Genomic DNA, 58,138 nt, shown 5'->3' with positions numbered 1-58,138 from the left:
GAGCAAACAGCGTACAACCGCCCACAGCCAGCTCTCCCAATCCTTTTCATCCAACCAGGGAATATTAAATCTAGCGCTTGCTGGGCGCTTGCTAGCTACTTAAAGCACTCAGGGCACTGTCCTGGGACAGGAACTTGCATAAAGTTTGCATATTCTCATTTATGTGGATAGCTTCCTCTGGGCAAAGCAAGATGGCGGGCAGCTGGGATCACAGTGGTACTGTATTTTTTTAGTGTGTCAAACTGCCTTATAACCGAGCAAAGTAAAAAAAATAAAATACTGAAAGGTAGTGAAAGGGGCAGGATATCTGGACAATGGTAGTGCTGTATATGTAGTTGCTTTCAGATGTAATAGACTTTGCATGGATAGACTTTGCATGGATAGACTTTGCAAGAGGCAAGATATTGCAAGGGTTAAGTCGACTTTTCCTGCATTCCTCATTTCTGCTGCTTCTCATTCACTTAGGTCAACCTCCCAGAGCGACTGTGACACATTATACTGGGGCCTGTGGCTGTAGCACCACCTAGCGCCGGATTCTGCACTGTGCAAATTTCCTAGGCAGCAACAGCTCTTGGATGTAGCTAAATTTCATAAGGACAGCAGCACTATGATAAAAGGGCAACGCAGCACGGTAGCCTAAACAGAGCACAACTTGGATTTAGGGTAGAAACCTCATCTCTGCCCTGGAGAAAGATCAGGAAGAGGAAGCTGAAGGCAGTATCGCTGCTGAAATATACTCAGAGTCAAGAGTGGATTTCATGCTCTTTATTCAGCTCATAGTGGTGAGGAGGAAGAATGGAAGTGCCCCCAGAATGTCTGCTTTATATACATTATTTACACAATGGGCCCCACGTGATTGACTAATTCTGGTATTCTACTGTAGGCCAATCAGGTTGCGGATTCCCTTCCACCTGGAGCTGGATTGGGTGGCTCCTGTGGATCAATCAGACTGCTGCATTCTGGATCCTATTGTTCCAGGACCAATCAGACTGCTGCATTCTGAATCCTATTGTTCTAGGACCAATCAGACTTCTGCATTTTGGATCCTATTGTTCTAGGACCAATCAGACTGCTGCATTTTGGATCCTATTCCACTCAGTACATAGCACTTGCTTTTACTCCTAGAGGTGCTGAGAGTTGACCCTTATGAAGTCCAGGTTCAAACTGCTTCTTGCTCCTCCTTTCCTCATAAGCCCATTTTATGTGGTGTAATCTGGGCCCCCCCTTTATTAGGAGCTCTGGCCCCTCTCAGGTGAGTAGCACCTGAGCATCCTCAGCAAAGCCATGCTGTGCCCTTTAGAAGACATCTGAAGGCAGTAACACTTGTAGTTCAATCAGGGCCGGATTTCGGTTTGATGAGGCCCTAAGCTCCTGAACGTAATGGGGCCCTTTATATGTCCAGCTGTCCTTTGCCAACAACAAATTGTTGCTGTTTTTTGTTATGATATATGGTAACTTATGGACCTAATAGGTATCTAAAGCCATTTGCCACTGTTGCTACATGTAGGTTTTATTTTATTTTATTTTATCTTATATTTTGGAAATGTACTCCCAGTTTTTTCCCCCTTTAATTTTTTGGGGTGTTGTAAACAAAAATTGCCCTTTTCCCTTATGGGGTACCCAAGAGCCCATATAGAGTCCTTACGTAGGTTCCCTATTGGTAGGAGAAAATAACAGAGGCCAACCAGAGAATATTGAGAAGCAAAGCAGCTAGTCAGCTTGATCTTTATTGATCTGTTGCAACAGGGTGCTCCCCTCACAGGAAGGAAAGGAGGAGGAACCCAGAACAATGGCACGCAAGGCCTTATATGGACTTTTGAAATTGCCACCCCCAGAAACATCAGACCAAGATCAAGACCACCTCCAGAAACATCATACATACATCACAGAAGGGGTGTAACTTAAGACCGCCCCCCATACATCATATCTACATCACAGAAAAGGCGGTCTAAAACAGAAATTTGAATGCTGTTTTTCTCCTGTCCTTGTTTATCTCCTGTCTGGCAGGTTACTTGATTGGATTGCCTGGGGAGCCTGACCAGTCTTTTGTAATGATAAATACTTCGTTCCTGGGCCAGGTCACAGGCTCACACCCTATTCAAACACAGACATACCCTTAAGATAGGATTTGTGAAGGAAAAAACAATGGGGAGGTTTTTACATTTTCCTTGATCTTGCAGGGAAAACATTTGGTCAGTTTGGGACAGTTTGGGAATCAAAAATGGTTCCAGGTCGGTCTTCCTGTGCTGATCTATGTACGTGCTTGGTTGGTACACTTATGAACATTACCATATGTCTAAGACCTCAAAATTCCTACCACAGGGGGCACCAGGAGTACGGGGCCCTAAGCTATAGCTTGTTTAGCTTATGCATAACTCCGGCACTGAGTTCAGTGGTGAATTCTGGATATAATGGAGATGTAAAAGATTTGGATAATTATAAAAGATGCAGGAGGAAATGATTTACAACAGGGCCCACAAAGGGGAGAAGGGAAGTCCAAGAGAGTCTTCGGAATCTTGTTTGCATGTTGCATGCTGGATATGTATAACTTTAATCTGAAAAACCAAATAAATAAATGAAATATACTCGGAGTCGAGAGTGGATTTCATGCTCCTTTTTCAGCTCATAGCTGTGAGGAGGAATGGAAGTTCCCCCAGAATGTCTGCCTTATATACATTATTTACACAATGGGCCCCACGTGATTGGCTAATTCCAGGATTCTCCTGCAGGCCAATCAGGTTGCGGATTCACTTCCACCTGGAGCTGGATTGGGTGGCTCCTGTGGACCAATCAGACTGCTGCATTCTGGATCCTATTGTTCCAGGACCAATCAGACTGCTGCATTCTGAATCCTATTGTTCTAGGACCAATCAGACTGCTGCATTTTGGATCCTATTCTTCTAGGGCCAATCAGAGTGCTGCATTCTGGATCCTATTGTTCTAGGGCCAATTAGACTGCTGCATTCTGAATCCTATTGTTCTAGGACCAATCAGACTGCTGCATTCTGAATCCTATTGTTCTAGGACCAATCAGACTGCTGCATTCTGAATCCTATTGTTCTAGGACCAATCAGACTGCTGCATTCTGGATCCTATTATTCTAGGACCAATCAGACTGCTGCATTCTGGATCCTATTGTTCTAGGACCAATCAGACTGCTGCATTCTGGATCCTATTATTCTAGGACCAATCAGACTGCTGCATTCTGAATCCTATTGTTCTAGGACCAATCAGGCTGCTGCATTCTGGATCCTATTATTCTAGGACCAATCAGGCTGCTGCATTCTGGATCCTATTATTCTAGGACCAATCAGACTGCTGCATTCTGGATCCTATTGTTCTAGGACCAATCAGACTGCTGCATTCTGAATCCTATTGTTCTAGGACCAATCAGACTGCTGCATTCTGGATCCTATTGTTCTAGGACCAATCAGACTGCTGCATTCTGGATCCTATTGTTCTAGGACCAATCAGACTGCTGCATTCTGGATCCTATTGTTCTAGGACCAATCAGACTGCTGCATTCTGGATCCTATTGTTCTAGGACCAATCAGACTGCTGCATTCTGAATCGTATCGTTCTAGGACCAATCAGACTGCTGCCTTTTGGATCCTATTCAACTCAGTACATAACAATAAATTTTTAGATATATAAAAAGAAGAAGACATCTGAAGGCAGCCTTGTATAGGGAAACTTTGGAAGGTTTACTGCTTTATTGTGTTTTTTATATTTGTTGGAAGCCGCTCAGAGTTCTAGCTCTATGGTTCTAGCTCCCCATCTCTCTCAGGGGTGCCAACGTGAATTAAAATATTGGGGTGTGGGTGTGGCCTCAGGTAAGCCCCGCCCCACATCACCAACCACATGACACTGCGTGCACACACCATGTGAATGCCAATGTGCATCAGCTTGGAGTGGGGCGTGGCCCCCTCAAATATTTTATTGGGGGAGTTGGCTCCCAGGCTATCCATCGCTCTATATACACTCTCTACACTTTCTTACTTTTTAAATATTATTTATTAGATTTTCCACAATGATAACACAAACCACAAAGAAGAAGAATACACAAAAAACAGAAAAAAAGAAAAAAAGGAACAATAAACAGATAAACAATAACAACAAACTTAATTCTTCACAAATCCAACCTTTTAAACATCTTGGTTGAATTCCTCAAGTCCCTCCCTTCTGAGTTTCCTTGTCGTTAAAAATAACAGCTTTCGGAGACATAATAGGCAGAATTATATAATTATCAATGAGATTTGAAAGAGGGTAAGGATTTGCTGAACTTGATTTGGTAAAGGGGAACACAAAAAAAACAGGCGTGAGGAAGTCAAGAAAGAGGTTTAAATAAGTATAAAATTAAAAATCGGGGGTTTTGTTTTTTATGTTTTTTATTACCTTTTTGGATGATTTTTTTGTGTATTTTCTGTTTTCTGTAATCTTTTTGCATTTTTGGCTATGTTGGTTTTTTTCTTTTTTTCTTTTTGTTGTATGTATGTACTTGTCTTTCTGTAAAACTCTAATAAATATTTTATATAAATAAATAAATAACAGCTTTCCAATATCATTATTAAACTAAGACCATTTCCAATTATAGTCCATTTTGTTCACTTTTCTTAACATTCTGAATCCCATTTATCTAATTATAACTTAGTTTAATCCTAGGCCTATCTGTTTCTTTCAAGCAATTTCTAATTTTTTAGATTACAATATTTATCCAAATAGTCCTTAAATTTCCTCCAGTCCTCTTGAAACTCCTTTCTGGACGCGCACGCTCCACACTTTCTAGCTCTATGGTGATGTCCATATATCTACCTATCGGATCTCTTTGCCACTTCTCTAGCCGTAGACACACTCTACCCTTTCGTAGCTCTACGGTGTGTTCGGGTTGTTGTTTTTCGTACGCCATGAGGTAACGGCGCCGCGCCCCGTGACGCCCGGGGGGGGGGGAGGAGTGAGGGCGGAACGCGACTTCGAACCTGGCCTCGAACCCTTTGCAACTCTCTACATTTTATCTCTATGGTGATCTTTTCCATTTACCCCACCCTCGCGAGAGAGAAAGAGCGCGCACGCCGTGAGGTAACGGCGCCACGCCCTGTGACGCCGCGCGCGTGCGAGAGAGAGCGTACGCCGTGACGCCACGCGCCTGTGACGCCACGCGCCGAAGGGGCTCCGTAGGGCCTTGTGGGAATTGTCGCGTAGGAAGTATAAAGCCGGGAAGGAGGAGGCGGGGCTTTCGGGAGGAGGAGGAGGAGGCGGGGCCGCGAGGGGGGCGGGGAAGAGCCTCCATTTTGCTCGGCGTCCTGAAGGGAGCAGCTCCTGAAGGGGCTCCATCGCCCTCCCCGTTGCCTCCCTCGCGTCCTTCGGCTGCGCCGCTCCCTCCTCGTCTCCCGATACTCCTCCGCCTCCAGAGAAAGCCGCCGCCGTCGCCGCCGGTTCTTCTTTTTCCTCCGCCGCGGGGGGTGGGGTGGGGGACGACGATGGCGGCCGAGAGCCGGGAGGAAAAAGGTACCGCCGGGATTTTTCCTTTCCCCTCAATCCCTAGGCCGCACGTTGCCATGGCAACCGGGGCTGGGGGGGGACGGGCCTGTAGCGGGAGGGGGCGGCCAAGGCCCAGGGGATGTGGGGGGGGGAGAGGCCTGAGGGGCTTTACGAAGGAGGGCGAGGGGCCTTACTGCTGCCTCTTCTCCCCCCCCCCGGGAAAAGTGGGCTGGGGGGCGGCGGTTTAATTGCCTTGAAATGAAATCAGCCTTCGGGGGGGGGTCACGCGTTTGGGAAAGTGGGGCGGGCAGTAAGGTAAGGGATGGCCGTTTAAAAGGCCTTGAAATATTAGTTCTCAACCTTTGGGGGTCACGTTGGGGAAAGGGGGGGGCATAGGTTGGGGGCTGGATGGAAAGGCAACGTTGTTGGTTGCCAGGCTTGGGAAAGCAAGGGGGAGGGTGGGGGCTGCTCACCACCATCGTCTTTGGGGGGGGGGAGTATTTTATTTGTTTACTGGATTTGTATACCGGTTTGCAGAACAAATCCTAGCATCTATGTCTTCTTTGATAGAACCCAGAACACATTCAAAATATAAAACAGCAATGTATATAATCAAAGTAAAAGCAACCCAATATCACAAACACACACACACCAACCCTTACACTGCCTTCCCATATTTAAAACCAGTCTGGAGGCAGCTTACAGGATGAAAAAAATTGCGTACACAACCGAATTGGAACAGTTGCCACATAAATTGTAACAAGATATTTCTTTAAAAAAATAGGAAAAAAGTTATATCGGTGGTTGTTGGCATCTGTCTGTCTCAGAAGACAATGGAGGAGGGCACGTTTGGGGTTGAGGTCAAGCTGTTGGATCATTACAGCAGCAAACCCGCAACAAAAAGCCATTGGTCTCAAGTAGGAAACATTTTAAGCTTTCCGTTTAAAATTTGTTAAAATAGATAAAACATATAAAAAGTACGCAGACAAACTGAGTTTCTGCGTAAATAATACTAATATCTAAAAATGAGAATTGATGTTAATAACAGCAACAAACCCTTCCAGCGAAACATCCTGAGCAATGGTGCAGTCTAGCCTTTGGTTTCAGGAAAAAAATGTCCGCAGGCTGTTTGTGCTTTAAAATAATGATTTCTTTTTATTTAAAAAAGCAACCTCTTTTTTAAACAGTCTCCTAGTGAGTTTTGGCTGATTGCTTTCATCCTCCTCCCTCACATTCCGTGAATATTAGCTAGTAATGCTGGAAATTAAAGTTTAAATGCTGCTGTGTTCCAATATCATCTCAGTAAGACTTATAACTGCCTTGTGAGATGGTCCACTTCCGTTTTCCTAATGCAGATGAGATTCTGAGGATGAGAGGATAGTAGTGTACCTAAGACCAGCCAGTAAATTCTTGGTTGGCCTTACATTTGAAGCCAAAAGTATCTTGGCTATATTATAAAGTTCACACACTTGGCTGCTATGTTAAACTAGCTTTCTGGTTTTTCATATATACACACACACACACACAGCTCTTAGGAAGGGATATTATACAAGTGACCCCCTCCACTGATTCAGCTGATGCTTACTAGATTTGTGTGTTTCCCTTCTAGTTGGTGTATAAGCAAAACAATAAAACAGCTGATCTGTGTTATTCCCATGTCATGAGATGAAGTACAGCTCTGCAGCGCTTGAAGCTTTTTGTTTGCCTGTGTTAGAGATTAGGTTTATGTTACTGTGCTGTTCAGCATTTATTCAAACTGCATTACAGAATAAGATAAAACAGTGGAGGAAATGTGGCGAGCAAGAAGGTATCTGAGGTTAGGGGTGAAGGCTGCAATTTGAAACATACAAGATTTGATTTAAATGATGTAAAGTCTGACAGGACTTCTTAGTAAATCTGGGTACCACTGAGCTGCTTACAAATATAGAAGACAGGGTGGACAATAATATGGTGAAGCAGGCTTACCTTAGAAGAAGGCTGAACTAATACTTGGATGGTTTTAAAAGAGGATTAGACAAATTAATAGAGGATAAGGCTATGTTCTACATCCATTTTTGGAGGCTATGTGCCTCTGAATACCAGTTGCTGGGAATAACAAGTGAGGAGAGTACTGTTGTGAGTTCTGCTTATGGGCTTTGTAGGGCCATTTCTTTAAACACTGTGATAATGGGATTTCCATAGAATCATAGAGTTGGAAGGGACCACAAGGGTCATTTAGTCCAACCCACTGCAATGCAGGAATCTTTTGCTCAATGCGTGTCTTCAGGCCACGACCCTGAGAATCTCTTTCTCTACTGACTGAGCTGTGCTGGGCTAGGTGGGACTTTTGCCTGATCCAGCCGGTTATTACATTCTTTTGACCATGTTTAACTATGCAGCTTGACCACTGGCACAATTATGTATTGTTTATGTACATACTTGTTTCCTAAATAGATTAGCTTTAGAAATCCTGTTAAAACAAGAGGGACAGCTTTTATTAAAAGCTTGCTTTTTGCATCTAATAGGAGCAATATGACTGCAGAGCAGTGACTGCAGCAGTTCTGCATTGTGTGTGCTGAAGGGAATTTTATCTTGCATGGCCTAGTTTATGTAGAAATATATTGATGAGTATGAAGCAAACGGAGTGATAGTATATCTACCAGCTGCATACTGGGGCACTGTGTATTTAGAGTAGTAGTAAGTATCATGGACGAGCCACCAAAAATTTATGTTGGCCTTCAGGTATTTGAGGTCTACCACATTTCCATAGCTCTGTTGTTATGTCTTTGCAGTTGTATCTAAGAGGCTCTTGTAAGCACGACAAGGAAAGTTCCTGAGCTGGTCATAAACGATTCTACTTTGGGCCTTTTCCAAAATATAGGTTAGGGTATTGTATGCAGTAATTAATTTTATTGGCAATTACTCTAGTACAGAACAGTTGCTTGTTTAAGATAAACTGCTACAGATTTTTTTATCTAAATAAAAATACAGTGGTACCTTGGGTTAAGTACTTAATTCGTTCCGGAGGTCCGTTTTTAACCTGAAGACCACTTTAGCTAATGGGGCCTCCTGCTGCCGCTGCGCCGCCAGAGCACAATTTCTGTTCTCATCCTGAAGCAAAGTTCTTAACCCATGGTACTATTTCTGGGTTAGCGGAGTCTGTAACCTGAAGCGTATGTAACCTGAAGCGTATGTAACTCGAGGTACCACTGTACACTGTTCAAGAACAGAACCGGTGCTCAGAAAAATTGTTTGGGATGCCCTATCATCCTAAAAGCATTAGTGTGTTTTAAGAAGAAGAAGAATGTTTACAAACACAAAAACTAGAGCTGTATACTACAAGATATTTGGTGGTTTAATTAACAAAGTCACCTCCAAGAGATTCTTGGACTTGAGCAGTCTTCCAATAAGAGACTGCACTTCCTTGCAGTCCTATGTCTAATGTGTAGATGGTATGCATTGTTAGTGAAACACAGTGGTGGTGGGAGATAAATGGAGCTCTGGTCATTCAGGACCCCAACACTTAAGGGGTGTTTTGTGCAGATGTCAGGATAGGGCAAGTGCAGATAATGGAAGACAGATGCAATTTGCTCCTGATGTCTCATATCCAGAAGGCTGTTACAGGTCTCTGGGACTAGCTTAACCTTCCAAAGTCATCATCAAAAACAAATTCCTGTGAAGTACATTAAGATAGGAGTGGTGTTAAGTTAGGTCCATATTTAAGATTGTTGGCACTTAGGCGTAGTGAGGAAACAGGAATGCCTTAAGACAATGAATTATTTTCAATTTGAAAATACTTTCTCTCTCCCCCTATCATAGATCTGAGTTTCAAGAGACCATTGGATTGAGGTCCCAGCCATACCCCACCTCAACAGTTGCCATTAGTTGAATATTGTCTAGATTAGGTTTTAGTCTGTATACCTGTATCATTGAGAAATAATTGAGAAGCTCTTGAAAACCAAAGAGTCCAGAGAAGCCAGATGAAATAAAAAAGAGAAATGCAACTGATTTTTCAAGGCAGCTCCATTTTTAATGGAGCTTTGTACACCACATTAACTGTAGTTGAATCTTTGGAAAGCTCTTTGAATTTGATTGTAGATAATTAAATTTAATAATGTTTGTCTGTAGTTAGTAATGGCTTTGTACTAGTCTACACATGATTTGTTAAAACAAATCAAAACTGCTCAAGGAGATAGAATTTTGAAACAAATTCTTGCTGTGGTTCATCTTAAAGTAAAATGATTGCCTGAAATAGAAATTTCAGGAATTGCAGTCCCTCCTGTTGCATGCCAAACCACTTTCAACATTGAAGGAAGTTTGAATAGGTGTTCATGATATGACAGTAGGGGTCTGATTATGTTTTTATTGTTTTTAAGATATGATGTAAGCCGCCCAGAGTGGCTGGGGAAACCCAGCCAGGTGGGTGGGGTATAAATAAAATAATCATGATTATAATTCTAAAAATGGAAAAATAAAAATCTATGTGCACCAGTTGTTGGGATCCTAGTCCATATTTTTACAAGCTTTAATTATGCTGGGCTCCCTGAGAAGAAGAGCTTAGCCAGAAGGGGAAGGTGACTCCTCCCTTTACAGAACTTGTTCTTCAGGAACCATTCCACCTGGCTATATTTTCAGGAAAGGTGGTCTAGGTACGATGTAGTCTTCCCTTATTGGAATCACTGCTCTGTGACTAATATAGCAAATACTTCAAGAAGTATGGGGCATCCCTGTCAGATTCCCTCAAAATATTACTACAGTGGTGCCTCGCAAGACGAAATTAATCCGTTCCGTGAGGCTCTTCGTATAGCGGTTTTTTCGTCTTGCGAAGCAAGCCCATTGACAGCTTAGCGGATTAGCGCTACAGCTGTCAAGCGGCTTCCAGCGATCAGCTGTTAAGCGGCTTATCAGCGGAACAGCTGATAAGCGGCTTAGCGGCTTAAGAAAAGGGTGAAAAAAGCGAAAAAAACCCGTGGGGGGATGCAAGATTTTTTTCGTCTTGCGAAGCAACCCCATAGGGGAATTCGTTTTACGAAGCGCCTCTAAAACGGAAAACCCTTTCGTCTAGCGGGTTTTTCGTCTTGCGAGGCATTCGTCTTGCGGGGCACCACTGTACTTTTTCTAGTAGTGAATGATGGGTATAAAATCTAGCTCTTTAATATACACAGCTCTAGAATGAATGGCTCCGCAAACCTATGAAGGATCATAGTTGTTGTTTTTTAAGAGACTGTTCCTTACCTATGAAATTTCATGAGAGTAAAATCAGTGCAGATTCATCCTAGCCTCTATGCCTTCTTTGATAGTCCATGTTTGTCTAATTATGGCCCAGTCTGTGGTCAGGATTAAATCTCAACTGACTGGTGTGAATAAAGGTTGCAGTTAACATATTGATCTAATTGCCATAATTGCATTAAACATTTTAATGTCCTGATTAGGGTCTAAAGCAGGGGTCGGCAAGGTTTACCTCGCCTGGGCCGGTTCACTCCAGTGGAGATCCTACCAGGGTCCAGATTGCATGCCTGTGATTTCTGGCATCTGCAGAGAAGCAATTTCCAGTGTCGCAGAAGTGAGTCCCCATGCCGTGCTGCGCTGGTTTAGCGCAGCGCGCGGAGACTCACCAAGCAGGCAGTTCAGTTCGAGGGTGCCTCCTGGGTCGCTTAAACGAGCCCAGTGGGCCGCTTGTGGCCCATGCACCTTAGGTTGCCAACCCCTGGTCTAAAGCAAGCCTATAAGATTTACCAGGTCAATTGTCCCTTATGTAGTTTAGGGATTAAAGCAACTGAAAGATAGATGAGAGGTTTGTCAGTGAATTAGGTTAAACCTGTAGTAGGGAGTTCATCCATATCTTGCTCCTCCCCAATTTAAACAGTTTTGCTTGGCAGTTATCCAAATTAGTCTTGTGAAAAACTGCCTTGCTATTCAGTTTTCACTCTTAATTTTAGAAAAGCTTCAAATGGGTGGGCAGATGTAAGTGCTGAAAGAAAATGTGTGGGTATTGGATTTTAGTATCACTTTAAACCATTTTAAATTCTCATTTGGTAAGAGCATTGCAGCGGGCTGGACTAGATGATCCTTGTGGTCCCTTCCAACTCGAGAATTTTGTGGTTCTAATTACACTATTCTGGTACCATTAAAGCAAACGGTGCAGCTCTTCTGAATGCCATTTCTTAACCTTGTGTTTTGTTTACAGATGGCGAACTGAATGTTCTGGATGACATATTGACTGATGCACCTGATCATGATGATGAACTGTATAACCCTGACAGTGAGCAAGATAAAAGTGAGAAAAAGGGTATGCTACTTTACTAGTTAGGGGCCCTTTTGAAAAGGTGGACAGCAAGATCAGCCAACCAGCTTGAGGGCTGCTGCTAGGGTGCACAGAGACCTGTGCATGCCCACTGGGCAACCCCTCTTTTTCCTAAGAGTTCTTTGTTCTGCATTACAAATTCTTTTTGAAGTATCCTTATCTCCCTGCCACATTTGATTTTTTTCAATGTGAGCTATTAAAGTAAAATATGTCACATATATGCAAAGAACCTGCTGTGCCGATACCTTGTTTGTAGCCTTCATATCTGAATGTTTTTAAAGGCTTTAAGATCCTTTGTGGAATATGGCATGCCAAACGAAACAGTACAGTTTGCCAAAAAGCAAGTACTGTCCTTGCTTATAAAATATAAACAAGTTGAAATAGTTTTCCTCAAGCATGTAATCTTTTCTCTTTGGCTATAGAAATACATAGGGAGTTGTCTTCCTCCTGAGGAAGCCAGAAGCAAGGTTCTATTTCAGCTTATTTCCCAAGTCAACTTTCCACAGCCTGGTGCCCTTCACATGCTATTGGAATGCAACTCCCATAATCCCTGATCTAGTCATTGGCCATACTGGCTGGGCCCAGTTGGAGTTATGAGTCCAATAACATTTGGAATGATACTACACTAGGGTTTGGAAGGGCTGTCCTAAGTTGTCTTTTGGTCTTTTAAGTCATTCCAGCCATTGGTCATCAGTTTTCTCATCTTTAAATAGTGAGAGATGCTAGGATTTCCAAGGAGGCAGTTTAGTTAACACAACATCCCGGTTTTAAACCTAATAGGTTTATGTGCTTTGACTCATGCTAAATATGAAAAACGTTTGCTCATCGTGTTTTCTGAAGATAGCTTTAGCAGCGTTTTGTTAATGCTATGAGATGCTGATTTCAAAATTTGTTGTTGCTTTTCTAAAAAAAAAATATTTCAGGATCCAAAAGGAAAAGTGAGAGGATGGAGACAGCTGAGAGCAAGAAGCAGAAGCCTTCTGTGCATTCCTCGAGGCAGTTGCTACCCAAACCTCCAAGCTCATCCGTTAGCAACAACAAGCGAATAGTGAGCACAAAAGGAAAGCCAGTATTGGAATATAAGAATGAGGAGTATCAAAGGTCTGATAGGAGCAAGCGTCCAGAAGGTGACAGAAAGATGCGTATGACAAGCAGCAGCTCGAGAGACACCTACAAAGGGCAACCTGAGAAGGCGTGCCTCAGGAAAAGAGATGCTGACAGAAGGGCAAAGTCTTCCACTCCAGATACCTCTGGGGTAAGCAGCGGCTTTTGCAGTCATTAAATGCACCAGTTCTTTAAGGTGCTTGCTCCGAACTCTGTGCATCCTGACATGTAAGGCATTTGTTTTATTCTCATTTAAACAGAGGCTAAGGCATGAGGTGGACAGACAGCCAAGCAGGTCCAGTCACTCCTCAAAAGAAGAGGTGAACTCCGAGGAGTACGGGTCGGATCATGAAACAGGCAGTAGCGGATCCTCTGACCAAGGAAACACAGAGAATGAGGAGGAGGAGGAGGAGGGGATGGAGGAAGAAGAAGAGGAGGAGGAGGAAGACGATGACGGGGAGGAGGAGGAAGAAGTGGAAGAAGAGGGAGATGATGAAGAAGAGGATTATGATCAAGATGAAAGGGATCAGAAGGAGGGAAATGATTACGACACACGAAGCGAAGCTAGTGATTCTGAATCTGAATCTGCATCCTTTACTGATGGGTCAGTCCGATCTGGTTCGGGCTCGGATATATCAGGTAGCTGATATCATTTCTTTCTCCTCTGGGTCTTGTCATATTCAGTTATTTATTTCTAAATCGTTCCGCAGATGATTGTCTCTGGTGTGAGAGAGCACCACCAGTAAGGGTAGCACAGCAGCAAAGTGTTCACATTTTTGTCCAAACGGCTTCCTATGGGCATCTGATTGGCCACTGAGAACAGTGCTGGACTAAATGGGTCCTTGGTCTCATCCGGCAGAGCTCTTTCTATGCTCTGGTCTCATTAGTGTCTCACTAAGCAGTTTCCTTCATAGTGCCGGTCTCTTGGCCAGAGGCTGTGAGGAATGGAAGTGGAAACATAAGATGAGTTTTCTGGCAGTGTACTTTACGTTACATTCCTTTAGGGGGAATTTCATGGGGATGAAAAAAGATCTTCAAACCAGTGTGTCACACAAGTTCTACTTACGTTTCAATGTGAATACTTCTATGTACCAGTGTTTATAATACTAGTCTAGGTTAGCCTTTCTCAGTCTTGGGTCCCTAGATGTTGTTGGACTACAACTCTCATAATCCATAGCCAGCAAGGGATGATGGGAGTGGCAGTCCAACAACATCTGGGAACCCTAAGTTGAGAATGGCTGGTCTGGGTGTATTTCTGTGGTGAAAGAATTGATTTTTTAAAATCATTTTTTTAAAAGAGGAGTAGATTATAACTGAAGAAACATTAGTGTTTCCAGCAGTATATAAAGCTAGTTGGCACATTCTGGTTTTAAAAACCTGGAAAGAAACAATTCAGAGCAAAGCAGCTGAGTTTTAGCTGAATTTCAAACTTCTAGCCAAATACTTACGTTCTATTAATTTATTATTGCTCACATTTTATTTAAGCAATGTCCCTCCCAACTCCGCCTTCCTTATTTTATTTTTTGGTGTCCCTAATTGTACCAAGTATCGTTACAGGGACAGTTCCATTTCAGAAGTTTTGGAATAGTGTTGTCAATGTGATGTGGTTGTCGTGTCACATGGCTAGATCATTTGAATAACATGGCAAACACCCCAATCAGCATTGCACCTCATTGGGAGTCTGGCACAGACTCCTTAAGTGAGTCTGTTATCCAGAAGTAGGTTCACATCCATGGTGTGCAGAAGAGGCAAGCTTACATACTGGCAATGTATAAATCAGGCTTTAGGGGGATGTGTTTGCTGTATTTCTAATAATGTGCATAAACGTTGTGGTCCAGGGGCATGCTGGGACTCCAGCAGGAGGCCTGATCTATATCAGTCGATTTCTTGACTTTGTGAAGACCTCACACTCGTACACACGTGTGCACACCATACCGTATCAGAAACTGCTTTTGAAATTTCTGTGTGTTTCAAAAGCAGCTTTCCACGTAATGTGGAATATTACTGTTCAAGGCAAAAAAAGTTTAAAGCTCCTTTGCGCTCTGCAAAACAACACCATGGATCTTTGGATCCTGACTAAAGAATGAAGGGCTAATGAGATGATAGTTCTGAATGTTGAGAGCCAAATATGCATTTAGCTAATGTAAACTGTATTGACCTTCTTGCAATCGTTCCTGATAAAGTTTTTGGTGTCGGCCTTAAAAGTACTGCTGTTGCTTGTTTTGATGGTCTTAGATGAGAAAAAGAAGGCGAGAAAAAGAGCTAGAGGCATCTCTCCGATTGTTTTTGATAGAAGTGGAAGCTCTGCATCAGAGTCATATGCAGGTATTACTATGTTATTGCTTATCTTACTGAAATGATCTGTAGCAAAACCCTTGGACTGCATTTTCCAAAATAAATAGTGGGCCATAGAAACCTATTGGACACGTAGCTAAATAGTGAAAATTGGTATTTTGGCATGTTCTGTGTGAATAATTTGGGGAAGTAGGTTTTCTTGTTATGTTAATGCTATTTTGTTGCTTAAGTGGAATTTTCACTTTTTAAAACTTGGAAGATGATGATTCATTGACTAGTTTTCTGAAGAGAAAACTGGTCCACCAAAACAAACAAACAAAATGAAACAACCCAAAAATCCAAAACAAACCCTCGTGCACATTGAGCAGCATTCTTTGTGTGTGTGTGGGTGCGCGTCAGGAGGAATAATTTGTCATGAATGAAAATAGTTATGTGAAAAGGCTGTAGAATTTATATCGTATCTCTATTAAGGCTCAATCTGAACAAATGTACTTTGGCTAAACACAGGTTCAGAAAAGAAGCATGAGAAATTATCATCTTCCGTTCGTGCTGTCCAAAAAGGTATAATTTAAATTCGAATTTTTTAATGCATGCTCCCATCGCAAGCTGTTGTGTCAAGTCTTTGTTAACATACATCAGATGTGGTAATGTTCCGATGTATAGTGGAACTAACTCAAGTGAGCAGATTGTATTGCCTCTCAAATTACTTCTTGCATGCATCTTCATAAAGGCAAATATATATATATATCTTGTTGCTGAATTGGCAAGCAAAGAAGTAATGAAATGGTGCTGTTTGAAAGATAAATTTTCATAGGTTCTTCATTCAAGAATGTATTTTACACCAATAACCCGGAAGCAAACATATCGGAACATTACTGATGTTGCATTGGCTTTTTACTTGAAATAGCTTATTTTGCTTTCTACGCTTAGCACTGCATGCTATGACACAGATTTCAAGTCTGAAATATGTGGTATTCAGCTACTGACCTGCAGCACAATTCCTCAATATTTGGTCACATAGCTTCAATATATTAAAATGGAATTTGTGCAGGAGACCAGCATAAGCCCCTCTGAAGTGAAGAATAGTTGTACCACAATATAAAAGGGCTTGTCCCACAAAGGGGCTATAAATATGTGTTGTGTGTTTACTTAGGAGGTGCAGAGGGAAATGCCAATAAAATTACATTTTGCTTTGTTTCCACCCCCAGACCAAACTAGCAAACTTAAATACATTCTCCAAGATGCAAGATTTTTTCTTATCAAAAGTAACAACCATGAAAACGTCTCACTTGCCAAAGCTAAGGTATGCCACATTGCACTTACAGACTACTTTCATTATGAAGATAAAGCTCTGATTGCAGAATACGGAATAGGGGCAATTGTTCTTTTAATTATCAAGCCTTTAATTAGTTCTCTTACCTCAGCCCTGTCACAAAGAAATAGAATTAGTTAGGATCTCACCAGCTGTATCTCTGTTACTTTGAATCTGCTGGGAGCCTTGCAGAAAGAAAGGGGAACAACAAATTCTGGTTTAATGCTTTATTTTTACTGTTTAATGCTTTCCATAATGCTTTGAACTTAATGGATTATGATTTTCCTGGTCCTCCCCAAGCTTTTGTTGGATATGTGAGCATTTATGAAATACGAAGCTGTATCAGTCATACTGGCTTGTCCTGTAGTGCTAGTACCTCTATAATACCTCAGTTAGAGATATTTCTCAGCTGTCACATCTTTTAACTGGAGATTACAAGGACTGAACTTGGGACCTGGTGCATGTCAAGCATGTGTTCTAGCACTGAGCTAAGTGCAATGTGTCCCTGGTGCATCCATTGAGCAGTTTGGGTTTTATAATTTCTGTGTCTGTTCATCTCTCTACAGGGTGTCTGGTCAACCCTCCCAGTCAATGAGAAGAAGCTCAATGCTGCTTTCAGACAAGCAAGGAGTGTTATCTTGATATTTTCTGTGAGAGAGAGTGGGAAATTCCAAGGTAAAGAAGAGGAAATGCCTGCACTCAACATTAACCCAAAGTTGTTTGGGTTTTGTCGTCTCATTGCAGTGTTCTGATTCTTGCAGGATTTGCAAGGCTGGCTTCAGAATCCCATCACGGGGGATCTCCCATACACTGGGTGCTACCTGCAGGAATGAGTGCAAAAATGCTGGGAGGCGTATTTAAGATAGATTGGATATGCAGGTAAAAGGGTTAAAATGTGAAAATTCTGGTTCGTAATGTTTACTTTCGGATATTCTGAGTAGGTTCACAAAGTGTATCCTCAAAATAGACATGATTCATTTGCTGAAACAATAGGTTACCACTCATTTGCATAGTCTGGAGATAGTTCGCAGATAGCTCAGTTGGTAGAGCATGAGACTCTTAATCTCAGGGTCATGGGTTTGATCCCCACGTTGGGCAAAAGATTCCTGCATTGCAGAGCATTGGACTACATTATCCTCACGGTCCCTTCCAACGCTATGATTCTAAAAGACTTTGGTCTTAGTGGAAGGATTATTTTTGCCCTACCATGAATAGGGTACATATCTTTTGTCTTTTATTTTTGCCATGCTTCAGAGATTTTTGTTATTAACCATCATCTTCATAGGTGGCAAATTATTGCCTTAAATTCAGTCCCATGGTCTTGCAGGTGTGTGTGTGTGTGTGTGTGTGTGAGAGAGAGAGAGAGAGAGAGAGAGAGAGAGAGAGAGAGAGAGAGAGAGAGAGAGAGAAAGAAAGAAAGAAAGAAAGAAAGAAAGAAAGAAAGAAAGAAAGAAAGAATCCCCCAACTGATTATGTAAGGCTCTTGATAGATAGGGAGCCTCTATCTGCTGCAGTAGGATGTCGTCAGAAATTGACACTCAAGATACTGACTTTCAGACTAGTAGTCTATGAAGCTGGGAAACCAGAGGTTGAGCTGCAAAAGATGCATTCTTCACATCCCCAACCCTGTCGTTGAAGTCTAGCTTTTTCAATGTTTTGCATTGGTTTTTTCTTGCCCTTGAAAATAATCGAATTTCTCATGAAACACGTATTCTGTATTATGAATGTCAGGCTTGGTTTTTGTCATCACTTACCTGAAATGTTCAGGTAAATAGTGATGGGTGAGTTTCCCCAAGTCTTAATTTTAAATCAAGAGAGAGAGAGTTTCTCAATCTGGGAAGATAACCTAATCCTTTTGAACATTTTCCCAGTATTACTACTATACTAGAAGTCCACATTTTTTTCCAGTAGTGCTGGAAGTCTACATTTTTTCATAGTTTGTTTACTTCCCAGAAAGTAATAGCAGCATGCTAGGTGTTAAGAACGCTGCCAGAATGTCAAAACAGTGTGGTGGGTAGGATGCAAAGGCAAGGCTTAAGTTTCCCTCTGGCGATAGAGAACTTGCAAGGTTGTCATGCTTGCTTTGTACTAAGGTGAGCATTATGAACCTAACTCACTTGGTCTTCCAAGCTGCACTTTGATAATATTTATATCTGCCAGTTCAGAATGCTCATCTTCCTGGTTTTCTTTTTAATGTTCAAGTTATAGTCCGTAAAAGCATCTTTGTATAAGATTTTATTTAAATGCCAAATACACAAAATGTATTGCATGTCACTTATACATTTAGGCGTGAGTTGCCATTCACGAAATCTGCTCATCTGACCAATCCTTGGAACGAGCATAAGCCAGTAAAGATTGGACGTGATGGACAGGTTTGTCATTTGTGTTAATTATCCCTCTTCAGTATCTTAAGGCCAGTAGTTAAAATTTTGGAATGCATTTGCTCTTGTTTTATTTTATTTGATAGTTGTCCACATTTGAAAGCCACCATTAATCCAAGCACAAAGAGATCTTAGACCAATGATAGTAACCTAGAAAAAAAGTCACAACAAAATATCTTCTTTTGAAGTAACTTGACGTGTAGTCCATTCTTTATTAAAGCTACTGTTAGGCTACTTTCTGCCAAAAGCAGCCTTGAATCTGCATGAACACTCCCACCATTCTCAAGTCTCTAAAATGGGTTCATTTTGAGGGAGAAATATGGGCTTGTTCTCCTGCTATACTAACTGGGAGGGTAGGGTCTTGTGGAAAAGCAGCCCACATAAACTTATGGCTTCCTTCACCTTGCATGGGTATTTGCAATCTCAGTGTGCTTTTTAAAAAGATAGCTGTAACACTCTTTGGCATGCTGCAAATACAATTTTTGATAGCTAACAAAATAAAGATATGCACTCTTTGTTGCTTCATGGGCAGCATATGTCCTAAAATTCCGTAAAAACAAATTTACCTAATCTATTTGTTTGTGCCGGTGAGCTTTTGATCCATGATTCTGGGCTACACATGTTGGTTGCACAAGGTATGTGATACAACTCTTTCTTATTTAACGTTGTAACATTTTTCTAGAAATCCCTCTGTTGATATTTATAGCTGTCTCTAGTATAACTTTCTCGTAGAAATCAGCAAAAACATGTCATTGAGCATTATACTTCGTTGTGTCCGTCTGGTTGGCTGCAGAAGCTGTCTTTGGGAAATTTGGATTCATTCAGAGTTCATCTTGTAAAACGAGCATTTAACTGTTCCAGGAAATTGAGCCTGAATGCGGAAGCCAGCTTTGTCTCCTATTCCCTCCCGATGAAAGTATTGACTTGTATCAAGTCATTCATAAAATGCGGCACAAGACAAGAATTCATTCTCAGCCCCGGTCAAGAGGACGGCCATCCCGCCGAGAGCCACTCCGAGATGTGGGAAGGTTAGAAACGTTCTTTGGACTGATAATAGGCACATGTGTCAGAATTACGTGATGGAGGAATGTGATTCATCAAAAAGCTTTCCCTGCAATCAAGAAGAGAGAAAATCCTCACATCAAGCTGCATGGACGGGTCTGTGGCTTCATTGAGGATTTCACACTGTCCCCCCCCTCCCCCAGTTTGTCACTTTCAAGAGGAAAACGGGGACCTTTGGCTCATGCAGAAAATACGTTCTTGTAAACCTAGCTTAGACTAGATCTTTGGTCAGATAATGCAGATAATCTGTTCTTGTAGGTAAGCGGATTTACCATGAGCAGGCTAGGTGGAGGAAGAGCAAGTCTGTGTGTTCAAAAATGTGTTAATATCTTGTAAAAGCCTTTTCTTTCAGGTAAATCTCTGGATAAGCCTTGTCAAAATATGGGACTTTTATCAGGATCACTTATAATTTTGCAGAAGATGACCACCTCATTTTGAGGATAAAAATATTTGTGTTATTTTGCTGTTCAAGAAGAGCGTGTTTGGGACTGTCTCAAATTGTATCACCGTGCTGTGGTTAAGCCCATTACCAAATATTCTCTCACATCTTGCTGAGCTTCTGGAAGCCGTAGGTTCTCTCCAAAGGGGGAGGAAGTGGCCTTGGAGACCCGGCAACAAACCAAAAAGAATGGCTGTTGCTGTGTCTGTATACACAACCTTTCCAGATGCTGGCAGCACCTGTGGACTTAAGAGTGGTTTTAGAGGATCGCCACGATTATTGATCACTGCTCTATGAACTTGCCAACATTCCCCAGAAAAGAGGGGTATATCTTGTTACAGAATTGGAGAAGTCTTTGCAAAGGACTGATATAAGCCCTTCTCTATCCATCACGATTCCCTGACCCCCTGTGTAGCCACTTTGCTTTCTGATAAATCTAAAGCCTTTCCGCTAAAGACTGTGTAGTTTGGGCTGAAACCTTTTTCGGTTGCAGTTTCCTGTTTGTGGAAACGTCCTGTGGTAGGTAACAGATATCCAACGAGTCCCCATATCCTTGCTGTTTAAAAAAAAAAAAGGACACCGTAACCTGTAGGTAGGAGGAATCCTGGCAGCATCCCCCTTCCTTTGGGCATAAGAGGACTGAGCAGCGATGGCTTTTGAAGTTAAGCCTAAGAGGTTTCCAGTGCAATAAAGTATTTACGAGTGAAGGTTTTGCAATGGACTGCAAACTATACATTATAACACCACCACACCTTCTCGAGCCTGCCAGGGCCTCCATTTATGTATGTGGCTTTCAGCTTAAAGTCAGTAGTTGGACTACTATATGAACTGTTACTATCATATATTATACCGGTCGTAAGTGCACACTCAAACTACAAGAAAGCGGTATGTCTATTCTTTACACCAGCTCTTATTTTCTAAATCTATTTCTGCTGTGCATACATTTTCTTTGTTTGCTCAGAATTGTGATACTTGCTTTTAAAATGGTAATGCAGTATACTTTAATGGTAGTTGGGGAGGAGGGAGGGGTGATTGCCTATGGCATGTATAATTGTTTCACATTTTGATGGTGTATTTGAAGGGTTGGGGGGGGGCATTCGGTGACCTGCTGGTGGTGAGCGAAGGAGAAACCCAGGCTGGCAGCTGGAAGATAACTTCTTCGGAAAGCACAACCATTTCAGCTAGTAATATGAATTTTGAAAATTTTCTTAGCTCTAATCTCGAGAACATAGGAATAGGCCATATTGTGAAAGGTCCTTCCTGGCTAGTAATCTTTGTATGTAAAGTTGGGGGCGGGGGGAAAGAGAGAGAGATGGGTCCGAATGATATCAGTCCAAGTGAGGCAGAGTATTTAGAGGTTTGGAACACATCCGTAAGATTCATCCAAATTGTGTGGCTCTGTGCTTGTAGGGCGAGCATCAATATAGCAATTGCACAAGGTACAAGTAGGGTTAAATTAGGTTTATGGCTACAGTTCTGTGTGTAACGGGGAGTAAGCCCTAAAGAAATAGGTTGGAATTAAGAGGTATGGCTGAGTCAAGGATTTCAGGTTCTTTGCAACCATAAAATGCCAGTTAAGCATATTTGCATCAACACAAGAAAGGATTGAGCGGTGAATTTGGTAAGGCTCACACAGCTGCCTGGGACTTCAGAAACCTCCCAGAAAGTCGTCCTGGGTTACCTCCTGTTCCTTCTGAAGGTATTTACTTTAAGGTTGCTCCAAACAATTGTTTAATTATTGTCTAATTTATGTAGGCGTCGACCAGAGGATTATGATATTCATAACAGCAGAAAGAAACCAAGGATTGATTATCCCCCTGAGTTTCACCAAAGACAAGGTTAATATCTCGTTATGCAAATACACTTGCACAAACGTACAGATTTGTGTATTAACAATCTTGAATTTGTGTAGAATGTGAAGTTTGAAATAAAGCTTTGAGGGTGCATCAGGGCTCTAGTTAAATCTCATTTTGAATAGGAAGACTTAACGGAATGTGTGGGATCGTGCCCTTCTTGGAACATGGTAGGGGGACCTAGCTTAGAGCAGAGACAAAAATGTTATAAATGTCCTATTATATGAGTGAATATGTAGGTATGTCTTAATCTCCTCAAAACAAGCTACATTGTACTTTTGTTGATGTTTAGATTAAATCTTGGCATCAAGCTAAAATGACCAGATTCAACATTCTTTATCCAATAGCTAGATAATTACTGGAGTCTGCTCTATTCTGCTATAAAGAAAAACTTGGTACATTTTAAAGCTCCTTACACAAATTGTTGAAGCCACCATTGGGAACAGCAGAATTACCTTTCCTTGTTCTCTTTGCCAAGGCAGGTGCATGCTTGTGGGAAAGATGCTAATTTCTGTTTATATATTGCTATAGCGGTAAATATGATATGTAATGCTGCTTGATTTCAAACAGGCTATATAAAGGATCCCAGATACCAAGATGCAGACAGGTAAGAGATGCTGTAGTCTTTGTTTATTTTACGCTGCGGTAACTTAGCACTGTGTTTAAATTCACAAATCTCATTCCCAACAGACGATTTTCAGGAGTGCGCAGAGACGTCTTTTTAAATGGGGTAAGTGTCTGCCTTTTCGTGTGCTGTAGCTGCAAGTGCTTTAATGCTGCCTGCATTTATGACATTCCCTGTATGTGTTTATTTTCCAGTCCTACAATGATTATGTGAGAGAATTCCATAGCATGGGTCCGCCGCCACCCTGGCAAGGAATGGTTTGTATTTTTAAACGCACTTTACTTTTGACCATGCATTTGATTGAACGCATTCCTTAGAGTAACGATGATAAGGGTAGTTCCATTTATTTTTTATGAACTTCCTTAGGGATCTAAAAATGACAAGCGATTCCTGCTGAATCAAACCAAACCCATCTAGTCCAGCCTTCTGTCCAACTGCATGCCAATAGGAAACCCTGCAAGCCAGGATATAAGCGTAGAGTCGTGCTCTTAAATCCATGCAAGAAAGATGTGCTATGTATAAAAGAAGCACTGGTGGGAAAGAGCAGGCAGTATGAAAGAATGATGTCGGGGGGCTACCAAAGTTGTAGCGAAATTAGGCCATAGAAAAAAGAGGGAGATCTGCAAGCCTTATACTGTTGAAGTACAATTGGGAGGGACACGGGTGGCGCTGTGGGTTAAACCACAGAGCCTAGGACTGCCGATCAGAAGGTTGGCGGTTTGAATCCCCGCGATGGGGTGAGCTCCCGTTGCTCAGTCCCAGCTCCTGCCAACCTAGCATTTCAAAAGCACTTCAAAGTACAAATAGCTAAATAGGTACCGCTCCGGCGGGAAGGTAAACGGCGTTTCCATGCGCTGCTCTGGTTCGCCAGAAGCGGCTTAGTCATGCTGCCACATGACCCGAAAGCTGTATGCTGGCTCCCTCAGCCAATAAAGCGAGATGAGCGCCGCAACCCCAGAGTCGGTCACAACTGGACCTAATGGTCAGGGGTCCCTTTACCTTTACTTACAATTGGGGGGGGGGCACAAACCAAAGGAGGCTAAAAGAGGACTTGGCATACCTGACCTCTTCAAAAGGAAAACTGAATCTGGTGGGGAAGCTGCACCTAGAATGCAGACTGGAGTGGTCTGTTTGGGGTGCATGGAACCCAGGGCAGGCAATATTTCTTTAGGAAGGAGGATATACCACAGCAGGCCCCACTTGTAAAGTACACTTAGATAGTATCCAGGTAAATGAACCATTCAATCTCAGAAGTTCCCAAACTGTTGCAGTGTGTCCGGATTTGTGGTTGGAGATGGAAGACAGCACAACCATACAACATCTAGCACAGGGTTACAGCGCATAGCTGTCAATATTTCCCTTTTTTAAAAAGGGAAATTCCCTTATTCCAAATAGGATTTCCCTTTTAAAAAAGGGGAAGGTTGACAGCTATGTAACAGTGGCTACAACAGGCAGAAAAATCATTAATTGGTCGCCAAAACCCTCAGCGATTTTCAAGAGGTCCAAGACAGGAGAGTTTGTAAGCTTCTGATCTATGTAATAACATTGAATTTCAATGTTCTGGGTGGGTTTGGTATCAAGACACTTGTGTCAAGCCACAGTATCTGTTCCGCTCCAGTCTCTCACCTGCTTTTGCAATCAGTTCTAAGCAAATGCATGCATATTGATTTTGACTGTAACATTAAGAGCATGTTTTTGGCATTGCGATAATCCTCACCCCATTCACCCTCCCTAGCATTCTGGAAGCCTTTTATTTTACCTTGCAGAACATGGCCCACAGTGGCATGGTGATTATCCCCACTGCCAGTTTAATTCTGCACAAGGTATGGGTGCCCCTTCCACACAGAGAATTGTGTGCATAGTATGTTTATACCTATACAAACTGTTCAGTCGCTGCAGCCTCCTCCTGTGTCTGGTTGTGGAAATGTGGGGTTAAGTGTGCAGTTTGGGCTAGTTATTAACCACTATAAGGTACCGTATTTTTTGCTCTATAAGACTCACTTTTTCCCTCCTAAAAAGTAAGGGGAAATGTGTGTGCGTCTTACGGAGCGAATGCAGGCTGCGCAGCTATCCCAGAAGCCAGAACAGCAAGAGGGATGGCTGCTTTCACTGCGCAGTGATCCCTCTTGCTGTTCTGGCTTGTGAGATTCAGAATATTTTTTTCCTTGTTTTCCTCCTCCAAAAACTAGGTGCGTCTTATGGAGCGAAAAATACGGCCTTTTAGCGTGCCACACTCAAAGTGCCATTGAATCTTTGAAGCACTTTCTTTATTACAGTTGCATTTCAGTGTTCCTTGATGCCGATTGTGTTCTAAGGAGGAGAAATTTAAGTGAATAACACCATTTTCTTTTTAGCCTCCTTACCCGGGTATGGAACAGCCTCCCCACCATCCTTACTACCAGCACCATGCTCCTCCACCACAAGCTCACCCTCCTTACTCAGGGCACCATCCCATTCCACACGATGCACGATACAGGGATAAGCGGGTGGTAAGTATGCCCAGAATGGCTGGTACCATGCCAGTTAAGGATCATGGGCAGATCTTATGCTGTCGAGAGACCTCTATACAGTCTTAAGTGTCAGGCCTCTACGTTCATTGAAACATTCAGTGCGTGTTCTGTCACATTTTAAAGCACATTTTAAAGCTGCCACTTGTGCCAAAATAAATAGTAGAATGCAGGCACACGAGACTGGAGAGCAAAACCTAGGTTGTTGTTTTGCAAAGTTGTTGCTTTTGCTCATGCCCATCACCGATCCCTTTGCATATTTTTGCATATGCTCTCAAGTTAGCTTGAGCTTTGAGAGTCTCAGTTGTTGAAGGCTTGGAAGATTTGCAAGAAGTATTTGTAGGTGGTTTGAGTTTTCCCTTTCAAAAGAGAAACTACGCTCTAGGTGCATGTTGAATCCCGATACAGTGGTACCTCGGTTCTCGAACGTCTCCGTTGACAAACGTTTCAGAACTCGAACCATCTTCTGTAACGGATTACATTCGAGAACCGAAGTATTTGAACGCAAAACCCGTTTTCATTTGCGATTTGTTTTGATCCTTCTTTTAAAGATTAGCATAAGGAATGTTAAAAAGGGACGTGGGTGGCACTGTGGGTTAAACCACAGAGCCTAGGACTTAACAATCAGAAGGTCGGCGGTTCGAATCCCTGTGACAGGGTGACCTCCTGTTGCTCGGTCCCTGCTCCTGCCAACCTAGCAGTTCGAAAGCACATCAAAGTGCAAGTAGATAAATAGATACCTCTCCGGTGGGAAGGTAAACTGTGTTTCCGTGCACTGCTCTGGTTGGCCAGAAGAAGTTTAGTCCTGCTGGCCACATGACCCGGAAGCTGTACGCCGGCTCCCTCGGCCAATAAAGCGAGATGAGCGCTGCAACCCCAGCGTCGGCCATGACTGGACCTAATGGTCAGGGGTCCCTTTACCTTTACCTTTATAAGGAATGTTGGAGGGTTGAGGCCTCCGGGTCCATAATAATATCAGAACACTGGTGGGTCAGTCCAAAGGTCTGCCTAGGCCAGCATCCTCCTTATCCCAGATACCCATGAGAGGCCCTTAAGCAGCATTTGAGGGCAATAGCCTGTCCTGCAGCATTACCTAGTGCCTGGCATTCCTGGAGGCAGCATAAAGCTATAGTGACCAGCAGCCTTACTTGTGCTTTGTAGCTTTTTAAAATGGTGATCTATAAAAACATTTCTGTCTCCTACAGCATGATTATGACATGAGGGTAGATGACTTTCTACGTCGGACACAAGCAGTTGTCAGCGGCCGAAGAAGCAGACCCCGAGAACGAGAGCGGGATCGTGAGAGGGATCGGCCCCGGGATACCAGAAGGGACAGAGATCGGGATCGGGGGAGGGAGAGGGAGAGGGAGAGGGAGAGGATATGTGATCGGGACAGAGACAGAGGAGAAAGAGGAAGATATAGAAGATAATGCATTGCGGAACTGCAGTCACTTAAAGCAAAGGCTTGTATATTTGTGTGTTTACAGGTAGTAAACTTCTATTTTCCTCTGTCTACCTACTTTATTGTGTAGAAGGATTTATAATTGACCCTCTTTGTTCTAAGCATGCAGTAAGCTGTGAACTGGAAAATCCCCATCGGCTAAACAAAAAAACAAAAAACGTGCAAACTTGACCCTTGAGTTGGTGACTTTCATTTGAGCAGTTTTGAAAAAGTTTAAAGAAGGTAGATTAATGATCCCTATGTGTTTATCTTAACTGTAATTTAATCATCTGTTTGTTTGAATACCAGTTGTCAACTGCCATAATATTTTTGCTTTTGTTTCCTTCCATGTAGTTTTTTTACATGATTCTGTGGGGGGAAATGCTGCTATCAGGTATGCAAATACTGGGTGTGATGGTTTGGCTGTATGTCCGTGTTGAAACAGCCACGTCTTGGTTTTTCTGGTTGTTCCTTTTTTATGGGGAAAAAAAAACCTCTGTAAGAGTCAAGCTTGTTCAATAATGAAAGCAATATTAAGATGACAATATTGATATCTAATTTTTAACCTTTTAAACAGCTTTCCTGTGTTCTGCTGGCATTTTGGTTAATGCTATTGTTTGTTCGCCTCTCCCACTTCCATATTACACACACACACCCTGAAAAAAATGTCCATATTGTTTGGAATGTCCACCGTGTGTGTGTGTGTGTGTGTGTGTGTGAGCACAAATTCTTGCTGTATTCTACATTGCTACCATTTTTTTTATAATAAATTGGTAACAGTCAACTTTCATGGATGTGCATGTTTCTGATGAGTTGTTTTGTTTTGTTTTTGAAGGGGGGGTGGAGCAAAAAAGCCTCAATCCGAAAAGGTCACTTCTGGCTCAATAGATCCCTTACCTTTTACTGGTGCGGCAAAGAGCGGTTTTAGTATGTTTAAATTTGCATCCTAACTCCAGATGGGGCAGTGGTGAGCCCCATCTCCCCCTCCCCTGACCTGACAGTGTGCCTCACATGGACTGAATTTGCACTCTGAGCATCTTCAATATACTATGTTTCTGTGATGGACAAAAGAGTTCCTGGAAAGTAGAAAGCTTGAGACACATTAACTTGAATGTGTTAAATGGATAAAAGAAGAAGAAGAGATGGGTGTGTGTGAGAGTGAGGTGTTACGCGTCACTAAGAAATGTGTTCATAATACAAAAGCTGGACAGGGGCAAAGTTTCAGAGGTAGGAAAACCTCCTCCTGGGGAAGAAGAAGTCCACTGTGGTCTGAGCAGGGTTTGGGTTTAGAGTTCTGGGCAGAGGGGCAGCATCACGGGGAAATGATGGCTGGGACAGAGAGCTGTCCTATTTATGCAAAGCAAAAGCTAGGATGATCTAGTGGCAATGACAAAGGTGTTGTGATGGAATTCTGTGCCATGAAAAGCTGCATTATATGTACATCCACCTTTGGCCTCGCTCCTATTTTTCTAGTCATGGTAAGTGTCAAGCAGCTAATCGGGCACCAAAACCTGAACTGCAAGCATTGCAAATCTTCTGAGGTTTTACTAGACATTTCCAAGTATACTGTTGCTGACATAAAGGCAAAAGTTGCTTTAATATACATATATTCCCCATGATCCTGAGGAAACTGAATTCTACACCAATATCATTTATTCCAGTCCTGAATTGAAGTATGCGTGCGGCTCTATCACAATGGAAAAAAACCATAATTATTCTTAAGAATTACAATATTAATAATTTCAGCAGATGTGCAATTAGACACATTTTTTCCTGGATCACTGTGTCATTATTGGAATGGCTTCGATGCGGACTATCCAGCATGTGGGACTTAAATATTAAATTTTGCATTTTTAGTCCATTGATTCCAAGCAGATTCAGGCATGGCTAGTGTCTGTTGGATCGTATCGATTGTGTGTGTGCTGTACTCCAGCAGCAGGTGACAGATGTCCGCAGGAAACCTTAACTGCTGTGTTTCAGAAATAAACGGTTCTCGGTCTTGAAAAGGGCCACGTTGTTTCTGCAATTCCCCACTTTAGCAACACTTAGATGTATATTTTGAGAGATTCATAAAGAGTGTCACTGCCTCCAAATAAAAAGATTCTGTGCTACATTGCCAGTTGTGGAGTTTACAGAATAAGCTCAGTTCAAAACAAAAACGAGCGATCTTGAAGTGTGAACCACCATTGATACATACAATACTCAGGTGCTGAATGGAGCAGAGTTAAGATTGGCTTGCTTGTACATCCGTTTGAGTTGAAAAGTGTGGCAAAAAATTAGAAGTTTTAGGTGCAGTTTTCATAAAGTAGGGGCGGGGGTATTAGCACGCAGAGTCATGAGCATGCTGAATCATGCAGGCCACACAACGATGACAATCCCAGGAGAAGCTACTCTGTTTTTGATTTCCTAAGGACCCTGCCACATTTCCGACAAAAAAATGAGCAGCATTTAACAGCAATGAATATGAAAACTGCCATGCAACCGATCAAGAAGGCAATGACGTCCAGGGAGTGATACTGGTACCAGGTCAAGTGATGGGCAGCTGCTCTCAAGTGCTTGGCACCTTTGTGGCGCATGACAAACTCAATCCAAAAGACAGCCCGGTCCAGCGGCTTTATCGGTTGGTCATGGTGGATCTGTGACAGTCTCATTGCATTTTCCTTATATCTGGAGGATTGGGCAGAGAAACAAGAACAAATCAGTATAGAGCCAGAACTCAGAGGACTGCAGTCTTTAATTGCTCCCAGGATTTAAAAACAAGACTATTGTGGCAGCTTACTAACTAATGTATTATGGAAAGTAACACAAGGAAGTTAAGGGAAAACATTGCTCTGATTGGCCTATAACTTCTGCTGATTTTCTTAGGCAAGTGGCTTTGTGAATGTTCCGGGAACATGCTATGCGCATTTTGTAGACTGGTAGCGTCATTTGTTGCAAAAATCTGAATGAGTGACTGACGGGCACCTGAAAAACAGACTGAAGAGATTGACTACCCTCGCAGTATTACTTTTGGCTCCATAACCATATGGGGGATTGAATAGAAGGAAACGAGATACACCGTATTTTTTGTTCTATAAGACGCACCAGACCATAAAATGCACCTAGTTTTTGGAGGAGGGAAACAAGAAAAGAAAAAATCTGAATCTCAGAAGCCAGAACAGCAAGAGGGATCGCTGCGCAGTGAAAGCAGCAATCCCTCTTGCTGTTCTGGCTTCTGGGATAGCTGCGCAGCCTGCATTCGCTCCATAAGACGCACACACATTTCCCCTTTTTAGGAGGGAAAAAGTGAGTCTTATAGAGCAAAAAATACGGTACATTCGGGGTTGTCTGCCCCTCAGATTGAGGGCATGAGGTATTCGGGGGCAAAAGCCTTTGAGTTCCGTAGTAGGACAAAAGTCGGAAGGCGCTAGATTCAAATGTGGTTTTGGCAAGAGAAAATGTCTCCAATGTGGTAGAAGCAAACACTTGGAATTGTGTCAAGAAAAAGACCACAACAGGGCAGGAGGAAATGGGGTCAGGTGGGAATGGGCTTGGCTATAGAATATTAATAATATGTGCTAACAACTTCTCGGCTACATTTTTCTCTTCCAAAACCTATTGCTGAAGTATCTAGCTTGCTCTAGGCATGGTATAGAGAAGGTGATCTGTGTCTCACTCACGTGGCATTGTGAATGACAGTGTTCACAGCATCCACTAAGTCTTCCGTCTTCATTGTATGAATGTCCAGCTGTACAGCCATCCCCTTTGCCTTCATGTGCACAACGTTATCGGGTTGGTCAGCAAACATGGGGATCCCAACCATGGGAACACCATGGTAAATAGCTTCATAAATCCCATTGGTTCCACCATGTGTTATAAAGGCTTTCGTCTTAGGGTGTCCTGGAATGGGATGATGGGTAAAATGTGATAAGGAATCATTCATAAATTTTCCCATCTATGTACCCCCCATTTTAATTTTTTTTGATACCACTGCATACTGTGTGTATGACATGCTATTTTTTCACTGGTTCCAAGACCCCAAAATGCAAAATTTCATTGAAATATCTGTTGATTAAATTTCCCCATCCTATACAGTTGTACCTTGGTTTTCGAACAGCTTAGTTCTCAAATGTTTTGGCTCCCGAAAGCTGCAAACCTGGTAGTGACGGTTCCGGTTTCCGAACTATTTCTGTCAGCCGAACATCTGACGGCGCTTCCTTTGCTTCCGACTGGCTGCAGGAGCTTCCTGCAGCCAATCATAAGCCTTGCTTTGGTTTGAGAACGTTTTGGAAGTCTTCCGGAATGGATTCTGTTCAACTTCCAAGGTACAACTATAGTGGTTTATATCTTTTGATTACCATGATCGCCCATATTTTTAGTCAGTTGTTAAGAAAAATATGGGCGATCATGGTAATCAAAAGATATAAACCACTAGTAGTTGGGGACGTGGGTGGCGCTGTGGTCTAAACCACAGAGCCTAGGGCTTGCCCATCAAGGTCGACGGTTCGAATCCCCGCGACCGGGTGAGCTCCTGTTGCTTGGTCCCTGCTCCTGCCAACCTAGCAGTTCAAAAGCATGTCAAGTGCAAGTAGATAAATAGGTACCACTCCGTCGGGAAGGTAAATGGTGTTTCCATGTGCTGCTCTGGTTCGCCAGAAGCAGCTTAGTCATGTTGGCCACATGGCCTGGAAGCTGTCTGCAGACAAACGCCAGCTCCCTGGGCCTATAGACCGAGATGAGCGCGCAACCCCAGAGTTGTCCAAGACTGGACCTAATGGTCAGGGGTGCCTTTACCTTTTTAGTAGTCAGTTGATACCTGCTGAGACCACCAAACTATCACAACTCCAGCTGCTGATAACATGAGACCAGAATAATTATAGTGACTTGTTGGCATCTGTCTGTCTCAAGAAACAATGGAGTGCACCCCTGGAGAAAAGCACTGGAGAATCACAACGCCTATTGTGGCAGTAGAGACCAGTACAGTGGTACCTCGGGTTAAGTACTTAATTCGTTCCGGAGGTCCGTTCTTAACCTGAAACTGGTCTTAACCTGAAGCACCACTTTAGCTAACGGGGCCTCCTGCTGCTGCCGCACCGCTGGAGCACAATTTCTGTTCTCATCCTGAAGCAAAGTTCTTAACCCGAGGTACTATTTCTGGGTTTGTGAAGTCTGTAACCTGAAGCGTATGTAACCTCAAGTGTATGTAACCCGAGGTACCACTGTAGTTAATGTCAGTTATGAGTGTCTTAACCCTTGCAGCGGTCCCATACAAGGCTAAAACCTACAACTTTGGTGTTAACCAGCACCACGCTCTAACCATCAGAGTTATCCAAAGATGACAATGCTTTAAGATCTGGACTCCATCTGATAAAAGCAGATTATTGCAACTGATTATTGGTTACAGCATTCAGGCTTAGTCCAGTTGATATACAATCCCTTAATATTGCCATTCACACACACAAAAAAATGTGTTTCAAGAATTTTCAGTGCTCAAGCACAAAATAGCGCTTTCTAAAATGCAGGTATTTTGCAGTCACCCAAATTATGAATACTTGGAAACTCTGGTTTTCAAATACATTTTGTGGGTTCCACAGTGCTTTGCGTGTGTAGTTTCCAACATGGAAATGCAGGGGTTGTATTTCCTAGCAATTGTCAGAATGGAGCAATGAAGCCAATGTTTGCAGCATAAGATCTCTCACCAAGAAGGTCGTTTTGTGGGATCCAGTCATAAAGTCTGGTGTTGGCTCCTAATGTGTCTGGCCTTTTTCCTTTGTAGCGCCAGAGAACCTGGGATTTGGGGGGGCAGGGAGAAATGAAAGAATAATTGCAAAGATAATAAACTTGATGCTGGCCCGCAGGTTATATTGACCTTTTATCAACACAAAGGAAAGGGAAAAGATTAAAAGTTAAAACATTGAGCATGAATACAGCTAAAGCCGAACATATTTTTAGCACATTGCTTAAGTACAGTGGTACCTCGGGTTAAGTACTTAATTCGTTCCGGAGGTCCGTTCTTAACCTGAAACTGTTCTTAACCTGAAGCACCACTTTAGCTAATGGGGCCTCCTGCTGCCGCTGCGCCGCCGGAGCCCAATTTCTGTTCTTATCCTGAAGCAAAGTTCTGACCCTGAAGCACTATTTCTGGGTTAGCGGAGTGTGTAACCTGAAGCGTATGTAACCCGAGGTACCACTGTATATGCTTAAATGCTCTCTATAAAAACCAGCGCTTCAGCAGTTGTGGGGTTTTTTTGTCTTTACACAAAAAGACAGAACCAGTTTTCTTTTTGAAAACCTCAAATATGTGCCTATTTTAAATGGCCAAGAAGAGTTAAGTTCTATTCTATTAATTGATCTATAAATATGTGGAGCCCTGGTTGAGATTGTACCCCGTCCTAGACATAATGTTGTTTAATTAAAATGTGAGTAGTATACGTATTTATATTATGTGTTATATATTATTTAGCTAAACTTTCTCCAGTGTTATTTTATGTCCCATATTGGTATTCAATGGACATTACTCCCATGTATCTCTTCCCAGAAGAATTAGTACATCATTTGCAAAGTAACTTTTGCCTCTCGCCCACTATGTTAAAGGGAAGTGTATGTGCACAAATAACTTCAAATATATAAATATATATAAAACGGCTTCATATTTCAGAGAAGTATAGCATTCTGAAAATATCACAAACAAAAGTCAAATGCAAAAATAAGGTTAAAATTCCACTTTTGATAGCAATTGCATACGATATCCTCTCAAACATCACCATAAACTGAAATCACATAAGGGGACCTTAACGACAACTACTACTTATTAAATTTGTTAGTCATTTTATCTTGCCCAAGGCAACCCAAAACAACCTACAAACGAAGCAAAACCCTACATAGAAAACCAGAGCATTAGAATCATCCCACCCATTTCTAAAAGGCCACACTTGGTTAAAGGGCATCTGCCGCCACAGAAGAGGCCTATTCTTACGTTGCCACGTTCCAAACTTCTCATGGAGGGTATGCATGGAGAATGGCCTCAGATGATGATCTCATTCAGGGGTCGGCAACTTAAGGCTTATGGGCCACAAGCGGACAATGGGGGTTGTTTAACCGGTCCATGGACCCCCGCCGCCCACTTGGTTGGCTCCCGTGCACTGCGCTAAACTGGCGGTCCGCCTTCCATGATGCTGGCTGGCTTCCCATTGGCTGCAGGAGCCTCCTGCAGCCAATGGGAAGCTGCTCACGCCTCCTCCACGCCAGAAGGAGTGCCAGAAATAGTGTTTGCGCATGCACGGGCACTCCAGTCCACTGCGGTGTCTGCGGGACCATGAACCAGCCCAAGCCACAAAAACTTTGCCAACCCTTGATGGTTGGTTCATATGGAGATAGGCGCTTCTTTCAGTATTGTGGTCTTGAGGTGTTTAAGGCTTTATAGGTCAAAACCCAACACTTTTAGTTGGGCCTGGAAGCTAACTGGCAGTCCGTGGGGTTGGACCAGAATTGGTGTTATATGCTCAAGCCATCTTGCCTGGGTGAGCAACCTGGCCGTGGATTCTACAGAGACAGCCATTTCCCCCACACCCAATATGCAAGCATGTTTTTATCCATGGGTAGGCAACTCCTGCCAACCTCGCAGTTCGAAAGCACGTCAAAGTGCAAGTAGATAAATAGGTACCACTCCGGCGGGAAGGTAAACGGTGTTTCCATGCGCTGCTCTGGTTCGCCAGAAGCGGCTTAGTCATGCTGGCCACATGACCCGGAAGCTGTACGCCGGCTCCCTCGGCCAATAAAGCGAGATGAGCGCCGCAACCCCAGAGTTGGTCATGACTGGACCTAATTGTCAGTTGTCCCTTTACCTTTATCTTAGGCAACCTAAGGCCCGGGGGCCGGATCCGGCCCAATCGCCTTCTAAATCCAGCCTGCGGTCGGTCCGGGAATCAGCGTGTTTTTACATGAGTAGAATGTGTGCTTTTCTTTAAAATACATCTCTGGGTTATTTGTGGGGCATAGGAATTCGTTCATTTTTTTCCCCTTCCAAAATATAGTCCGGCCCCCCACAAGGTCTGAGGGACAGTGGACCAGCACCTTGTTGAAAAAGTTTGTTGTCCCCTGTATTCTATCAGTAGTAGGAACACCCTAGCCTCTCCCAACTGAAGCATTGTGTTCACTTTTCCAAAGTCCAGCATACAACTTTTATATATATATATAAAAAAACAAACAGCACGAAGCAGGCATCCAAAAGAACATACCTTCTGTGGAAGCTGGCTGAGGGCCAATGCGATCATGTTCCCCTTTTCCTCTGTTAAGTTTTTAATCATTGAGCCCAGGGAGAAGACCACAATGCCGTGTTCTCCTGAACTCTGGACAAATTTTTCCATTTCCTATTAAAAGGCAAAAGCAATTAAAAGTAACATTCCCTCTGCTGCTTGAAATGCATACATGACTAGCTGTGGTAATCCATTTTTCTTGGCTTGTTTTATAAGTTGTGCTGTAATCACATCCTTAACATTGGCTGTGCTGACTGGGAAATGGGAGAGATTTTCTAAGTAAAGCAGAGTGTCTAACATTTGGAGCACACCAATGTCTGGAGGGCCACAGGTTCCTAACTTCTGAGAAAGAGAGATGAAATAACTAAAATGCAGAAGACAACAGTAGTGAGGAATTTAATTTGCAATTGTGAGAAAGATACATTTTTGTTTAACGTCAGTGGAATTCCATCATTCATCATAAGGTGGCAGTGTCCCCCAGCAATACATGAAATTCATCTTCCAGTTTTTGAGAATTACCTTGAGAGATATACTACTACTACTAATAATAATAATAATAGTAAATATCAGGCTTCAGTTAATGAAGTGTTTTGTACTACTAAGCCTATGGTATTTATGATGATAACAAGGGCAAAAACTGCTTCTCCTTCCTGTTATGGTTGTCAATCGAAGTATTAAATCTTGGGAGAATATTTTATAGCTTTATGAATTGCAGTTCATTTTTGTTTTACTCTGCCTTTGTCAACTTGCCTTATTTGACAAGTTGAATCTAATCCACATCACACGTGTGTGTGTGTGTGTGTGTGTGTGAGAGAGAGAGAGAGAGAGAGAGAGAGAGAGAGAGAGAGAGAGAGAGAGAGAGAGAGAGAGAGAGAGATTGGGGAGGGAATTAAATCTGGCTACTAAGGACCCTGAATATAATAATGACAACAAGATCAATATTAACACCTGGCCTAGTCTAACATTATCAGTTCTAAAGTCCTAAAGGGGAAATGATAACTAAGGTGTGATGGCCTGGGAATCGGATTCAGAAGCTGAATCTGAGGAGTCGCAGCCTGCACAGGAGTCCCCGCCTCCAGGGCCGGCTGACCTGGAGCAGGTGCTTGAATCTGAAGGGCCTGCACCTGTGCCAGATCTTCAGGAGCAGACACCAGATGCATCCACTCTGGCTCCGGAGGTGATTGAGGACCCATTGCCTGCAAGTGCACCTCTCCCAGCCCTGTCAGGGGAAGGTGAAGCTGCCCCTGGGTCCAGTAACCCTCCAGCCTCTCCTGAGCTGCAGAGGCTCAGGGCAGAGAGGCGGAGGGAACTAAGTTCTCCCAGAAGGAGTGCTCGCCTTAAGGCCAGGAGAGGCGGGTCACCTGTGGGCCCGGACTGCCCAATGCCTCAGAGGAGATAAAGGCCATACATGCTCTAGCCGTCTGAGGTCCCGCTTCATTTTCCGAAGCTCCTCGGTAAACCAGGGAGCCCAGTTTCTACGGGGTCGCAGAGGGCGCTTAGGTGCGATCTCATCGATGGCTGCCAGGAGCTGGATATTCCAGCCCTCAACAAGCTCAGTCAATGAGTCGCCAGGGGGAGCAAGATTGACGGAATCTATCAAATTATGGTGCTGGAGGAGACTCTTGAGAGTCCCATGGACTACAAGAAGATCTAACCTATCCATTCTTAAGGAAATCAACCCTGGGTGCTCACTGGAAGGACAGATCCTGAAGCTGAGGCTCCAATACTTTGGCCACCTCATGAGAAGAGAAGACTCCTTGGAAAAGACCCTGATGTTGGGAAAGATGGAGGGCACAAGGAGAAGGGGACGACAGAGGACGAGGTGGTTGGACAGTGTTCTGGAAGGTACAAACATGAGTTTGACCCAAGTGCGGGAGGCAGTGGACGACAGGAGTGCCTGGTGTGCTCTGGTCCATGGGGTCACAAAGAGTCGGACACAACTAAACAACTAAACAACAACAACTTGTCCTCGCCACCACACGTCCTCCCCTTTCCTGGTGGTGTTTTGTAGGAGAACCAGGCACGATTACCATGACCAGTTGACGGACAAAGGAGGGAATTACCTCTGGCAAAGGCTTGGCTGGCTGGCAGTGCAGACCCCCCACAAACTCAAAATTGGGTAGGAAAGGCCGCGGGAATTCAAAGTCCCAGTAGGTACGAATCAACCAAATCTCTGCTTTCCCCATCACTTCACATAATGTTGTGGGTCTCCCTGTTGAGTGAGAAAAAGGAAGGGGGTTAAATTCAGCTCCACTCTTCTTCCCAGATTCAACCGCTTTGGCAAACTTGCTTCCAGAAATACTGTGGTTCAGACATTACATTTCAGCAGTGTAAGGTGCACCTGAAAAAAGAAGAAAATTAATGTGAACCACAACAGGGGGCTGAGCTTGCAGAAATGCATGTACTGTACATGCTTGCTTGTTAGGATTGGCTTTGGCTCCTTGGTGGATACTCTTTCAGCGGCACACCCAAGCTCACTAGATAGATAGTTTATTACGGCCATAGGCCCATATTCAATACATCATACAGCAAAGCAGTTAAAAAATAAAATTAATAAATTAAAATACGTTTAAATCAAGTACATCTCAAACCGTGAATTTCTAAATTCCATTAAAATAAGGACAATATAGCGCTTAAAATATCAAATTATCAATATAAATCAATATTATTTAGGCAAAATCAATAATCATAGAGTAATACATTTTTCCTCTTATAAGCTAATACTGTTATCAGAAATCTGGCAACAGAAAGAGACCTACTCGGATCAGAATCTTGCAGTAAATGTATTAGCTGTGTTTCCAAGGAGTCACCCGAGATTTCCACTAATAAAGGGGACAAAAATCTGATCCGAGAAACTGAATGTAGTGAACAACAGAATAGTATATGTTGTAAAGATTCTGTAGATCTATTATCGCATACACACACACCGCTGACATCTGACCATTGGAAAATCTATTATTCAAGACATTGGAAGGAAAGGCGTTAAATCTTGCCTTAATAAAGGCATATCTGTGGGCCGCTACAGACAAAGAAGTCAAATAAGATGGTAACTGCTGAGAGGGCACTATGCCAAGATTTAATGGTGAGCAAGTGAACCCAGGACACAGGTGGCGCTGTGGGTTAAAGCCTCAGCGCCTAGGACTTGCCGATCGAAAGGTCGGTGGTTCGAATCCCTGCGGCGGGGTGCGCTCCCACTGCTCGGTCCCAGCGCCTGCCAACCTAGCAGTTCAAAAGCACCTTCAGGTGCAAGTAGATAAATAGGGGCCCCTTACCAGCGGGAAGGTAAACGGCGTTTCCGTGTGCGGCTCTGGCTCGCAAGAGCAGTGATGTCACGCTGGCCACGTGACCCGGAAGTGTCTCCGGACAGCGCTGGCCCCTGGCCTCTTAAGTGAGATGGGCGCACAACCCCAGAGTCTGGCAAGACTGGCCCGTACGGGCAGGGGTACCTTTACCTTTAAGTGAACCCAAGCTCACTGTTGTGTAATAGTTGAAAGAACCCACTGCTTCAAAGTCAGGGTTGATAGCTGAGGGCACATCACTGTTGCTTCCAATCTGCTTACATCAGCTTTCCCTAACTTGGCTCCTTCCTGAAGTTTTGGACTACAGAGTCCATCAGCCTCGGCCAGCATGTCTGCACTGAGGCTGATGGGAATTGTAGTCCAAAACCTCTGGAGGGAACCAGGCTGAGGGAGGCTAGCTGACGCTGCATTTCTCAGGGTTTTTGACACCTTATGTGCAAATTCTCAGTGACCCACTAGGAAAGAGTTTGGAATGAACCATCTTGAATATTTTTTTTAAGAAAAGGGAGGAATAAGAAACACCTAATACAGTGGTACCTCGGGTTACATACGCTTCAGGTTACAGTCTCCGCTAACCTCCGCAAACCTCGGGTTAAGAACTTTGCTTCAGGATGAGAACAGAATCGTGCTCTGGCGGTGCGACGGTAGCAGGAGGCCCCATTAGCTAAAGTGGTGCTTCAGGTTAAGAACAGTTTCAGGTTAAGTACGGACCCCCAGAACGAATTAAGTACTTAACCCGAGGTACCACTGTATTGAAAAGGAAACACAACATTTATTTTTCAGGAAGGATCACTTCCTGTTCACAGGTCATTCCTATGTATCTCACACAGTTGTTGTCTTCCACTGTCCCAATTCTGTCATATTTCTCCCATTCTTCCGCTGCCAAAAACATTCCCAGTGCCCTCCTGTGCTTACGATGAAAGCAAAAGAGGAGCAGTGCAGCATCAGACCGAAGTCCATTTAGCCCAGCCTGGTGTTTGCAGCAGTGGCTGGGCAGATCTGCTTCTAGCAAGTTTCCAAGCTGGGCTTGAAGGCAATGCCTCTCTGCTTCCCTCTCTCCTTTCCCAGCACCTGGTGCTCAGGGATATATACTGTACCATCTTCAAACATCTGGTTGTTCATTGAGGAGGGCTGAGTTAGCCTTCACATCTCTTTGGTTACACTTTTTAAAATGCACCCCTCAAGAGTCCAGTATCTCGGTTGGCAGGTGTCAGGAGCCGGTTGGCAATAAATCACACAGCGTCAGTAAAGTTAACTCTTTATTCAAGGAAACATGGTTGGCTCAGGAGGCCAGGACTACTGAGCACAGCAACTCTTCCCGGTAGATCTTGCCCCTGTGAGGCCGTTCCCTTCTGTGTGTCCTCACCTTCCCAACAGCTCCCTAAGTCTCCTCCTCCCCTGGGTACTTTCCAAGCAATCTGAGCATCCACCAGCATGCCTATCTTTGCCCCATCCTCTTCATACTTCTTCTGGTTCTGGGTGACCAGGCAGGAGGGGAGCTGGTCACAGCAGAAGGGGGAGACCCCCTGGTTTCTTCAGCAGCCTGCCTCATCTCTGCTTCATGGTCCTCCTCTTCTCCAGCCTCCACTTCTGCCTCTGAGTCTGAACTGCTCTCTTCCACAGCCTCTTCCTGCTCACTAAACCCTGTTGCCTCTTCAGCTTCCAAACCTCCTCCTCCCGGTCTGCTCCCTCTTCTCCCTCTAACCACTCATTGTCTTCCCATCCCACCCCCTGGGCTCTGAATCATAGAATCATAGAATCATAGAGTTGGAAGAGACCACAAGGGCCATCGAGTCCAACCCCCTGCCAAGCAGGAAACACCATCAGAGCACTCCTGACATATGGTTGTCAAGCCTCTGCTTAAAGACCTCCAAAGAAGGAGACTCCACCACACTCCTTGGCAGCAAATTCCACTGTCGAACAGCTCTTACTGTCAGGAAGTTCTTCCTAATGTTTAGGTGGAATCTTCTTTCTTGTAGTTTGGATCCATTGCTCCATGTCCGCTTCTCTGGAGCAGCAGAAAACAACCTTTCTCCCTCCTCTATGTGACATCCTTTTATATATTTGAACATGGCTATCATATCACCCCTTAACCTCCTCTTCTCCAGGCTAAACATGCCCAGCTCCCTTAGCCGTTCCTCATAAGGCATCGTTTCCAGGCCTTTGACCATTTTGGTTGTCCTCCTCTGGACACGTTCCAGTTTGTCAGTGTCCTTCTTGAACTGTGGTGCCCAGAACTGGACACAGTACTCCAGGTGAGGTCTGACCAGAGCAGAATACAGTGGCACTATTACTTCCCTCGATCTAGATGCTATACTCCAATTGATGCAGCCCAGAATTGCATTGGCTTTTTTAGCTGCCGCGTCACACTGTTGGCTCATGTCAAGTTTGTGGTCAACCAAGACTCCTAGATCCTTTTCACATGTACTGCTCTCAAGCCAGGTGTCACCCATCTTGTATTTGTGCCTCTCATTTTTTTTTGCCCAAGTGCAATACTTTACATTTCTCCCTGTTAAAATTCATCTTGTTTGTTTTGGCCCAGTTCTCTAATCTGTCCAGGTCGTTTTGAAGTGTGGTCCTGTCCTCTAGGGTGTTAGCCACCCCTCCCAGTTTGGTGTCATCTGCAAATTTGATCAGGATGCCCTTGAGTCCATCATCCAAGTCGTTGATAAAGATGTTGAATAAGACCGGGCCCAAGACAGAACCCTGTGGCACCCCACTAGTCACTCTTCTCCAGGATGAAGAGGAACCATTGATGAGCACCCTTTGGGTTCGGTCAGTCAGCCAGTTACAAATCCACTGAGTGGTAGCATAGTCAAGACCACATTTTACCAGCTTCTTTACAAGAATATCATGGGGCACCTTGTCAAATGCCTTGCTGAAATCAAGGTAGGCTACATCCACTGTGTTCCCTTCATCTACCAGGCTTGTAATTCTGTCAAAAAACGAGAGCCTTCTTCATTTGGGGGTTCCCCAGCTGGTGCCTCCCACCGCTTCTCTGCATCTAGCCAGTCTGCGACACCAGCCTCAGCATCCACTTTATCGCATTAACAGGAAACCAGAACTATGCTGGGCGCACAGCCCACTTGCTGCCACTTGGCTCCTCCCCTGCTGCTGCCAGCAAGTAAACAAACCCGGAAGGGGGTGGCTCAGTGCTACTGGGATCACAAGCCAGCCTCAAACTGCTGCTTGTTACTGGTTTTATGACTCCTGGCTTGTTTAAAGTAAAATGAGATGAGCCACTGTTGCTCATGCCATGCATATTTCTCTGTCCCGTTATCATCTGTGGTCAAACAGGTTTCGCAATCTTTTTCCACGTACTTCAAAGCCCCACAAATCAACAGCAAACAGCAGCAGACCCTGTTGGCCAAAGATGATACCATTTTCAACTTTTTGGGGTGGAAGCATCAGAAGAGAGGAAGCTGCCTTATACTGCCTTGGTCCATCTAACTCAATTCTGTCCGCACTGACTGGCAAGGGCTGTCCAGGGGTCTCTCTCACAGCTACCTGGAGATGCTGAGAACCTTCTGCATGCAAATCTGATGTTCTGCCACTGAGCCACAGCCTGCCCCAGAGCATCTGACTGTAACTTTGGATAAATAAAACCCTGGCACCTCTGAAGAACAAAAACCCTAAAGTTTGCCTAAGGTAAAGGTAAAGGGACCCCTTACCATGAGGTCCAGTCGTGACCAACTCTGGGGTTGTGGCGCTCATCTCGCTTTATTGGCCGAGGGAGCTGGCGTACAGCTTCCAGGTCATGTGGCCAGCATGACTAAGCCGCTCCTGGAGAACCAGAGCAGCACATGGAAACGCCGTTTACCTTCCCGCCGGAGCGGTACCTATTTATCTACTTGCACTTTGATGTGCTTTCGAACTGCTAGGTTGGCAGGAGCAGCGACCGAGCAATGGGAGCTCACCCCGTCGCGGGGATTCGAACCGCCGACCTTCTGATCGGCAAGTCCTAGGCTCTGTGGTTTAACCCACAGCGCCACCCGCGTTCCGTAAAGTTTGCCTACACTTACCTAAAATCTCGCTGTAATATCGATCCCACTCACTTGCCAAAGAATACAGGAAAAATCCATCGTTGAAAGCATAGAAGAGGACATTTTTCATCCTCTCAACAAAGCTCATCCTGTCACTCATCCCTCCAGTGCTGGCACCGACGTAGGAAGGAGGAGCTGGGAGTTGTCCACAGAGTCTCTCCATGCTGTTGCCATCTGAGAAGCGCAAAGTGTACAGAAAGGGGATTCCGAGCAACTCGGCCAGCAGGTCACCACAAGGTGTCAGTGGGTCTGAGATGAGGACATTAAAGTCCTCCTTCCTCAGCATCGCTACCCGCGTCTCATTGTGGAAAATGCTGTCGCAGATCTGTTTGAACACTTCTTCGAAGGAAGCAACTAATTCTCTCATCTTCTGCATAGCTTTCCAAAAAGGGAGCGTGGGCAACTCGTACGTCGCTACATCCAGGAATTTCTGCAGAACAGCCGACACCTCCTCTTTGGTGAAGGTCACAGGCAGGACCTCAATGTGGTAAGAGGAAGACGATGCCTCTTTCGGATCGATCAAGTAAGAGGCTGAGGGTATCAACACCGTCACTGAGTGGCCCCTCAAGGCCAGCTCATTGAGCATCATCTTTATGTTAATCCAGTGGCTGCCATCTGTGGGCCAGACAAGAACTTTCCCACCAGAACTGATGCCCCAACAGCACACCTGTAGCCAGAAGAGAACGAGAAGCTTCTTCTCCTGCATAGCGGCAAACAGAAACGTTTCCCCAGCAGAGTGACAATGACCCCACCTGATGATTGCACAATTAAATAATGAGTCTATTTGCCCAGCCCTAAGCAGAGCAAAGATCCTTTATGCGGTGAGTATCAATGGCATGTAACAAATCCCGGAATGGACTGCTTCAATACAGTTGTACCTTGGTTCTCGAATTTAATCCATTCCGGGAGTCCAGAATGGTTCCAGAACCAAGGCACGGCTTCCGATTGGCTGCAGGAGCCATGGAAGCCACACTGGACATTCGGCTTCCGAAAAACGTTCAAAAATCAGAACAATCGATCGTTCAGGAGCCAAAACGTTCGAGTTTAAAGGCATTCGACTTCTGAGGTTCCACTGTATAGGCTATTCAAAAAGATAACGTCAAGTCACTTCCTCCACTAGATTCTTCATGTGATATACTGCTCGTTTCTGAAACTGGGCTCCCATTCTCAAAAGGCAGGAAATGGAATGGAAACTCCATAACTGATTGAGTTTATTGTGATAGCTGAGCTGGTAGAGCATGAGATTCTTCATCTCAGGGTTGTGGGTTTGAGCTCCATGTTGGGCAAAAGATTTCTGAATGTCAGGGGAGTGGACCAGATGATCCTTAGGTTCCCTTCCAACTCTTATGATTCTATGAAATGATAAGATTACCTGCATGGCATTGTGCGATTTGTTCATCCGTCTAAAACATTTGTCACCAGGTCTTCATTAATAAATAATAATAGTATTTTTTTATTTATACCCCGCTCTTCCCAGTTTAGAAAACCAGGTGCAGAGCAGCTAACAACAAATTTAAAATGCTTAATTGATGCAACAAAAAACAGCATAAAATACAGTATAAAACGTGAACAACAATAAAATTCAGAATTCAAAAATCAATTTAGGGGGGAAATCCATGCAATAAGCATTAGATGATCACCAGGGCTAGCTGGCTATTTTAGTCCTATTTGGGCCAGTGAGGAGACCAGGGGAGAATTAGCTGTGGGATCCCAGAGCGGATAATCTTCATAAAAAGGGGAGGGGGAGGGAAGGAAGGGGAATAAAAGATCAGGCTAAGTTCAAATTGAAAACCAGGCAGAATAGCTCTGTCTTACAGGCCCTGTGGAAGGAAGTTAAATCCTGCAGGGCCCTCGTCTCATGGGGCAGAGCATTCCACCAGGTCGGAGCCATCACTGAGAAGGCCCTGGCCCTGGTGGAGGATAGTCTGACTTCCTTAGGGCCTGGGACCTCTAAACTATGATTATTCATGGAACTTAAGCTCCTCTGTGGGGCATACCAGGAGAGACGGTCCCATTGCTGCACTGCTGCAGGCAGTCTCAGAGGGGAACAATACTTAAAACTGAACCGATACAATAAGACACAGCTAAATATATCAGGGAAGATAGACTAAAGGGTTCCACCCAAGGCCTGATACCGCCAAAGTTGTGACGTTTTGCTACGGGAAAGGCAAACCTGCCGATGCAGGAGAATTCCTTTCTGGCCCTTCAACAGCGACCTTGACGTAGCAGCACCTGCGTACCAGCGGAGAAAAGGTTAACCTGCAAAAGAAGTCTTAACTGAGGGTGGGTAGGGTGGGAGAAGCTCTGGAGCCAACTGACGATTTCCAGGTAAGGTCCTCCCCCTATTGTGTGGGCAGGTAGTCCCTCCCCCTACCTGGCTCGATCACCTTGGCAACGCCTCCCCATTGGGCAACTGACTGAGGTAGGCGGAGACCTCCAGGTATCCCACCTGGGGAAGGCAAAGTCAAGCCTGTGCTAATGGTGCCATATAGGGTCCAGGGGGCTGCGCACGACCACGCAAAGGGTGCCCCCCTTTAATGTGGGGAGCGGTAATTGTGGAATGCTCTGCCCAGGAAGTGGTGCTGTGGGTTAAACCACAGAGCCTAGGACTTGACAGTCAGAAGGTCGGCGGTTCAAATCCCCGCGATGGAGTGAGCTCCTGTTGCTCGGTCCCAGCTCCTGCCAACCTAGCAGTTCAAAAGCACAAAGTGCAAGTAGATAAATAGGTACCGCTCCAGTGGGAAGGTAAACAGCGTTTCCGTGCGCTGCTCTGGTTCACCAGAAGCGGCTTAATCATGCTGGCCACCTGACCAAGAAGCTGTATGGCAGCTCCCTCGGCCAATAAAACGAGACGAGCGCCGCAACCCCAGAGTCAGCCACGACTGGACCTAATGGTCAAGGGTCCCTTTACCTTTACCTGCCCAGGAAGGCAAGCCTAACACCATCACTATCCTTGCTTGGTTCCCTAAATCCCCATTCCATCTCCCTCTTCCACTTCAGTACTGGAGCTAGACTGGGTCAAGGACCAGGCAAAATAGAGAGCAAAGCAATACAACAGACATGTCTCCATGCATCAGAACTTACAGGTGCGGATGTCAAAAATACAGTAACCGAGGACTACATGGAACTGGCGGAAATGACTGGCAGAATCCGAGACCAGGGAGAAGAGTTGGTAGAAGAAGATTGGAAGAAATTTAAAGACTATTTACAGAAACACTGTAAAATTAAAGAATGTTAGAAGGATGCTGGAATGAAGTTATGTGGTTTTAGCAATAATGTTACAAAGGGGCATGTAAAAATGGATTGTTAACAGGTGATAATGTAAAGTTACAATATATTAAGATAAAATATCAAGATAAAAGCAAAAATGGTAAGGACTTGCTGAAACAACTATTGAACTAGAATACAAAAAAGGGAGGTGTGAGGAGGTCAGGGAAACAAGCAAATGAAAGACAAGACATGGAAAGACTGATTTGTTTTTAATTGTTCTTATTTTTCTATATTTTGTACTTTTTGTTTCTTTTTCTTTTTCTTCTTTTTATTTTTGTAACTTCTTAGAAACTTTAATAAATACTATTTTTTTAAAAAACAAAAATACAGTAACCGAAACTCGGAGCAGGATCTTACCTAGAACATCGCTATAGAACTGATGCCAGTCTCCATAGAGAACTTGATGGTAGAGGAAATCATTTGAGAGGTAGAAGAGCATGTTTTGGAGTCGCTCCATGAAGGACATCCTGTCTGTTAGCGCCTTCATGCTTGCAGGCACATAGGATGGAGGGGCTGGCAATCCGCCACAAAGACGCTCCACTGTGTTTGCCACAGAGAATCGATAGGTGTATATAAATGGAATCCGGAGTATCTGAGCCAACAGTTCTGCACAAGGATAGAGAGGATCTGCAAGGAGAACATCGAATCCAGCTGATTCCATCTTCTCCAGCAGTTTCTCATTCGTCACAGCCATCTGGCAGAAAGTTTTCTGCCGATGCATCGTCACAGTTACGATGTCAGACAACTTGTTGAAAAACTCCCAGTAAGTTAGTTCATGAACATCATACGTCATAAAATATACTAAGTTCTGCAGCAGATCTTCCATCTCTGCCCTTGAGAATGGAGTGGATATCACTTCTACCTGGAAAGGAGAAGGTTCGCTGGGGTCAATTTTCCGGAAGAATGAAGGCAGGAGCACAGTCACTCGGTGGCCTCTGGCTGTGAGCTCATTCGTGATGAATTCCATATTGATCCAGTGGCTGTCGTCTGCCGGCCAGATGAGGACATTCCCACTGGAGGCTGAGTCCCAAAAGAACACCCAAACCACGGAAAACACCAGCAGCCATTTTGCAGCCATTGCCTCCTGGCTTTCCCACGCTTGATTCAGAGAGCTCCAAGGTGGTTGCGACAGGCTTGGGCTTATGCAGGGCACTCCTCTAATCTGTGCCTCTCCTCCCTGTTTCACCTTTGCCGTACTTTGGCACAGAGTTCGTCAAAGCAAAGGTGGTTTTCTGCTACAGCAAAATCCTGTTACAGATGGCATAGCATGATCCTGTCGAAACGTGGGTTCATGATTGTCACTCCGCCTAGCTATGAAACAGCCTCTCTGTTCAATATACACTTTTGTTTGTCTTACTAGGAATTACTCTCAGGTAACCTCTCTATGGGATGTGGGTGGCGCTGTGGGTTAAACCACAGAGCCTAGGACTTCACAGTCAGAAGGTTGGCGGTTTGAATCCCCGTGACAGGGTGAGCTCCCGTTGCTCGGTCCCTGCTCCTGCCAACCTAGCAGTTCAAAAGCACGTCAAAGTGCAAGCAGATAAATAGGTACCGCTCCGGCGGGAAGGTAAACAGCGTTTCTGTGCGCTGCTCTGGTTCACCAGAAGCGGCTTAGTCATGCTGGCCACATGACCCAGAAACTGTACGCCGGCTCCCTCGGCCAATAAAGTGAGATGAGCACTGCAACCCCAGAGTCAGTCACGACTGGACCTAATGGTCAGGGGTCCCTTTACCTTAACCTCTCTATGTGGCCCATAATATTTGCACACAAAACTTGAAGCAAATGAAATGGTTTTCCTATAAGCACAGGACTGAAGAAACCTTTTTTTTGCTTGTGGGACCATAGTTTCTTCTGGTCAACTGTGAACAGTGGCAGATTGAGGGCAGCGTGACCAGTTTCCCAGGACTGGTCACCATGCCACAGGGGGCATCGCAGGGCTTTGCAGCTATGGCATAATGCACATGCAGAATGGAAGGTTGGAGGTTGTGATGGATTTTGGCCTCTCGCAGGATGCTGCTGAAATTTGAAAGACCAAAGTCCACACCTACCGTAAACATCAGCCTCGAATGCAGAGGCACCTGTCGTTTTCAAAGAAAATGGTTGATATTTAACAAAGTCCTGCCCAGAGCAGACTCACTGATATTAAAGAATCTAAGGTAGTCCGTCATGTCCATTAAACTCAATAGGTCTACTCTGCGTAGGGCTAGGTCTAAAAATCTCTGGCAACCCAATATCCTTTGTTGCTGAGGTGCTAGGGCCATTCCCAGTGGCTCTGATGACCTCTAAAGCCTACAATTAGACACATAGATAGTGTTTCGAGCATATACAGGTGGGGAGATGCATGCCAAGACAGAGTAAAGATGGCTATTGGCCAAGACGACATTCTCCTGCAGTTTCGTGCAGCAGATGAGGATGCATTCTCTGTGGTGCTGGTGGTTAAATGAATCAGTGTCAACTGCTATGGGATGCTGTGCAAGGAACAGGATTATGTGGGTAGTCGGTTTCACAAGGCAAGTCTTCGTATTGTCTCCAGTTAGTTACATCAATAGGACTAGGGGTTGTTGTTGTTGTTTAGTCATTTAGTTGTCTCCGACTCTTCGTGACCCCATGGACCAGAGCACGCCAGGCACTCCTGTCTTCCACTGCCTCCCGCAGTTTGGTCAAACTCATGTTGGTAGCTTCGGGAACACTGTCCAACCACCTCGTCCTCTGTCGTCCCCTTCTCCTTGTGCCCTCCATCTTTCCCAACATCAGGGTCTTTTCCAGGGAGTCTTCTCTTCTCATGAGGTGGCCAAAGTACTGGAGCCTCCACTTCAGGATCTGTCCTTCCAGTGAGCACTCAGGGCTGACCTCCTTAAGAGCTAGGGCTAGCGGTAGTCTTGGGTGAAGAAAGTTCAAGGGTAAGAATTCACTCCTCCTCTCAGAGAACCTAAGCCTCCCTCACCTGGGGTGATGTCTCTGCCAGAGAAGGATGAAGCAGTGGCAGGCTGCCCACCTAGACCCGTAAAGATGAGCAGGTCCTCAGGCAATGGGAGGTTGCTCACTGATGGGCTGTCAAGTACAGGAAAATCCTGGCTGGCTCATAAGAGCATCCCTCTTTCTACCTTGAGCCCAGCATCTTCCAACTCAGGCTGGTCCGTCTTTCCCCCTCCTGTCTGTAGCACCACCTCCTGCATTCTTATACGCTCCACCTCCTGTGCCTCATCAGACCACTGAAAATGGTCCTGACTTCGCCAGTCTACCATGCCCCTCACCCTATCAGAGTGCTTTGTGGATCCAGCCAGCAGCTAGGCCATAGCTGTCAACTTTCAAATAATAATAATAATAATAATAATAATAATAATAATAATAATTTATATCCCGCCCTCCCCAGCCGAAGCCAGGCTCAGGGCGGCTAACAACAATCAAATAATCAAACATTCTAAAAATATTTCATTATAAAAATTAATTAAAATCAAATTGATGGCAACCGATTAAGCAAAATTCTGTGCAGGTTGCCAGAGGAGGGAGTCAGGCTGCGCCCTGACCAAAGGCCTGGTGGAACAACTCTGTCTTGCAGGCCCTGCGGAAAGATGTCATGTCCCGCAGGGCCCTAGTCTCTTGTGACAGAGCGTTTCACCAGATTGGAGCCGCAGCCGAGAAGGCCCTGGCTCTAGTTGAGGCCAGCCTAACCTCTCTGAGGCCTGGGACCTTGAGGATGTTATTATTTGCAGACCGTAGGTTCCTCTGTGGGGCATACCAGGAGAGGCGGTCCCGTAGGTACGAGGGTCCTAGGCCGTATAGGGCTTTAAAGGTTAAAACCAGCACCTTAAACCTGATCCTGTACTCCACCGGGAGCCAGTGCAGCTGGTATAGTACTGGATGAATGTGATCTCGCAGCGAAGACCCCATAAGGAGTCTCGCTGCGGCATTCTGCACCCGCTGGAGTTTCTGAGTCAGTCTGAAGGGCAGCCCCACGTAGAGCGAGTTACAATAATCCAGTCTGGAGGTGACCGTCGCATGGATCACAGTGGCTAGGTCAGGGCGAGAGAGATAAGGGGCCAACTGCTTAGCTTAGATTTGAAAATAAGGGATCAGCAGCCTCGAAAATAAGGGATCAGCAGCCTCACCTGTCCCGGGGACAGTCTACGGGATATCTAACAATCCGGGATAGCAGCGGGAAGCTGCGGGAAACGGCGCTGAAGTAAGGGCATTTCCCACAAAAAAAGGGAAGGTTGACAGCTATGAGCTAGGCAGAATCGCCATAGAGGGTTACACAAGCAGGTGGGGATGCTTGACAGTCTCATTTGGTCCATGTGGACCAAACCAAGTCACACTTTCACAAACCACCACACAGAATGGAACAGAAGAGCTAGAGTCAGATATCACGCCTCTCAGAATTCCATCATGCAGTTTTTGGCTCAAGCAAGGCATAAAATACTCGCTTTTAAATTGTAGCCCAAAACGTGGGCAACGGATACAGGAAATATGAGTAGATGTTATGTGAAATATGGTGACAGTGTGCATCTCTGCTTGCATTTTGGTGTGATATATCCACAAATTAGCAAAAAAGAATAACTTACATTTCTGCACTGTTCTTCTACAAAGTGGGGATGCAGAGTTCAATCGTAGCATCAGAAAGAGATGTACAGGTAAGGGGAGCTGAAACACCTCTTACCCTTGCACTAGATTCATACCTCATGCTCAGTTGCCTAAATTCTGCTTTCCCTGCCCTCTCCCACCTCAACACTGGAGCTTGACTGGGTGATGGACCAGGCAAAAATGAGGAAAAGCACAGCACAGAAATGTGTATGTGAAACAACACTTTTTGATGTTGATGTCAAAAATACAATGACCCGAACGAGGAGCGAGCTCTTACCTAGAACATCACTATAGAACTCATCCCAGCCTTTATATTGAACGTGCTGGAATAAGAAATCTTGGAAGAGGTAAAAGAGCATGTTTCGGACCCGCTCCGTGAAGGACATCCTGTCTGTTAGTTCCCCTGTGCTAGCAGGCACATAGGATGGAGGGGCTGGCATACATCCACAAAGACGCTCCACTGTGTTTCCAAAAGAGAATCGATAGGTGTATATAAATGGAATCCTTAGCTTCTGAGCCAACAGCTCTGCACAAGGAATGAGTGGATCTGCAAGCAGAACATCAAAACCAGCTGATTCCATCTTCTCCAGCAGTTTCTCATTTGTCACAGCTATATGACAGACCGTTTTGTATCGACCCATCACATGTGTTACTAAGGCATTCAACTTGCTGAAAAATTCCCAGGAAGAAAGTTCTCGGATCCCATAAGTGCATAGATGTATGTAGTCCTGCAGGAGACCTTCCATCTCTGCCTTTGAGAACGGAGCAGATATCACTTCTATCGGGAAAGGGGAAGGTTCACTGGGGTCAATTATCCGGAAGAATGAAGGCAGGAGCACAGTCACTTGGTGGCCTCTGGCTGTGAGCTCATTCATGATGAATTTCAAATTGATCCAGTGGCTGTCGTCTGCCGGCCAGATGAGGACATTCCCACTGGAGGCTGAGCCCCAAAAGAACACCCAAATCACGGAAAAGACCAGCAGCCATTTTGCTGCCATTGTGTCCTGGCTTTCCTCCACTTGATTCAGGGTGATCAAAGGTTACTGTGACAGGCTGGGCTTGTTCAGAGCACTCCTGAATTTCACTGCTCTCCACCCTGCTTAAACTTTGCCGTTCTTTGGCACAGAGACTTTCCAAGAAAGGAAGGTTCTCTGCCGCAGGAAAATCCTGCTGGGGATAACATAGCATAGTTCTTTCGAAATCCGGACTCCTCCTCCTACAGCAAGTAACAAAACAGGTTCTCTGCTCAGTGGAGAAGTTTGTTTATTTCTCCAGGAATAACTCAGAATGAGTCATCCAATGACTTCAGCTAAACTCTCCATATGGCCCATAATATTCACACCTAGAGCTCGAAGCATATGAAATTGTTTGCCTGTAACTCAGGAGTGGAGAAACTGCAATATTTAGGACATAATATTAACATGGCAGCAAGGGAAAAGTTGTGGCAAGTAGATATAGAATTTACTGCCCGTTACACACTAAAGGAGAACTATTTGGAAATGATATGCAGATGGTATTTAACACCTAATAAACAGGCTGAGATGTACAAGATTGTATCAAATACCGTATTTTTTGCTCTATAAGACTCACTTTTTCCCTCCTAAAAAGTAAGGGGAAATGTGTGTGCGTCTTATGGAGCGAATGCAGGCTGTGCAGCTATCCCAGAAGCCAGAACAACAAGAGGGATCGCTGATTTCGCTGCACAGCGATCCCTCTTGTTGTTCTGGCTTCTGAGATTCAGAATATTTTTTATCTTGTTTTCCTCCTCCAAAAACTAGGTGCGTCTTATGGTCTGGTGCGTCTTACAGAGCAAAAAATACGGTAAATGTTGGAAAAGCAAACAGTCCAAAGGGTTATTTTTTTTCATACGTGGTGGACTTGTAAAAAAGCAACAGGCTTTTGGGAAATGATACACAATGATACACAATTTTATGTTATAGTTGTAGCGCCCCCTGCAGCGCTCCTGAGGCTCTGCACCCAGCCCCATATCCACCTCTGAGCAACCATGGTGTTGTAAACAAAAATTGCACATTCCTGTCACAATGGTCAGCCTAGGAGAGGTCCTGGCATGTCCATGCTATCTCAACATCCGCTGCTCGTGGGAGACAACTCTATGGGTCGGGTCAGGCCCCTGCTGCACCACTGATCACAGCAGCGGGATAATTGTATCATCTCTTTTTTCATTCCATCACTGTGTTGTTAGAACTGGAAGATAAATAGCTGACTGCAGCAGGATAGTGATAAGAAGCTCAGGGAATGTGGGGTCAAGGGACCATACAACGTATTATGCCAACTGCAACAGGAATTAATTCTGCTGATAAGATAACAAGAGGCCCTGCAAAGTGCAGGATGGAACCCAAGATACACACATCCAACTTTTTCGAGGCCTGTTCACAAGCCATCAGGAATGGTTATATAAACCATTGTCCCCACTGCAAAGCAGATCAAGTAAACACCAAACCATTCAAAACAGCCTGCATGTGAACTGCAGTGTCGAATTCCTGTGTGTGTGTTTTGCTTACGGAACCTAAGCTTCGGCTATTTGTAAAAATAATCTAATTACCAGAAAGCATGGGGGTCAAGGGGGTTGTGATGTAAGCAAATCTCCAGGCACAAAGAAATCTTTGTACCTGCTGAGATATTGAGATGGCTCATACTGTCTTTTATTCCCCTTTTAAAAAAAGCTGTTAGGTAAGTCTGCCATATGAAGTGTGTTCAGAACATAATAGAACATGCAGTTTAGGGGCATTTTCATTTAGTCCTCCCTCTGTTGTTGCAGATTTGCAAAGAAGAAATGAAGCCAAGGTGATGAGATCTGGCAAAAGAATTTCCCTGACAGATGCTGAATGGATAAAGTGTTGACCTCTTGCCAGCAAGTCTCGGTTCCAAATCCTCATTCACACATGAAGCAAACTGAGTAGCCTTGGCAAGGAAATAAATGCCACTCCACCCTGTTGGTTTTGTATAAGAACCAGAAGATGTGCATCTACCCTCACATTGTTGGGGAGGTGGAAATAATAATCTACAAACCCCCACCCCACAAAATACAAAAAAGGGGGCTGAGTTAAGACAGGAGGGATATATATCGTCTTAAACTGGCCTATGGGGTGCCCCCCAAAAGTCCAAAAAGTGACTCTGAGGAATCATCATGTGAGCATGCTATCATGGTTATGTTAATAATAATAATTTATTTATACCCCGTCCATCTGGCTTAGTTTCCCCAGCCACTCTGGGCGGCTCCCAATCAAGTGTTAAAAACAGTACAGTGTTAAATATTAAAAACTTCCCTGAACAGGGCTGCCTTCAGATGTCTTTTAAAGATAGGATAGCTGCTTATTTCCTTCACATCTGAAGGGAGGGTGTTCCACAGGGTGGGCGCCACTACCGAGAAAGCCCTCTATCTGGTTCCCTGTAACCTCACTTCTCGCAGTGAGGGAACCACCAGAAGGCCCTCGGTGCTGGATCTCAGTGTCCGGGCTGAACGATGGGGGTGGAGACGCTCCTTCAGGTATACAGGACCGAGGCTGTTTAGGGCTTTAAAGGTAGGCACCAACACTTCGAATTGTGCTCGGAAACGTACTGGGAGCCAATGCAGATCTCTCAGAACTGGTGTTATTTGGTCCCGGCGGCCACTCCCAGCCACCAGTCTAGCTGCCAAATTCTGGATTAATTGCAGTTTCCAGGTCACCTTCAAAGGTAGCCCCACGTAGAGCACATTGCAGTAGTCCAAGCGGGAGATAACTAGAGCATGCACCACTCTGGTGAGACAGTCTGTGGGCAGATAGGGTCTCAACCTGTGTACCAGATGGAGCTGGTAGACGGCTGCCCTGGACACAGAATTGACCTGCGCCTCCATGGACAGCTGTGAGTCCAAAATGACTCCCAGGCTGCGCACCTGGTCCTTCAGGGGCACAGTTACCCCATTAAGGACCAGGGAATCCCCCTCACCCGCCCGTCCCCTGTCCCCCCAAAACAGTACTTCTGTCTTGTCAGGATTCAACCTCAATCTGTTAGCCGCCATCCATCCTCCAACCGCTTCCAGGCACTCACACAGGACCTTCACCGCCTTCACTGGTTCTGATTTAAAGGAGAGGTAGAGCTGGGTGTCATCTGCATACTGATGAACACCCAGCCCAAACCCCCTGATGATCTCTCCCAGTGGCTTCATATAGATATTAAAAAGCATGGGGGAGAGGATGGAACCCTGAGGTACCCCACACGTGAGAACACAGGGGTCTGAACACTTATCCCCCAACGCCACTTTCTGGACACGGCCCAGGAGAAAGGAGCGGAACCACCGTATAACAGTGCCCCCAGCTCCCAGCCCCTCTAGACAGTTTAGTGTCCTAACTCCCCACCTTCTTTCCTAACCTTTATGATCAAGGAGAAAAGGCCGTGAAACGTGTGTGTGTGATTTCTAGTTTTAATAATCTGACCTCTTCTCGATCAGCTGCAAGCAGCAACTCCTGGAACCACCTAAGATATCAGGAAGGACTTCAAGGGAAGTAGGGAACTCCAGAAGAGCTATGAGGAATCTGCAGCTTCTAGGATTGGAAGGGAAGTGTGGTTCTCCAGAAGTTGCTGATTTGCAACTCCTGTTATCACTGACCATTGGGCATGCTGGCTAGGTAAGGGCTGATGCGACTTGCAATCCAGGAACTTTTGGACTCCACAGATCCACCCAACTCTGCACGCTAGAGCTACTCCTCACAACTTGGGCTCTTTGAATCCCTTGAAAGCAAAGCAACAGCACAATCTTAAACATTTCTTCTCAGAAGTAAGCTCTACTGGTTTCAAGGGGGTTTATGATCAGGTAGATGGAGTGAAGGGGACGCAGGTGGTGCTGTGGGTTAAACCACAGAGCCTAGGACTTGCCGATCAGAAGGTAGGTTGTTTGAATCCCCACGATGGGGTGAGCTCCCGTTGCTCTGTCCCTGCTCCTGCCAACCTAGCAGTTCGAAAGCACATCAGAGTGCAAGTAGATAAATAGGTACCATTCCGGCGGGAAGGTAAACGCTGTTTCCGTGCGCTGCTCTGGTTCGCCAGAAGCAGCTAAGTCATGCTGGCCACATGACCCGGAAGCTGTACGCCGGCTCCCTCGGCCAGTAAAGCGAGATGAGCGCCGCAACCCCAGAGTCGGCCACGACTGGACCTAATGGTCAGGGGTTCCTTTACCTTTACCTTAGGTGGAGTGAGGGTTGCTGCGGAATTTGAAAAGATATATACTGTATAGAGACAAGGGATTTGGAAGGTAGGTAGGGTGTGGGGTGATAGGAAAAGAGTGGCTTTAGTGAGGTGTGCTGGGAAAAAGAAAAAAAATTCCTTTCAGTAGCACCTTAAAGACCAACTAAGTTAGTTCTTGGTATGAGCTTTCGTGTGCATGCACACTTCTTCAGATACACGAAATGCACACGAAAGTTCATACCAAGAACTTTAAGGTGCTACTGGAAGGTGTTTTTTTTTGTTTTGACTATGGCAGACCAACACGGCTACCTATCTGTAACTGGGAAAAAGAAGAAAGGGAAAGATGAAAGGCTGGGCTCCATCTTAGGAAGGCTCTCTGAAGGAAGGGGCGTAGGAAGGGGGGGCGGGTCACCCCAGTGCCATCATGGAGGGGGGTGACTAATTATCAAGGAACAGTTCCTGCCCTACTAGGGCGGTTCATAAAAAAACTTTTTTGAAAATGCCTGCTCCAAAGGTCTTATCTTACTACACTAGGGATTATATAGCTATATATGAAATGTCATGCATATCAGTTAATATCTTGACCCTCCTCCACGAAAATAGCTGTTTATTTGGCCGTTTTCCTATGTCGTGAAGGCTGAAATTTCAATTCAGTGGGGCAGGGTCAAGATATTAACTGATTTTTTTTTTTTTGTTTTGGTAAACCACTTTGCAGGTTTTTTAGAAATATTTTTTTTAAATAAATAAATAAGCAATAAATATAAATAAAATAGCACAAGCCAAAACACAATCCATCTTGTAGATTTAAGTATATGTCCACAGTCACCTAACTTGTTATCAGAGGCCCAGAATCCACATTCCTTTGTAAGAAAATATGAAATGTCATAAAACCATTTTTGCAGGCAAAATATAATAATAAATCAATGGGGGGACGACAAGAAATTTTCCACACCGAGTACCACCTGACCTTCCTACGCCTCTGTCTGAAGACTGGCTGGGAGAGATCCCATTGACTCCAATGCTGCACTGCTGTGGGGAGCAAGCCTTGTTTGAGACGCTGCAATATCTGGAATCCCTCCTAAGGTATTAAGGAGGAACAGAAGTAGAACAGAAGGCAGAGAAACTCAGTGAAGCAATAAAAGAGCAAAGTAGGCGAGATATGCTACTCCTTCTATTACTGGTGGCCAGGCTACCTGGCTTGGTAGTGTCTACCTCCAACTGAGAGTGGCTCCACGAAGCCTCAGGATGAGGCCTTTCCAGTCCTGCAACCTGGGTCCCCCTTTTTATTGGCTATGCCAAGGACTGCTCCAAAAACCCTCTGCATGTCCGGAGCAGCTACTCTACCAAATAATAGTACTTTGAGGAGGAGGAAGAGGAGAAGGAAGAGGAGGAACAAAAACAGGCTTACCTAAAACCTCACTGTAATAAGAGTCCCATTCTCCCCAGTAGGTCTGGAAAACATAATCCTGCAGGTGGTAAGATATCAAATTTTTCACCCTTTCCCCAAACGACAATCTGTCCGTGAGCTCAGACAGAGTAGCAGGAGCGTACGAAGGAGGGGAGGGTATTTTCCCACAGTGTCTCTCCACCGTTGAGGCCGGAGTGAAGCGCAGGGTGTACACAAATGGGACGTCCAATTTCACAGCAATCAGGTCACCACAGATTGTCACAGGGTCCACAAGGAGTACGTCGTATCGGCTCTTTGCCAGCCGGGCCATGAGTTCCGGATTGGCCAACACTCCTTCGCACATTTGCCTGTTGAGCATGACTGCTTTCTCCATCAGTTTCCCCAGTTCTTGGTAGAACGTGTGGAAGGTCAGTGTGGTGGGCATATGGTTGAACCACAGCATTATGATCTCACTGATAAAGGTTTCAAAGTCGCTCGTTACGAAGGGCACAGGGTAAACCTCAAACGTGGCACCTGATACATCATCACTAGGTTTGATGGAGATGGCAGCTGTAGGAACTAGGATGCTGACATTGTGACCTCTGTGCAGCAGTTCTTGAATGATGACCTTAACGTTGAGCCAATGGCTGGCTTCTGTTGGCCAAATAAGCACATTCCCACAGAAGACGTTTCCTACTAGGGTGACCTGAAGTATCACCAGCTGGATTACAACCGCTCTTGCTGAGATGGAGGTCATGATGTGTTTTTTTTGCGTAGCCACGTTTTCTTCTTCAATAATTCCCCAGCAGAGGAGCGTTATTTAGCATTTCACTTCTCTGGGGAAACCTTCTGTCTCATACTCTCCTTCACTTTTGACCAAAGGTGTTTAATGTTTATAAAGTCTCTAACAGGAATGCTGCTGTTGTTGAAGAAGAAGCTAAAATGAAAAAAGGCAGAAGGGTCATTTTTTCACCTATTCTGCACAACGAAAACCAATGCATGTTTCACCCATCTTAATACATACAGTGGTACCTCGGGATGTGAACGGGATCCGTTCCGGAGCCCCGTTCGCATCCAGAAGCAAACGTAACCAGCGATGGCACGTCTGTGCATGCGCGAGTCGCTTTTCGATGCTTCTGTGCATGCGCGTGATGTCATTTTGAGCATCTGCGCATGCGCGAGCAGCGAAGCCCGGAAGTAACACGCTACATTACTTCCGGGTTGAGCAAACAGCTTGTCAATCCACCATTAAACAACCCAAAACCCATAAACACAAATTGACAGTTGAAACAAAAATGTAACCAGATAAAAATCTAAGGAAGGAGATGAAGAGCAGCGGCTATTTTGCTTTATAATACG

The 58,138-nt window shown here is 44.6% G+C and overlaps 2 protein-coding genes across 8 annotated transcripts; one reads left to right on the top strand and one right to left on the bottom strand.

The window, feature by feature from the left end:
* Window positions 1-5,241: 5,241 nt before the first annotated feature.
* On the top strand, window positions 5,242-27,570 carry YTHDC1 (YTH N6-methyladenosine RNA binding protein C1). Of its 3 annotated transcripts, none has more exons than XM_081884010.1 (17): window positions 5,242-5,505; window positions 11,645-11,734; window positions 12,685-13,016; window positions 13,126-13,504; window positions 15,101-15,190; window positions 15,668-15,721; window positions 16,369-16,463; window positions 17,039-17,147; window positions 17,234-17,351; window positions 18,760-18,844; window positions 19,715-19,881; window positions 22,110-22,192; window positions 22,778-22,814; window positions 22,898-22,937; window positions 23,027-23,089; window positions 25,187-25,321; window positions 26,545-27,570. In XM_081884010.1, the coding sequence occupies exons 1-17, from the start codon at window positions 5,478-5,480 to the stop codon at window positions 26,767-26,769; spliced, it is 2,130 nt and encodes a 709-aa protein (XP_081740136.1). In that variant the 5' UTR covers window positions 5,242-5,477; the 3' UTR covers window positions 26,770-27,570. The 3 variants fall into 3 exon arrangements, with proteins under 3 accessions (XP_081740136.1, XP_081740135.1, XP_081740137.1); XM_081884009.1 differs by having other exon boundaries at window positions 5,243-5,505; window positions 11,645-11,746; XM_081884011.1 differs by lacking the exon at window positions 15,668-15,721 and having other exon boundaries at window positions 5,243-5,505; window positions 11,645-11,746.
* An 845-nt stretch (window positions 27,571-28,415) lies between these two features.
* Window positions 28,416-57,551, bottom strand: LOC309354166 (UDP-glucuronosyltransferase 2A2-like). 5 transcript variants are annotated; one of them, XM_081884140.1, is made up of 6 exons: window positions 56,801-57,551; window positions 37,078-37,226; window positions 34,997-35,128; window positions 32,459-32,546; window positions 30,440-30,659; window positions 28,416-29,447 (listed from the first exon to the last, which is right to left on the bottom strand). In XM_081884140.1, the coding sequence occupies exons 1-6, from the start codon at window positions 57,534-57,536 to the stop codon at window positions 29,168-29,170; spliced, it is 1,605 nt and encodes a 534-aa protein (XP_081740266.1). In that variant the 5' UTR covers window positions 57,537-57,551; the 3' UTR covers window positions 28,416-29,167. The 5 variants fall into 5 exon arrangements, with proteins under 5 accessions (XP_081740266.1, XP_081740263.1, XP_081740265.1 ...); XM_081884137.1 differs by lacking the exon at window positions 56,801-57,551 and adding an exon at window positions 50,486-51,404; XM_081884139.1 differs by lacking the exon at window positions 56,801-57,551 and adding an exon at window positions 50,190-50,256.
* Between the last annotated feature and the right edge of the window lie 587 nt (window positions 57,552-58,138).

This window comes from Podarcis melisellensis (genome assembly GCF_964234715.1).
Source record: "Podarcis melisellensis genome assembly, chromosome: 13".
Lineage (NCBI taxonomy): Eukaryota > Metazoa > Chordata > Lepidosauria > Squamata > Lacertidae > Podarcis > Podarcis melisellensis.
This window is presented reverse-complemented; position numbering and strand designations above follow the sequence as displayed.

What these genes read in the sequence shown, in the direction of transcription:
- LOC309354166 (XM_081884140.1), bottom strand. Translation starts at nt 57,536, where the DNA reads ATGACCTCCATCTCAGCAAGAGCGGTTGTAATCCAGCTGGTGATACTT. An exon ending in TCAGCCAGCTTCCACAGAAG is followed by an intron (nt 32,547 to 34,996) that starts GTATGTTCTTTT and finishes CCCAAATCCCAG; the next exon opens with GTTCTCTGGCGCTACAAAGG. An exon ending in ACTGTCATTCACAATGCCAC is followed by an intron (nt 29,448 to 30,439) that starts GTGAGTGAGACA and finishes CCAATCCTCCAG; the next exon opens with ATATAAGGAAAATGCAATGA.
- YTHDC1 (XM_081884009.1), top strand. Translation starts at nt 5,478, where the DNA reads ATGGCGGCCGAGAGCCGGGAGGAAAAAG. An exon ending in TTCGGGCTCGGATATATCAG is followed by an intron (nt 13,505 to 15,100) that starts GTAGCTGATATC and finishes TGATGGTCTTAG; the next exon opens with ATGAGAAAAAGAAGGCGAGA. An exon ending in AGAGAGTGGGAAATTCCAAG is followed by an intron (nt 17,148 to 17,233) that starts GTAAAGAAGAGG and finishes TGATTCTTGCAG; the next exon opens with GATTTGCAAGGCTGGCTTCA.